Source organism: Cannabis sativa, chromosome X (assembly GCF_029168945.1).
Source record: "Cannabis sativa cultivar Pink pepper isolate KNU-18-1 chromosome X, ASM2916894v1, whole genome shotgun sequence".
In the NCBI taxonomy this organism is placed as follows: Eukaryota; Viridiplantae; Streptophyta; class Magnoliopsida; order Rosales; family Cannabaceae; genus Cannabis; species Cannabis sativa.
The window spans coordinates 84436529-84508617 of record NC_083610.1 but is presented as its reverse complement, the minus strand read 5'-3'; the positions used below and the strand labels follow the sequence as shown (position 1 = coordinate 84508617).

The 72089-nt window shown below is 33.9% G+C and overlaps 5 protein-coding genes across 8 annotated transcripts in view; 3 read left to right on the top strand and 2 right to left on the bottom strand.

Moving 5' to 3' along the window:
* LOC115696818 (uncharacterized) overlaps positions 1-1187 on the top strand; it is a 1452-nt gene extending 265 nt beyond the window's left edge. Inside the window, exons 2-3 of the mRNA XM_030623704.2 lie at positions 53-842; positions 978-1187. Of these exons, the coding sequence (XP_030479564.2) occupies positions 53-842; positions 978-1187 (1000 nt within the window). The remainder of the gene's footprint in view (positions 1-52; positions 843-977) is intronic.
* Positions 1188-22251: 21064 nt separating this feature from the next.
* LOC115701709 (auxin response factor 5) lies at positions 22252-28210 on the top strand. 2 transcript variants are annotated; one of them, XM_030629420.2, is made up of 14 exons: positions 22252-23404; positions 23537-23649; positions 23881-23979; positions 24074-24130; positions 24266-24418; positions 24499-24583; positions 24658-24748; positions 24882-25046; positions 25142-25264; positions 25348-25423; positions 25568-25703; positions 25796-27114; positions 27214-27404; positions 27495-28210. In XM_030629420.2, the coding sequence occupies exons 1-14, from the start codon at positions 23299-23301 to the stop codon at positions 27634-27636; spliced, it is 2856 nt and encodes a 951-aa protein (XP_030485280.2). In that variant the 5' UTR covers positions 22252-23298; the 3' UTR covers positions 27637-28210. The 2 variants fall into 2 exon arrangements, with proteins under 2 accessions (XP_030485280.2, XP_030485281.2); XM_030629421.2 differs by having other exon boundaries at positions 22253-23404; positions 25799-27114.
* Positions 28211-36486: 8276 nt separating this feature from the next.
* LOC115701693 (probable methyltransferase At1g29790) lies at positions 36487-38197 on the bottom strand. Its single transcript, XM_030629419.2, has one exon. The coding sequence runs from the start codon at positions 38009-38011 to the stop codon at positions 36743-36745; it is 1269 nt and encodes a 422-aa protein (XP_030485279.1). The 5' UTR covers positions 38012-38197; the 3' UTR covers positions 36487-36742.
* Positions 38198-47606: 9409 nt separating this feature from the next.
* LOC115703226 (protein vip1) lies at positions 47607-48806 on the top strand. 3 transcript variants are annotated; one of them, XM_030630739.2, is made up of 4 exons: positions 47621-47884; positions 48004-48097; positions 48210-48314; positions 48449-48806. In XM_030630739.2, the coding sequence occupies exons 1-4, from the start codon at positions 47763-47765 to the stop codon at positions 48668-48670; spliced, it is 543 nt and encodes a 180-aa protein (XP_030486599.2). In that variant the 5' UTR covers positions 47621-47762; the 3' UTR covers positions 48671-48806. The 3 variants fall into 3 exon arrangements, with proteins under 3 accessions (XP_060961183.1, XP_030486600.2, XP_030486599.2); XM_061105200.1 differs by lacking the exon at positions 48210-48314 and having other exon boundaries at positions 47607-47884; positions 48483-48806; XM_030630740.2 differs by lacking the exon at positions 48210-48314 and having other exon boundaries at positions 47613-47884.
* Positions 48807-54139: 5333 nt separating this feature from the next.
* On the bottom strand, positions 54140-58692 carry LOC115701677 (zinc finger CCCH domain-containing protein 6). Its single transcript, XM_030629417.2, has 4 exons — positions 58215-58692; positions 55628-55834; positions 55365-55489; positions 54140-55270 (listed from the first exon to the last, which is right to left on the bottom strand). Exons 1-4 carry the CDS (start codon positions 58272-58274, stop codon positions 54328-54330), a joined length of 1335 nt encoding a protein of 444 aa, XP_030485277.2. The 5' UTR covers positions 58275-58692; the 3' UTR covers positions 54140-54327.
* Between the last annotated feature and the right edge of the window lie 13397 nt (positions 58693-72089).

Genomic DNA, 72089 nt, shown 5'->3' with positions numbered 1-72089 from the left:
CCTCGGGCAGATTGTTGAAATAGTCAATAGAGTTAAGGCAATTCGACATCAGGTACAATCCTAGATCAGCAATCAAGGGACAAGCCCTTGCATATTTCATACTCGAATTTCCAAGCGACGAAGTAGCCATTATCGCAGAAGAGCAAATTGATCCTGACGTACCAAACAATGAAGGGTGGACTTTGTATGTTGATGGGGCATCCAACAGTGAAGGATCAGGGGGTGGCATAATCCTCATAAGTCCCAATAAATTCAAGGTACACAGTGCCCTTAGATTTGAATTTCCTGCATCTAACAATGAAGCCGATTATGTGGCTCTAATCGCAGGATTAAAACTCGCTCTTGAAATGAAAATCGAGTATTTACAAGCCTTCAGCGACTCCCAGATCATTGTTTGTCAGGTGAATGGAGAATACCTTGCCAGAGGAGGTCGTTTGGCCAAATATCTCGCTCTCACTTGTGAGTTATTACAAAAATTTAAAAAGATAGTTGTCTCTAGAATACCTCGTGCTTACAATTCTCATGCAAATGCTTTAGCCCGATTGGCCTCAATAAGAGAAGCAGAATTACTCGATGTGATTCCTGTAGACATGTTAACTCATCCGAAAATCAGTCGAGATGAGGTGATGGAGATTGATAAAGCCAAAAAGGTCACCTGGATGACCCCAATAATAGACTACTTGAAAACAGGAGTCCTTCGTGAAGATAAAGTAGAAGCCAGAAAACTGCAATATCGAGCCGTTCGATATGTCATTTATGATGATAAGCTCTATCGCAGAAGTTTCAGTCAGCCACTGCTCAAATGTATCGATGGGACTGAGTGCGAGTATATGCTCCGCGAAGTGCATGGTGGAATCTGCGGCAACCATTATGGGGGTAATTCCCTTACTTTAAAAATAATGTTGCAAGGATACTACTGGCCGACATAGCGAGCAGATGTGTCTAGTTTTGCTAAAAAATGCGAAAAATGTCAGCAGATAGCTACATATGTAAACAAACCACCAAGCCAGCTAAATTCTATCACAAGTCCCGGACCTTTCGCGGTCTGGGGCATAGATTTGACTGGAGAATTACCGAAAGGGAAAGGAGGAGTAAAATACGCCATAGTCGTTGTCGATTACTTCACGAAATGGGATGAAGCCAAGCCTTTGGGATGCGCGAGGATGCATGGTACTGAGTCGCAATAAATTCAACCTCATGAATGTATGGAGGTCCGATTTGGTAACTCGCGAGACCAGGTCCTCACATGAAAAAGGTTCGTTCAGCTAGGCATTGTCAACTGAATCGCTCTCGCTTCCCTCGACATTCTCTTCTTCCCCTGACTCGCGATCAGGAACCTCCCAATCTTCCCCCATCTCCTCGACTTCGATGTCAGGGGCATGCCTCAGATGAGTAAGATGCTCTTGGGCAGACACCGTGGATTCACTATCGCGAATCTCGATTGTCCTTGGTTTAGCGAGTTCCTGAACCATTCTCCCTATCTCGTCAGAAGATAGTGAACCCAGACCCGCAGCTCTGGCAACAGGAACCTCCTCCTCAGAGATTGAGGTTGGTATGAAGTTGTCGCTTTTATTCTGTTCGTCAGTGAAAGCCCACCTCTTGAGTCGAGCATTTGGCTATATGACAGGTCGCTCATCTGAAAGATAGAAGATCTTTTCAGTGTGGTCTAAGTGTGAGAACAACGTAAGTGACCTCACCCTCATAAAAGACACTACCCAAAATATAGAGAGTTAACCTGGCATCTCAAGAAATGGCTGGGTGTATCTCAATAACCTAATAATCATGTCGCCACATGAATATTAAGGTATTGAGGCACACCCACCATTTCGAGAAAACTGGTCAGTTACAACATGCGACTAAGAATACATCGCACATGTACAACTAACGGTACACCTCAAGAAAAGTATGAGGTTCCCCAGTATCCCAAGGGACACGCATTCCTCGCATGAGCATTGGGTTAATGGGAAATCCTCACCGTTTCGAGAAACCTGGTTAGTCCTAACGTGTGATCTTAAAGTAAGGAGAAAACGAGGATTGGCTATATGTCGCAAATGGCTGGGTGTATCACAGTATCCCAAGGAACATGCGTATGCACGCATGAACATTAAGTTACGGTGATACACCCACCATTTGAAAGACTCAACCAACACTCGTAACAAAAACATGCATAAAATCAGGAGACAATAATAAACCCTAAGTTCTAAATAAGGGTTGAGATAGCTAAATCCCCGGGTTTTCTAAAAATTATATGCGAGTATTTGAGATGATCATTTCAATACTCGCGAATATTCAAGGCAATCAACATAAAAGACACGAATACTCGAAGTGTTCTTCCTGAGATCCACGGTTACTCAAATTTCAAGTATATTTTCTCCAGAAAACTACCCAGTTTCTAAATAGAAAAATAAGGCTCTATACACACTCCCTATTATATCATGCATATTATGTTCTCTAAAAATACAGAACACAGATCAATCTTCAAAAAACAGGAAAAATAGTTGCAAACAAGATTTTTTGTACTAACCTTGGGATCGTCGATTACTCCTTGGACGATTCCGTGAATCTCAGAAACTTGTGAAGATTGGGTTTCTAGAGGAAACGAGAAGAAATCTGGAAGGACTTTTTGAACTTTTAAGAAAAGAAAAAAGTGATAATGAGAGGGAAAATGTGGGAATCATTTCGTATCAGGGGGCTTAAATACCATTACCCTCATTAATTGGGATTAAGACACGTGGCAGGAGAATGCCTAAGGTCTCCCAATCTAACAGTTATCCATAACCACGCCTACACGAATTTCGAAGAGTTTCGTGACGTGGCACCCCAAATGGGTTAAATGTAATAATTACAGCCGTCATTTTGAAACCCTCGATGGGACAACCAAAGGTCACCGTCTCGTGACACCCCTTCGCCTGCCTCTCGCTTATAGTTTCCCTCATGACCTGATCTGTCAGTCGCGAAACTAGGGGCATGTGTTATAGTAAGATTTTCTCACCTAGAAACTCGAGACCGGACTCCTATGAAAATGACACGTGTACTCACTCTTTTCGAGGAAAGTTGAGATGTCATTGAGTGACCCCTCGAGTATGAACCTCGCCTGGACTAGATTCAGCGAGATGATGTGACCATGATCGAGTCTAGTCGCATTCGTATGGCTCGCATAGCGTAGGACCAAGGAATGGTTTTAGACTCACATATACCGAGATATATGCGAGGACTTTCGACATCCTCCTGCGAATTGTAAAGATCGATTTTTTACTCTGCGAGCTGGTCCAGATGACCCTACAACCTCGATAAACTGATAAGGACTTGCATGTCTTAGGTTACCGACTTATTACAAGATGTCCGTACAAGTGACTTGAGCAGGACGCAGACATCTTAGACTCGACTAGTCTCGAATACATCTTAAGCTTGCGAGCTTATGCATGAATATGAACAGCCAACTCGCACCATAGAAGTCGCATATGTTGTTGTATTTAGTGAATTAAACTGAAATTGTTCTTCATTTATTGTATTTACGTTTTTTAGTTTAATTATTGTAATTCAATGTACAAACGGATTGATAATGAATTCAATCTCTGTGTAAATCAAATGACACTTGCTTTGTATATAAAGGAGTGATCCAACGTGAAATAGACAAGACAAAGAAATTCTTGCAACAGTGGACTAAGCAGACCGTAATCTGACTGAACTACTATACTCTCTTGTGTTCTTTACATTTCCAGTTTCTTTTCAGTATTTTGTGTCCTTAGTTTGAATACTCGCCACTTTAAGTTGAGTACTCACGTGTATTCTCCTTATATTATTATTATATTATTTACTTTGGTGTTGTTAAAATTCCTTCAACAACAAGTATTGTCTAACACATTTTATAAGTTGCGTCTTATAATTAGTTAACGACATTCTCTAACAGTTACTTTTTTAAATTATATGGAACCTGATAGTTAAGTACACTAATAGCAATGTAACATCGAGGAGAGTGTTAGACACCAATAATATCTTTTAACATTTCTTTTTCTTTTCTTTCACGTCACTATCACAAAGATTACCCGAAAACTACGAGATAAGGTGGTAAATGAAGTTAGTACTAAATGAGCAAACCTAGCAACTGGTGATGAATAGGATGACATGTACTTATGGACCTCAAAAACAAAACTTGGTCTAATTAATATCACTTTTTATTAACTGGGTTGGTTTGATTAATAAGACTAATTAATAATAACTAAGCCGAAAGACATGTAAGCAATCAAAGTATGACGACATTGCACTTAATGGCAGTCAAATAATGTATTTTCCTTTTTGATCGAACATAATAATTTATGATGATTATTGCATAATGCATGCTTGCTTTGCTTACCTTTCACCGTTTAATTAATTGGAATGCTAAAAAGGGTTGCTTACCTTGCACCAACCTACTAATATTATGAAAAACTACTAACTACTTTTAAAGCACTACTTTATGATAGTGTTGAATATTTCTAATATTTAATATCAATTACTCACTATTTATTTTTATTTAAAAATGGGTAAATATCAAATATGAATTAAGGTCGCCTTTTGTTGAGTACATTTTCAACATACAATCAAATAATAACATATGGAAAGATAATTAATGGGGATATGAATTTGCATGCTTAGTCAAACATTATCATATATATAAAAATATACTAGTGTCATGTGCCACCTTAAGATTGTCTTATATGTAGAAATAATATAAGATATACAAGGGAAGGGACTATATACACAAAGAAGAGAAGAGGAACTCTCAAGGTTTAAACAAGATTCTAAGACCTTTGTCATAAAAAAAAATAAATAAATAAATAAAAAAATATAAAAAAAAAACATTTCCTCCCTCATCACATGAATACTAGGAAAATTCTATAAATGTTCACAAAAATTTATTAAGCTTCATATACTTAATTTAGTGTCTAAAAATAAACATACCCTCACAAAATTATTTATATGTTTTTCAATATTGTATTAACTGTAAAATAATCGAGCAATATGGTCATTATTTATAGAGTTTTCTCTCACTCTTTTTAAACTCAAATGAGTGCAACAAAAAGCCTTTAGTTGTTATGTTGTGTGAAACGGAAACAATAAATGATTTACGATTTAATATCGAACTAACAAATACGCAACACAATCAAGAAATAATAAATCAAGAGATCTCAGAATTCAAGTAATGAATAAAGAAGTAAAATAGAAAACAATAACACCAAGTTTAATGAGTTCGAGCTTTGTGCAATGCTCTATATCTCGGTCGGAACAACCATAGTCATATTTTTATTGATATTAGTGTTTACAAGGTTACAAAAATCTTCACAAACTCTCAGAGCTTACAAGAAAATATTTCTCTCTTTAGTTTAGACTCTCTCTCTCTCAATCTTACACCATCATGATTTTCACTCAAGCAATAGTGGTCTGATTCTTCCTATAGATTACAAAGATTTGATAGCTCCTTATAAATTTGCATTGTTGCCTAATATAACTCTGAAACTATTATGGCACATTTACACTATATTAAATGTTCTAGCTCATCACCAGTAATAATAATCTACATCAGCTTTGATAACACGCTTTCAGTACAGACAATTCAGAAGCTTTAATACGGACAAGCTATTCGGGTACGTACAAGAGCTACTTCCCGGATGAACAACCAAAACTGACAGTAAGTTATCCGAAACTATATCTCTAGACTAATGACAAGCTATCCAGAGAAACAGTTCATACGAGGTACAAGCTTATCTAGAAACACTTTCTGGATTATACAAAGTCTTCCGCACAAGACTTTCTAGATTCACGCCAAGCTTCCCACATCTACTCTTCGGTTTCACGGCTTCCCTTCTGGATGGCAAAAAACTTATAACCATAACCATAACCAACAATTTGAAGTTGCTTGACAAATTGTTATTATAGATATTGTTGTTCCCGTTAGCTCCCTCTGGGCTCAGCTGACTCCAATAAGCTTCAAGTAGTGCTCAAACTTACCACTTTGCACTACCTTGGTTATCATATCAGAAGAACCAAAACCCGCCAACCCGTGACCCGCTAACCCGTGCCCTATTCGAGTCCGTGTTCAGTTTCACTTTTTTGAACCTGTGAACCCGAAACCCGGTAAACCCGTCCGATGTTCAACCCTATATCAAACTATGATTTAGATCTTGATTTCACTTTTAAACCTTCGTGACTTTCTCTTTTCGCACTTCTGCCTCTCGTAAACAATCCATCACCACTTCCAGAATTCTTTGATTCACTCCTCTGATTCAGCTCTTTCGAATTCAAGGATAATTGCACATCATCGAGTGTAATAGACTGTCTTTCATACATCATTGTATCTTTAAACTAAGCAAAAGACTTTGGTAAAGAACTGAGCAACAACAAGGCTTGATCTTTGTCTTCAATGGTGAACCAATGTTTTCAAGATCAAGAAATCAACTTGTTAAACTCATCAATCTGTTCTCTAATAAATTTGTCTTTCATCATCTTGAATGAATACAGGGCATGTTTCAGATATAATCTATTCACCAACGATTTAGTTATATACAAACTTTAAAGTTTCAACCACACACCTGCTGCTGTATCTTCTTTTGTAACCTTTTTCAGAATCTTATCTCCAAGATTCAAAATGATCGCACTATGAGCTTTGCAAGAGTTTCTTTCTTGTCCTTTCTAGACATCGAATTAGGAAGTCTTCTCTCCTAGCAGAGCCTTATACAACTCTTGGTGAAATAACAAAGCCTTCATCTTCATCCTCCATAATCCAAAGTCATTCGTACCAATAAAAATTTTAACATCGTATTTTGCTGCAGTCATGATTATAAACCTTTTTCTGATATCAGTTTGTTGTACAAAATAGAAACAATCAATGACTTACTATTTGGTATATTGAATCAAATAACACGCAACACGATCAAGAAATAATAAATTAATAGATCTCAAAATTCAAGTAATAAATAATGCAGTAAAACAAAAAAATACAAAACCATGTTTAACGAGTTTCAGCCATATACAATACTCTACATCTCAATTAGAATAGCAGCAACCATATCTTTATTGATATTAGTATTTATAAGGTTATACGAATTTTTACAAACTCTCAGAGATTACAAGAAAATATTTCTCTCTCTCAACCTTACACTATCACGATTTTTACTTAAGCAATAATGGTATGATTCTTCCTATAGATTACAAAGATTTGATAGTTCCTTATATATTTGCATTGTTGCCTAATATAGTTCCAAAATTATCGTGGCACATTTACACTAATGTTCCAATTCATCACTAGCAACAATAATCTACGTCATCACTGATTCACTGGTGATAAAGGTTACAAGCTTTTGTGTTCATTAATTTTAGATTTATAACTTGAATCTTTTTTATAATTATCATCTACACATTTTGTAATCTCAGACCATCTCCAATAAAAAAATGTAAAATTTGTACTAAATTTAGCACAAAAAATAAATTTATATTATATTTGACATACTATTTACAATTATACTCCAATACACAAGATGTAAAATAAATACGAAAATATTAATTATTATTGATTATTTTTTTGACCAAATTATTATTGATTATTATTTTCTATTTTATTGAAAATATGCAAAAATTATTTATTTTTTTTATGTATTATTTTTTATTGTTTAAATAATAGTAATATAGTAATTAAAGAAGTTAAAGTCATGTAAAAATTAATAAATCATAATAATTAGCGGTACTATAATAAATAAAAAGAGTAAAATTTATTGTGAGTTAAATTATTTACAATGGTATATCTTATATCAAATTTGGCACAATTTTTAGTAAGTGTTAAATTTGACACACTTTTTAAAATACTATAGAGTAGTTTTTTTTTTCTCCGCTAATTTATAATAATACACTATTAGTAGTTGAGATGCTCTGTAATATGTTACAATTCAACAAATTACATATGTTACAATTCAACAAATTACAGAATTATTTTGCCTCACCACTAAATCATTTAAATTAATAATATTACATACATGGAAAAAAATTATACATAATAACATAGCATTGTTTTTCTAACCAATCACATTTATTTAGGTTTGGAGCAACTGTTATAAAAAAGAATGTCAGTACCTCAGTTTTGTATGCACACATACAATAAATCTTTAATGAAACAATTCACATTAATAAGTCATCATCTTACTTATATTATTATATAGTTACTAGTTAATGGGAAGAGGTAGGCCTTATTTTATTTATTTATTTATATAAAACAATGTGCGAATATGTACAAAACTGTGAGATTCACTCATAGTGATTGAAATGAGAACAAAAATTGTATTGCCATTCTATTCAATTTTGTTTTAAAAGCTGCCCCTCAAAAAAAATACAAAACAAAAAGCACAACCCATATTTGTTTCCTTATAGAAATCTCTAATTTCATTCTTAAGGATTATTATTTTTTGCCCATACTAAAACAAATAGTATTATTTATTAATGTCATCACAATTCCCTTATTATTGTAATTGGATTTAATTGCACCAAATCTGAGTTGAAAAATATATACACTTGAAAAAGAGAGAAAAAAAAAAACTTAGGTGTGTGTGTGTGGTGTGGGCCTAATCTCGAAAATGAAATAGAAACTGAAAAAAGCCTTTAAAACAGCCTTGAGTTTCGGCTTCATACCCAAGAGCAAAGGAAGATGGATGGATAGTAATAATTCACAATTATTTGTTGTATATTATATTTTAGAGAATTAATGTAAGACAAAATAGAGAGGTCAGAATATTTCAGAAGCAAGTGTCCCCTTAAATCCCAACAACCTACACTGTTACCATGTTCCCCTTATACCACGCCCGTTTTTGGGTTCTTTCACTCTCACACATTTTTTTTAAAGAAAAATTCACGCATGAGTCCCCACCCTCATTCCCATACCCCACTACTAATAGTAGCTAGCTACTTCTAATAAATATATTTGCAATTCACATTCCATTTATGATTTATGATTAATGCTTTTCTTTTCAATCAATTACATGTTACAATTATAACAATATAAATGTTTTTACTCTATTATAAAATATCTCAATCATGCACATTCATTTGTCTTTTTCTGTTAAAGTGCATCCAAATCTCCATTATTATGTTTGCTAAAATGAGTTGTGATAAAGAATCCTACATAATGAAAGTAAAAACAAAAATGTTAGGCAAAAGAAAAAATAATGACTATAAAAACTAAACCATATTATTGGCTTGAGATATTAATATAATGACTAGGATGGGGTCAGTCCTCTATTATAAGCTATTTTAGTTTCTGATGATATTGTCCTCCATTGCAAATATGTATAATAGAGTAGAGCCAGGCCATGGCCCTAGTCAAAACAAAGAATGTACAGCCGAGAGTAGTGAATGGTGACTAGTGACTAGTGACTAGTACTACTGCGGTCCCAGCCCCAACACATATTTGTGGGCCCCGCACCCACCACACATCATTTCTTTTCTCCCGTAATACTCTACGGCGCCGGTGTAGTGGATAAATGTGCAATACGGCTCAAAGGCCACAATCAATTGAACAGACTACTGGGTCTAAATATATACAGCATTGCAATTACACCTTAATGTTTAATATATGTGGTGTTAAAGTTTTATAATCTATAATGCTATTTTCTTCTAAATAGAAAGAAAGGTGAAAAAATGTAAAAAAAAAATGACTTCAAATAAGTTATTTTAACACAAAATTTAACGAATGTTACCGACATTATTCGTTCTTCAAATAATATTTTATTCAATGTATTATTTAAATAAATGTGGAGATCAAACAAAGAACCTCATGTATGGAACACTTGTTTGGGGCGAGTTATACATGTTATTATACTACTCATCTACCACTCCTATTAGGTTGGCCCATTGGGTTCAAGTTATATATGTTATTAATTAAAATAAAGTGGCTATGTAATATGATTTTTTCTATTTTATTATGCTTAATTAATTGTAAAGGCCTCATTAAAAGGTAAAATAACCATTTATAAAAATATGAGGAAAAAATAAAAATTTTAATATATATAGCATGTAAATTTTTTATTTATTAATTTTTATGAAAGAGAAAAAAATTTCATTAATCAACCAACCAAAATAAACACCAACAAACCACAACCACCCAACTACAAGCCCCTCACTTCCTATTTATCATGTAATAAGCAAGATATAAATTTATGTTTATCTATACTCATCTTTTTGCTTTATAAGCTATAAATTACACTACTTGTTCAATATCTTCAATCATATGTACCACTGTAAAAGAATTACCTCATGTATATATCTATTCCTGTTAAGTAAAATAATATATGTTGACACTGTCAAAGTAGCATGTACAATAGTCTTCAAACACCCAAAATAGTAGAAATCCAAACAAGCCAATCATCATATTTCAAAGGCCAAGCATCAAAACCCAGTCACCACTTAAAGAGGCCTTTTACTACCTGAACCGAGAGAGGACATTCAAAAATAAATGCTCATGGCTTTCTTCCTTATCATCACAAATTGGGCACAAAACAAAATTCACCAGAATATGAAATTGAAACCGAATTAGAAGAATTGTTGAGAATCATGGGGTTCCATCTCAAAACCAATTGGCAATGAGTGGAGTAGCCCATGTTCTTATATATGGCTCAATACTTTTACATTTAATCCATGTGGGACAGTGTTCTCCAATATCCCCCCTCAAGATGGTGGCTATTTTTTCTCACCAATCTTGAATCAACTTATCACAGGTCATGTCATTTGCTCGCTTATTTTTGTTCGGATCTCAGGCGTCTTTGCACCATCTGGATAGGTGTGGATCGAAAGCCCGCTAGGGATATGGCTCTGATACCATGTTGAGAATCATAGGGTTCCATCTCAAAACCAATTGGCAATGAGTGGAGTAGACCATGTTCTTATATATGGCTCAATACTTTTACATTTAATCCATGTGGGACAATGTTCTCCAATAAGAATATTTCTAGTAAGTAGATGAGAGTTGACAACCTGCCATAACATAAATCTATGTTAGGAAGACTTATCCTACACCAAACAACTTCCTTATAAAAGATAGGAGTTTGCTGAAGCAGACTGTTATAAAGTTTGGTAGTTCGAATCTTGCCTCATTACATGCTGCTTGAATACTATGCTTGCTGAACTTCAATCTCAACTGACAAAGTTTACGCTAATACCAGCTAGTATCATGTCTAAGCTTTTAATCCAAAAACTCAGAGCCTTTTAGATAGATAGCCTTAACCCACTTGACCCACAACAAATCGTGCTTCTCCATAATCGCCCACACGTATCTGGTAAGAATAGATCGATTCCAATTTGCACTATCTCCAAAACCCCAAACCACCAAAAGCTTTGGGTAAGCAAACCTTCTCCCAAGAAGCAACATGAGCCTTACTTTTAGTACCATTCTGCCCCCATAAGAAACCCCAGCAAAGCTTCTCAATTTTCCTGAAGATACTTTAAGGAAGGATGATAATATTCATCCAATAATTTCTACGGCCTAAAAGCACTAAAATGAATCAGTTGCACTTGACCTGCCTAGTTTTCCAAATGAGCAACCTAAGCTTTATCTTACTAATAATAGCTCCACAATCCTCCTTCCACCATTTAGTAGGTCTCAAAGGAATCACCAAATATTTTAAAGGAAATGTTCCCTCCTCAAAATGAATATCTTGTAATATAGCCTACTTTTTGACCATATCTACTCCTCCAAAATAAATTTAGGATTTAGATTTGCTGGCTATTAAACAAGTAGCACAACTAAAATCTTCAAGAGCAAGCTTCAAGTGATGAACTGCTTGTTTTGTCCCTTTGCAAAAAAGAATTAGATGATCAGACAAAAACTTATTAGATTAAGACTCTTACACATTGGATGGTAGCAAAAAGTCTTTTATGTTGGTTCCATTTTAAGTCTTCTAGTCAAGTATTCTATAATGTGAACAAAAAGCAAGGGGACATAGGAAGGATCGCCTTGCCTAAGCCCTTTCTTCCCAATAAAATTCCCTTGAAGTCGACCATTCATCATTAGAGAGTAAGAGGTGATCTTCAAACAAGTCATTATCCATCTTAAAAAACGGGTGGGAAAACAAAGAGCCTTGAGAAAATCTTCAAGAAAGCCCCAATCAACTGTGTCATAAGTTTTACAGAGATCTATTTTAATAGCACACCGAGGAGAAACATTCATCCTTCCATAATTCTTGATAAGATCTTGAAGAATAAGAATGTTGTGAGTTGTTGTTCTATTCTTCACAAACGCTCCTTTACTCTGGTGAACAAGATGATGAAGAACATCAGCTAGGCTTAAGCAGATCAACTTAATTATACATTTATAAATTATAGTACAGCAGGCGGCCGACCTATAATTAATAGCTTTACCAGGAACATCTACCTTTGGAACAAGAGAAATGGAAATTTTATTCTACTATGTCAAAATGATTCCATTGTCAAGAAATTTCAAAATAGATTTACACACTTTTGAACCTATTTCAGGCCATAACACCTTGTAGAATTCAGAGTCGAATCCGTCAGGGCCAAGACTTTTACTACTCGAAATACTAAACATTACAATTTTGATCTCCTTGTGAGTGAAAGGCGAAATAAGTTGTAGCTAGTGATTCAAAAAGAGTTTAGCACCATAATTAATACAATCAAGATTAATGCCTAAAGAGATAGAACTATTGCTATCCATATATCTTTTAAAATGACCAACAAAGTGATTAACAACATCTGAGTAATTATCGATTACTTGTCCCTGATCATTTACAAAGTTAGCAATGTGATTCTTTTCTCTTCTTTTCTTTAAGTAAGCATAAAAATACACTTTATCTCATCACCTTTTTTCATTTGGGTAACTTTACTCTTTTGAACTAGAAAACTATGCAATATTTTTGCACGAGTACAAAACTGATCAGTAGCAATCTTTCATCCTAAATCAAAGAAGTATCACCTGGTCTTATTTGACCTTAAGTCTTGGCCATTAGGTAGTTTTCTTTAGCAGCAACATACATCACCTTAATATCCCCAATAGTTTGTTTATTAACACCTTCAAAATGTGCTTCAACCTTAAGGTTTTGTAGTAATTAACATACAACCCCTTACCACGAACATGCTTAATCCAACTCACCATGACAACTTTTTTAAGTCCTTATGATCTATCCAAAACTTAAAAAATCTAAACAATTTTACTCCTATATCTTGCATAACAGTAGAAGTCACCATACAAGAACAATGATCCGAGATAGTCTCCCATTGTATTGAGGCATAAGAATTGGGAAATAAGTCTATCCAATCCTCATTTTTAGGCACATGATCGATTCGAGAATAAATGCACTGACCATCTTGATTATTAGTCCAAGTGAAGTTTGAACCAATTCTAGAAAGCTTATCTACCATTCCAAAAGTAAGCCATTGATTTGAGTCCTCAATTTCAACCAAGCCAACTGGATTACCTCCTATTTTATCTTCATAATGGAAGAATACATTAAAATCTTCCATAATGATTTAAGGCTTAACATGAAATTTCAACCTTTCTAAACCTTTCCACAAAGCCTTCCTTTCTTCTAAATTATTCAAACCATACACAAAAGTGACAAAGAAAGGCTCCTTATGCCCTTCCATTTTAACATAACATTGGGCATTGTGATAGTCAGAGTCCTGTAATCCGCAAAGGGAAAGACAATGAGCTGTAAAATCCCACATCTCTTGGGGAAGGTCATTTGTGATGATTGTAAGACTGTGTAGGTATGGGCCTACATAGTTGAAGAGGTTTTAAATGGATTGATTGGTACTACTTATATCAACAAGGTGCCTCTTATTTTCTCGTAGCCCATCATGAAAGAAATCTGCAGTTAAACGTGCCTGACCTGGGATAATTTTAAGATGGGTGACCTCCTGGAAAGTTTTCTCAAGAAGCCTGCGAGTGAGGATAAAGCATGCTAGAAACACTCGTATTGGTTTGTAGGTCCAATCGTCATTCCATGAAGTAACTAAGAGTGACGTACTCATGTATAAGAATCATTCTTCTATGAGAGAAGGCCTAATGGAGGCTTGAAGCGAGGACGTTACAAAATGGTATAAGAGCCTTCACCCAACCGAAAGTGTGGTCGATGAGGATGTCAGACCCCCAAAAGGGAGGTGATTGTGACAGTCAGAGTCCCGTGATTTGCAAGGGAAAATATCGGGAGCTGTACAATCTCACATTGCTTGAAGAAGGTCAAGTGTGATGATTTTGAGATTGTGTAGGTATGAGATTACATAGTTGAAGAGAGCTTAGGTAGATTGATTTTTACTACCTATATCAACAAGGTGCATCTTATTTTCTGGTAGCCCATCACGAAAGAACTTCACAATTAAGCGTGCTTGACTTGGGGTAATTTTAGGATGTGTGACCTCTTGGGAAGTTTTCTCAAGAAGCGTGCAATTGAGGACAAAGCACACTGGAAACACTCATGTTGGTTTGTAAGGTTAGTCATCATTCCATGAAGCAACCAAGAGTGACGTACTCGTGTATAAGAGTCATTAGTCCGTGAGAGAAGGCCCAATGGAAGCTTGAAGTGGGGATATTACAAACATATTAATTGGTTTCCTCCAACACAGACACACGAACAAAAGTCCTTCTCCAAATCAGAAGAATTCGACCCTCTACAACAGAGCTAGTATAATACTTCTAGCCACAAAATCTGCTACTTACCATATTACCAACTTTTTCTCCTTTTGTTTTTGTTTCAAAGCATTAATACGTACATTATTTATTCTACACATATCATGCACATTCTCCTATATATTAGAACAATTAAGGCCTCTAATATTTTAGCTCATAATATTGTAATTATTCATATCAATTATTAGTAAGAGAATTACCATTTTTCGAACCTCCACCATGCTCTTACAACACTCCAAACACATTCTAAACCTGTTGATCATCATCTTTTGTATCATTCCTCTTGTTTGGGACTTTCAACTTAACTTTGATCAAATTAGCTCTTTTTTTGGACTTTACCACTCTCCAACAGTCCCTATTTTCTCAAACATTGGAGCAAGAACAACATGGACATCAACTTGATGATTTCGTATCACCAAACCTACAACAACTTGAGAATTCTATATATCCTTACCAACTTTAGGATCTACATTCTCCTTGTCTTGAACTTCAATAGTAGCTATCACCTCATTATCCTTCCTAATTTCCTTAAAAAATTTACTTTCTGTTAGCTTTTCTTTCCTTTCTTCCTTCTTACTCACCCACTTAGCCTTTTCTCCTTTATAATTTTCCATACTATGATTAAATCTATCACAATTACTGCACTTAATTGGCAACCATTCATAATCCACACCTTGTTCAACAAGTTAACCTACGCGCTCGACCCAGCAGCAGTTCAGAAAAATTCTTCTCGGTATATTCTCTATTTTCATTAAAAAATTAAGATTTGAGTGCTTTTGGGAAACAAACAGAGCCGTCTGGGGGACATAATTGAGACCCAGCGCCCAGGTTGACCCGGTGATGGGCCTAGCGCCCAAGTTGACACTTTGTCAACCTGAGACATTTCCAAGGAGTTTTTCTGAGAATTCATCTGGGCATATTCTTTGTTTTTCCCAAAGATTAAAATACAAGTGTTTCTGTGAATCAAAGTGAGTCATCTGGTGGTAAAAAAAATGGCCCTAATGCCCAGGTTGACATTTTGTCAACATGGGTTGACATTATGTCAACCTAGGCTATTTCCAGTCATTTTTCTGAAAAAGTGTTCTGGGTATTTTTTTCGTCATAAAAAAATAACGAAGATACAAGTGACCTCGAGGAGAAAAAGAGATTTTCAGGGATCCAGAATAGGGCCCCAACACCCAGGTTGACATGGCACTAGGCCCTACGCCAGGTTGACATGCAACCTGGTTTGCATGTTACCGCTCCTTAAACACAAATTCTGCTCTAACTTTCTTCTTAAAATGGTTAAAAACAGGGTAGTAGACTTCGTTCGCAATCTCGAATCCAATAGAAGTATCAAAACAAGTCTTGGGAAGGAGTCCGGGAAGCACCCAGCGCCCGAGTTGACACCTAACTTGGTGCGCTGGGTTCGGCTGATCAGAATTCGATTCCGTTTCGAGTGTTCAACTATTTTTTTTTCATATGTGACAAGTTAAATTTAGACTTTGAAACATGTCAAATTCACCTACATTGCCTAGTAGGAATGCTCTATGCAATAGTAATATATATATTATTTGTAATCATGTTTATTGGATGCATCATATTAAAGGTCATGGTCTCCTTTCATAGTGGAGGCTGTAAAGTTCACTTTGGCCTATGCTATAATATTTTCCAATTTGGGGTCCAAATGGATAAAAAGAACCCATCTAAACCTACCATGATAAAGTTACAATTAAGTACATAATTTGTTCATTTTTGTATAAGTGATTGTCGCTTTATCCATATTATTATTATACTCGTTATTGTATGTTTTAGTCTTTAATTTCTATTTGTAGAATACCGTGATCGAATTATTGTTGATGTTCTAGTGTATATAACTTTAGCCAAAGATTATACTTATACATGTCCTTGATTTGCTTAAGAAAATAAAACTCTCTTTTTTCTTAAAATAGAGAGGAATATTATAATACAGGTAAGCAAATTACCTTTTAATTTCTTCTGTTGATATATATCAAAGATAATTTAATTTTATCGGTTTAACTAATTAATATGTGCCTTTTTAAAAATAAAATAAAATAAATATAGTTTTAAGAGTATTTCCAATAGTAGTATTTTTCAAAGGTGCTAAAAATTTATATATTATTTAAAAATATAATATTTTTTTTCCACGTAATATCACTTCTAAAAGTACTTCGCACTTTTCGAATTTATTACGGTGTCTCACACATTATTATTTGATATATTATTTATTTTGATTTTAATGAGAAAAAAATTGAGTATAGCATCATTGCTAAGTATAAATATATCTTTTTGTTTACATTCAAACATCTCCAATGGTTCCAAGTATTTTTTTTATATCACCAAGTATTCTCTTCAAGCATTATCATTTGAGATGTTCTAATCTTAATTAAGAATAGTTTTGCCTTTTAAAAAAACAAAATAAATAAATAAAAAAAAAAAGAAAAGATAAGAAAAGAAGAGTTTGGTAGTTATTTCTTAGATAGTATATTAGTAGTAATCAAAAAAGGAAAAAAAAGGAAAAAGAAAGATAATATATTAGTAACACGTCATGCATTGCCCTTTCTGAATAGATATCAATAATACATGCATTACAAATTTTGTATCTCGATTAGGAGAAAATCGATAACAATACAAATAAAATCACTTGTATTATAAAATTTATATAATTTCTCGATATAAATTTTGTATTATCGTGCAAATGCGTTTCTCATTAATATATTATCGTGCAAATGTTAGATTGTGTGAAAGAAGGGGCTATTTATAAATTTAATTTTAAAGAGGAATTATTATTTCCTTCAATTATATTAAAATTCTTAATTAGTACATATATATTTAAAAGAAAACACACCACAAGATCTTCCAAGTAAGGTAGAATAAAACTTCAGTTTTCCACAAGATCAACGGTGCTTTGCGTTCACATTATTTCAAATACATAAATAGTAAAAAAGAAATGGGTAATAGCATATTTATATATATATATATTGATAGCTAAAAATATTGAAAATTGATATGTGAAAACAAGTTTCGATTTCATACTACTGTTTATTATATTGTTTACTATTCTGAGTTATCAAGTTGAGAAGACGTCAGTAACTCAAATTATTAAACTTTTAGAAAAGTGTACTTAAATATCCTTAAAACATTAACATGCTTGAATAACTTGGATTAGGTGTATTGAAATTACGTCAAACTAAAATAATAATAAAAAAATTACGTCAAACTAAAAAAAATGATATGTAATAAATTTTTGAAATATATACAAACGAAAATTATTGTAAGTAAAAACAGAAAACAGTAACTATGGAGCAAAAAGGGGAAGTATATATGTAGACGAAAGTTTAGGTTAGGTAAAAATAGGATTCTAATTCTTTTAGGGAAATTTTATGGTCATTTTCTTCAAATTTTAAGGTTATATAAAAGAAAAAAAAAAGAATGTTTAGTTAAGTAATATAAAAATATAAGTTGATAAAAGTGATATTTTCTTAACTTTTTTTTATGCTCAGACAAGTTCCTCTTTGCAAAACTTAGCCCTCTTATACATACTTTCCAGATTGATATTTACAATCGCAAGAACTACGATTAAGGTTCGTGCTAGTTTTACGATATTCATATAAGTTCTCATGAGATCAAAGTATTTGTTAAAAAAAACATGTATCTAATATTAAATGTGATTAAAATACGCGTTTCGAATATGAAAAAAAATTCCTTGATGTATTTAGCATAATTATTGTATTCATTAGTATTTAAATATAAACTGTCGCATGATGATTTGATTATTTGCATCATCATCAATATATGAATATAAAGGAAAGCACTCAATCTGCTACGTGACCCACTACATGTTATTCTATATTAATCTCCTTTCTCTTAATTTTTCAGAATTAATTAGATTTTTAGTATATTCTTTCTTTTAATTAGTGTCATTTAAACCAAAATAAATAGTTTTAAAATTTATTATATTTTTAGTTCATTCCGTTACAATTTTTTTTTGTCATTATTCTCTTATAAATAGGCGATCTAGATATTCATAAGTCCGAATCACAATTCAAACAAAAGTGAACGTAGACAAATTATTGCTAATGAACTAATATAGCTCATTTGTGTTCTTACCTTATTTTGCTTAATTGTATTATTTCTTTGTAAGTTTTTAGGATTAAAAATATGGTGTTTGTATGAAAAATAAGAAATTATTTTTAATTTAAAAGTTATTTTGAAATATGCTAAAGAACTTGTTAGAAACTATTTCTAAAATTAAAATAATTTATAATTTACTTACAATTAAGTTAAAATTTTTATTTAGTTTATACTTTTTAACTATAAGCCAAAGTAAAAATGTACCCAAACAGTTATAATTTTTTTAATACAATGAAAATAATATATAGTTGGAGACTAGTAGTAGTAGTTGGGGAATATGCTTAAACATAATGAGGGGTGACTACTATTATAAGGTGTATGTATTTTTTTAGAAAGGTAAACTTAATTCAAGGTTAAATAAAGATTAAAGCCCTATATGTTTGGTGGATAAAGAACTGCACAATCTCACTAGGAGATGATTTTAAATGTTGGTCAACTACATCGATCAACAAAAGAGCAAGAAGGTCAAGGCTCACAAAGCATAGAAAGGAATAAATCCCCCAAAAAATATAAAACTAATGTCACTAAAAACATAAGGTACACAACACCAAATAAACTACAATAAACAAACTAAATAAATAAAGAAATAAAATAATTTTAAAGACCTCCCCCCTAACGCATTGGAAGCTATATAAAACTCGAAGCAAAGCAGAACAAAAGCAAGCTAGCACTATCATCTTTTGATTAGAGAAGTTCACACTCGGCTTCCTATTATGGTTTGAATGGTGAAATTAAAAAGATAAGAGAAACATATCCCTTTGAGTAGAAACCGATTCCCCATAAGGTGTATGTATTTAATTTGGTATAAAGAATTCTTACAAAAAAAAATGGTATGAAGAATTGAGTTTTACATTTTGGTTATTAAGATAAGGAAAGCACTAAAAACGATCCCAAGATCCGAAGCTCCGGAACCAGCTCAGCAGTTCAGTTTGTCTCTTGTATTGTATATTTTAATTTTTATTTTTATTTAGTATTTATATAAATTAATATATATACATTTTTTGGTGAATGAGAAGAAAAAAAAAAATGTGGGAGCCACAACAATTTGTGTGTGAAAAAGTAGAAACGGCGCCGCGATTGATCAGACATGGTGATGACACGTGTCAACACTGGTCTAGCTGAAGTTCCCAGTTTTGTTTTTGTCGTGAACCGCACGCGTGACGATCGGTCAAACAGAAAGTACTTCTATTATATCTTTCTTTCTCACTCTTTTTTTTTTAAAAAAAAAATAAATAAATAAACACAAAAATAATAATACTGTTTGTTGCTAAATAGAGCAGGTGAAAACAATAACGAATAATAATAATAAAAAACTGTTTATCAAAATAATAAATAATAAAAAGGCTTGTTAATAATTAAACCCCTGAACTCAAATCCGTAATTCACACACAATACCCTCAAGTCAATTAATTTTACTAAAACAGAATTAATGTATAGTTACAAATATAGTAAGTAATTTCTATTTTTGTGTGTAATAAAAGAACAAATTTGGTAATCAATTATTATTTTTAAATTAAAATTAACTAACATATCTCATATAATATTTATTTATTTATTGACAAATTAAATAATTGTAAAATGAGTCCTATAATATTATAAAATTTTGCACCACTATAATTACATAGTATAATATATTTATAGTAAAATATAGATTAAAATTCAGTAATTTTTTCCAACAAAAGAACAAGAAGATAAACTTTTAGATCGGTCGGCTGTAATTGAATTAGATGAATTTGTGCATACTCCTAATTTTACACTATCACTTCATTATATATGTTATTATTATATTATATTTATTAATATTTAAATATATATTATTATTAGATAAATCTATAGTACACCCCTTAAATGGATGTTTAGGTAGACCATTTATCCGGATCGATATATATGAGAATTTTTTAGTTATCTTTTTTTTTAAGATCGTGATTGTAATTATTTAGGATCACTTTTACATTAATAAAAAATTCTGAATAGTTTACAATACTGAAAATAAAGTTCAAATATGTGCGACTATTTTTTCTTATACACATGGTAATGAATAGTTTGAACATTATTTTCACATTGTAAACTGTTCAGAATATTTTGAAAATTTATTGGTGGTCTTAAATAACTACAACATACACGATCATGAATAAAATTAAACTAAAAAACTTTACTCAATCCCGAAAGAGATAAGAAGGTTTACGAGAATATCCCTTTTGATCTACAAAGGTCTTAAATAACAAAAATGTAAATAGTTGATAAACTAATATAATAACAAAAAAATATTCTATTTTATATTTATTTTTAAAAAATATAATATAATAATAATAAAGAATATTTGTTTTGTTTTAACTTTTAGGTAGCGTTTGGTTGGAAGTGGAATAGAATAGAATGACATTTCAAAATGGAATACTCATTCAACATTTTGGTGGAATAAGTATTCTATTTTGGAATAAAAGGAAAGACCATTCCAATACAATATTAAATTTTTTTATCATTTTTTTTTGTGTATTTTAAATTATATTCCATTCCATTCCATTTTTATTCATATTCATATTCTAATTCTCATTCCTATTCTTATATTTTTATTTTTCTCAACCAAACGTCACCTTAGTGTTGTAGTTGAAATGAAAGAGTCTATAACACCATATATTTGGTGTTTGTACAACACTAAATTCGGTATCTCTATGGTTGGTGATGGCCTAACATACAACAAATTTAACATTTTTTTTACATAAGAAAAACATATTTAATTTAAGGGGATTATTGGAAAAATTAGTTCCCCATCAAGAAAACTTTTTTACCTATTTATATTTCCTTTATAATTATATTTGTTGTAGATACATTTAGGAGGACTAGGACTATATGTAATATTTTTGGAAAATTTTGAATGATTTAATGTAAAATTAAATTTCAATATGGGCATGATTATTTTTTATGCAAAAAGTCTTTAAATTTTATTTTAATTTTCAGTACTCTAAATTAATTAATATTTTTTTTTAAAGAAATTGCAAATTATTTAAAAATTTACAAATTACATTCATGAAAAAAAAAATTATAAATTATTTTAAATAACCATGCCGTATATATATATATATAAAAATCAAATATCCCCCAAAACACTAAAATAAAGGATGTGCCGGTGGTGCAACAATATCTTTTTTAGAATTTTAACCTTACCCAAAATAATTTGACTTGGGGGTTTTTTGTAAATTACTTTTGATATAGGGAGAAAAAAAATAGAGAAATGGTGGGTGAATATTATTATTATTATTATTATTATTAGTATAATTTAATATGAAATTACACTTATTTTAATTTAATAAATAATATTAAAATCGTTAATTACTTAAATTATATAATTGCAATGCTCAACCAAAATAACAAGAAAAAGAACCCTGCAAATCCTCGTAATCCACGTGCTAAAATGCGCCACCTTGACATTCTTACATTTGGATTCTCCAATCCTACAATATTTGAACTTTGGTACATATATTTTCCTTCTTAAAAGGAGATTTCTCTCTCTTGTCTCTGTTTGAGCTTACTGTACTGTTTTTCGTGTTCACCTGGTTTTGCTCTGCTTTTTTCCATTTTTTTTAATAAAAAATACAAAATATTTCATCGAAAAGATTATACAAGAAAAATTTGTAGCATTACTTTTTATTTATATTTCTGATCTCATATAACTGTTTAAAGCTGCAAAAAAAAAGAAATAAAATAGCCCCCTCTCTACACTGTACAGAAAGTGTGGCGCAGGATAAGAGTATTTCTCTCCAGTTTCAAAGCAAACCAAGTCAGAGAAAGAGAAAGTTTTTCCTTGAAGATAGAGCGAGAGAGGAGATGACTGATGAGTAGTAGAGTAGAGGGTATTCTTCAGTGTTGTTGATTGAGAGAGAGAAAGAGAAAGAGAGAGAGAGAGAGAGAGAGAGAGAGAGAGAGAGAGAGAAAGCACCCAAGGAATCGGTATGATGAGTTGGTTCATCGAAAGGTCGGTTTCTTTTGGAGGATAAAAACAAGTACTCGATTGTGCATGAGAGGAGAGAGAGAGGGGGGGCTACTTATGCTTTGGTTCGCGTGCTTTGATACAAAGTGATGGGGTTTGGTTTTTAGTTGATGAGCATGAACCAAAGCCCCACCCTTAGAGAAAAAAAGATCTTTACAGACCCTTTTTGCAGGTTTTGTTCCTTCAGTCTGGTTGGATTTTGGCCCTGAGAGGAGAGAAAGTGGGGCTCGCTTTTCTCTTATGCTTTAGTGTCTCTCTCTGATTAGATTCTCTGTTTTAGTTTTCTCGGAGAATATGGAATTTGGAGACATGGGTCAGTCGTAATTTCACATTCCTCTCAACAAATATTGGTCACCCGAGTTCTTTGATTTGGATTCTTTTAAACCAAATACGAGGGCTATTTTTTTTGGCGGGGGATGTCGTTTTGGAGCTAAGTTTCTGGGTTTTCTCTCTTGTATGGAATGAAGAAGTTTAGTCACCACATTTTTCGTTTAATAATACAGAGGAACAAATAATCAAGATGAGTTCTGTGGAGGAAAAAATCAAAAACGGAGTTTTGGTAGCTGGAACATCCACAAATCTACTCGAGGAGATGAAGTTGTTGAAGGAAATGCAGGATCAAAATGGTATGTACCTTCCTTGCATTCTCTGCTCTATTAATTAAAAATTTGTCTTCTTCTTCTTCTTCAGATCTTTACTATTATTATTCATGCAAGTTTTTGTTAAGGATTTCTTAGTTTTATTGGTTTCGTTTTCAGGGTCTCGGAAGTCCATAAGCTCAGAGTTATGGCACGCCTGCGCTGGCCCGCTTGTTTCTTTGCCCCAAGTAGGAAGCCTTGTCTATTACTTCCCTCAAGGACATAGCGAGCAGGTAAGATTTGCTTGTTTAGAAATACTTTTGACCACCTTTTTCTTCTCTTACTCATTTCCAACTAAAACTTTGTCTTTATTTATTTTCTTTCAAGAAATGTAGTACATAAAATTTTTTGTACTACATGTGTAATTTTTGATCAGCCATACACATTCTATTGCGAGTTTTAATTAATGCCTTAGTTTGTTGTTGTAAAAAAATAAAAATGTTGAACTTGATATGCATGAACAGGTAGCAGTTTCGACTAAAAGATTGGCAACATCACAAATTCCAAACTACCCAAATCTCCCTTCTCAGTTGCTATGCCAAGTCCAGAATGTCACTCTACATGTAAGTGTTTTTAGTAATATTGTAAACGTAATTTGTTTGCTTATATAAGTACGAGCTTATATTATATTTTGTTTTCTTTAATATTTTTTAACAGGCTGACAGAGAAACAGATGAGATCTATGCTCAAATGAGTCTTCAACCAGTGAACTCTGTAAGCTCTTTTCTTGTACCACTACTATTAATGGAAATAAATACCAATTTTTCTTTCGAAATATAGTTGTGTCTATGTATATTCATTTGTTTACATCCATTTAAGTTTTAACTTTGGTTTAAAACTCTACATTAGGAAAAGGATGTGTTCCCTGTACCAGATTTTGGACTGAAGCCCAGTAAACATCCAAGTGAGTTTTTCTGCAAAACTTTGACCGCAAGTGATACAAGTACCCATGGTGGATTCTCAGTTCCGCGAAGGGCAGCTGAGAAACTCTTCCCTCCATTGGTGAGTCTCTTAAGTGAGGTCACATACTCACACGTACTAATTTTGATAATGTAAACAACTAAACATACATTCCATTCCAGGATTACACAATGCAACCACCAAATCAAGAACTTGTAGTGCGAGACTTGCATGAGAATACCTGGACATTTCGCCATATATACAGAGGTGAGTTTACTTGGAAATAAATTCTCTCTCTCTCTCTCTTCTTGTGTGTAACACATTACGTTTCCTTTATTTAGGCCAGCCAAAGCGACACCTTCTCACAACAGGATGGAGTTTATTCGTTGGTGCAAAGAGGCTTAGAGCAGGGGACTCTGTTTTGTTTATCAGGTAAATTCTATACATCTATTTAACAATAATAACATTAAAAAAACCACTATATGCCTGTCTATGTATTTATATCAGAGTTATCTATCTCTCTTAATCTTAATTTTGTTGCACTTTTCTTATTGTCAAACATAAGGGATGAAAAATCACAATTAATGGTCGGGGTTAGGAGAGCAAATCGTCAGCAGTCGACGCTGCCATCTTCTGTTTTATCTGCTGATAGCATGCACATTGGTGTCCTTGCCGCTGCTGCTCATGCTGCCTCTAACCGCAGCCCTTTTACCATATTTTACAACCCCAGGTTTCCTTTCCATCATATGTGGTTTTTCTATCTCTTCTGTTTAATATTTCAGTATTTCGATCTGTCTAATCGTGCTGTACTTGGCATAATTGTAGGGCTTGTCCTGCCGAGTTTGTGATTCCCTTGTCAAGATTCAGGAAAGCTGTTTATGCTACACAGCTTTCAGTTGGCATGAGGTTTGGTATGATGTTTGAAACAGAGGAGTCAGGGAAGCGCAGGTAACTTTCAGACTTGGCTTGCACGAGTAATGTTTTCTATCTGTCTATATTAACAATGTCTTTTTTTTTTATGGTCATTGCAGATACATGGGAACTATAGTTGGAATTAGTGAGCTGGATCCACTGAGGTGGCCTGGCTCTAAATGGAGAAATCTTCAGGTGATTTTTTTTTTTCGTTGAAAGTCCAAGGAATCCTTGAGTTTTTGGTTTGGTTGTCTTCCTATTAAAAATGTTGTAGTGTGTTTTGTGTCTACTTTGATAGATTTGAGTGTTGAACCTCATTTATTTATTTTTGATCAACAGGTAGAGTGGGATGAGCCAGGGTGCTGTGATAAACAGAACAGGGTTAGCGCTTGGGATATTGAGACTCCAGAGAGTCTCTTTATTTTTCCTTCTCTGACTTCTGGCCTTAAGCGACCATTTCATTCTGGATTTTTGGGTAAAGTTCGTTTTGCTTGTTTTACTTTTAGCATCCTGAGGGTTTTAGATTTTTTTCTCACTTTTTCATGATAATTTCTTTGGTTGTTTTAGCAGAAACTGACTGGGGAAATATGATAAAAAGACCTTATATTCGGGGTCCTGAAAATGGAAATGGTGATCATATTCCGTATGGGATTTCGAATCTATATTCGGAACAACTGATCAAGATGCTACTTAAACCGCAACTAGTTAACTACCCAGGAACTTTGTCTTCTTTACAACAAGAATCAGCAATGGCCATGGCAGATCCTATTCGAGATGTGAAGCTCATGCAGACAACTCTCAATCAAAAAGATCAGGTTATTTGTTCAGAAAGTTCATCTCTTCAACAAAATGAAATGAACCCTCCTCAATCAACCCTGGACCAATCTGGTGTTTCAAATATGAATTCATCATCAAATGGAAATCTTCAGAAAAACTTCAATACTGCAGTCAAACATGATAACCAGAAAGTTGGGGGAGTTATGGACACTGAAAAGACAAAGTTAGAAACTGAGCTATCTACTGATCAGTTAAGCCAGTTGACTTCATCATCCACTGTTCATAGCAGCGACGAGAAATTGGCTAATGGGCCGGTTAGTTCACAGAGCATGGTTAACCAGCTGACTCAGTTCAACCAGAACCAGAGCCCAGTCCAACTGCAGGCTAATCAGTGGGGCATGCAGCCACAGCTGGATTCATTGATCTATCTCTCCCAACAAAATGACCTAAACCCATCTGACATGAATAACACGAATGTCTCACTTCCATCCCTAGACCCTGATGAATGTATGTATTACTCTTCCTGTCACCCTTACTCTTCTGGGATTCTTAGGTCACCTGGGTCATTACCTGTTTTTGGTTTTCAAGACTCTTCAGCTTTTCCTGAAACACATAATCTTCCTCTACCTTCAATGGGGCAAGATATGTGGGATAATAATAACCTGAAAGTACAAGCAGAGCATCTCACTTCATTTCCTCATCAAGAACCATGCAATTTTAATTCTCTAACTCACTCAAGCAATTTGAAAGACTTGTCAGATGAGAGCAATAACCAAAGTGGTATCTACGGTTGTCCAAATATTGATGGTAGTAATGGTGGAAGTTTAGCGGTTGACCCTTCTGCTTCAAGTGCAATTCTTGATGAGTTTTCTACATTTAAGAATGTTGACTTTCATAACCCCTCAGATTGTTTAGTAGGCAACTTCAGCACAAGCCAAGATGTTCAGTCTCAGATAACCACGGCAAGCCTAGGTGACTCTCAGGCATTCTCCCGTCAAGACAACTCTGGTGGTACATCATCAAGCAATGTTGATCTTGATGAGTGCAGTCTTTTGCAGAATAACAATTCTTGGCAACAAGTAGTTCCACCAGTGCGAACATATACCAAGGTTTATACGTAGTTTAATCTGACTTTTTTTTTATAACACTTCAGTCTTTCAGTTTCTTTTATGTTGCCTAATGATTTGAGTTTAATTTTTCTTTGACAGGTCCAGAAAACGGGATCTGTTGGGAGGTCTATTGATGTCTCGAGTTTTAAGAACTATGACGAGCTTTGCTCTGCAATTGAATGCATGTTTGGACTTGAAGGGCTACTTAATGATCCAAGAGGTTCAAGATGGAAACTAGTTTATGTGGATTATGAAAACGACGTTCTGCTTGTTGGCGATGACCCTTGGGAGTATGTCCTCGTCTTTTAAGAGTTATGTTCATTTGATAAACGTAAGGTTTTAAAAAATGTTTGATTGTTTTGTGGCCGTGGTTTTTGCAGGGAATTTGTTGGCTGTGTCCGCTGCATTAGGATTCTTTCTCCATCTGAAGTTCAGCAGATGAGTGAAGAGGGAATGAAGCTTCTCAACAGTGCTGCAATGCAAGGAATGAACGGCGCTGTTGCAGAAGTTGGACGTCCTTGAGAAACTTGTTACGCGAGAGTACTAGTGTGTTGTTGCAGGTGCTGCACTGCAAGGGAGGGATTGATGGTGTGCCCCCCACGAAGACTTCTGATGGTGTAGCTTTTATATCTAAGGTGGATTTGATTAATGTATGTAGTGTATGGCCAACTCATGACATTGTTAACCAGCAGACCGCACTAGTGATATGAGGTATAATCTGTGTTTAGTATAGTGTTCTGAGTTTGTTGTTGTTGATAAAAACCAAGAAGAAAAACTGTTACGTATGCATTAAACCGAGTCACACTTTACTACGGCAACTTACACTATAGTAGGCTGGTCTGAGAAAGATTTCAAAGGCATTTCAGTTTAGGTTATGTTACAAATTTCTTTTACTCTTGAATCTACAAGACTTTTCAAGAAAATATGTAGCAAAACCCACTGCTCAACTCAATCACTCAACCAAAGACAATATATCATTTTACCAATGCTCATAATGTTCGTTCTGTTACACTATTCTAATCCACCTCTACTTGTAGTCAGAATTGTAGCGTGTGGGGCTGGTCCGACAATCAAATCTTACGACTTTTTAAAATGTTATATTTTAGGGCTACTTTGACCTTATCGTGTCTTGCTCAAGCCCTGTTTTTATCTTGTAGTGCTCAAGTTTTTACCTTTCGTGTTATGTCGTGTTCAAACCTTTACTTTTCATGTTACTCGTGCCAATCTATATCATGTTGTCTAGCTAGAACTTATATTTTTTTATGTCGTGTCGTTGTCTTGTCTCTCAAGCTCGAATGTTTTATGTCGTGTCAAAGAGCTCATCTTGTGTTTTCATCGCTCATTTTTGCCCAATACATTAATATGACCTACTCTAAAATCATGTATGTACAGCTATCGTGTCATAGCATATTGACGTATCTAGTTGGTTAAAACCAACTCGACTATCTATGTTTGTGTCAAGATTTTAATTCTAACTTGACCTGTCGTGTTTATGTATCAATTCATCATGTTCGTGTAACGATTAGATCCATTATACAATACGTGTTGATTAATTTTTTTTCGTATTAATATATTTGACTCGTTAATAGACTACGTCAAAGTATGTACAATTTAGATAAATGAATAAAATTAATGAAATAAATAATTTATCACAAAATATTAACACAATTGACAATTTTTAATATCAAATTAATTATAGTGTCAATAAGTTACCCTATTTTTTTTAGAAACTTTCTTTCTATTATATTTTATTTTTTATGATAAATCAATAATATATTTACTATAAAATCTCAATAATATACTAAGCATAAACATGTCAGTTTGTGTCACAAAGGCTTATCATATCCTACACCGAAAGAATATCGTGTCAACGACAAGAGGTGCAACCCACTTTTGAATAGAAAAATTTATACGAATATGTACTTTATAATTTATATAACTTTATTATATTATATATATATAATTTTTTATTGAAATATAATATTAAAATTATAAATATATAAATTTTAAAAGGGTGTTTATTTATAGTTTAGAAAAAAAAACAATAAGACGTATACTAAATATTTTATTGTGATTCATATGTGATATCATAATAATAATAATGATTTATGCTTATTTTAATAATAATTTTGAAAATTTTAATAATAAAAAATATTTATAAAAACACAAAATAAACAATTTTGTGAAATTAAATAAATAAATATTAAATAGTTTTAATATTTATAAACAAAATAATTTTTTATTAAAAAATAAATATTTATTATTCATTCTATTTTGAATAAATATAATTTAATTAATTTTCTATAGAAATATAATATCAAAATTATAAACATTAATATATATATAAATTATAAAAATGTGTGTTTATAATTATAACATTTATTTATAACATTTATTTATTTATTATTCAGATGTGTGTTTATTATATTATTTTAATCAATGTTTATAATTATACTATGTATTAATGTATTTTATTTTATACAATTTTTATAATATCACATATTCATTAAAAAAAATACAAAATAAATAAGTTTACAAACTAAATTAAAAATTAAAATAAGTTTTTATAAAAATAAACATACTAAAAGTTTTGTTAAAAAAATCTTATTAACATAATAGTAAAGAATAAATATATTAATATGATTATGTAATATAGTTGGTATCGAATAAAAGTATGATATTAATGAATAACTAAAATATATGATTGTATTTTTTTTTTTGAGTTAATTAGGAGATTTATTAATTAAACTCATTCAAAATAATAGAACGCACTTCAGAGGAACAATCCTCCAACTGAAGCACACAACCTGTAGAGAAACAAAAGTCTCTTGCCAAGCAATGAGCCAATTTATTTGCAGATCGTTTAACAAAACATAACTCAACAAAAGATAAAACCAAAAAGAAATTCCTAACATCTTGAATAACAAGATCAAACTGTGAGGACATAAAAACTTTACTTTGGACTGCTTGGACACACACCAAACTATCCGTTTCTAACACTACATTGTCTCAAGGATGAGTCACAATCCAACTCAACGCTTCTTTGATGACTATGATCTCAACAATTTCGGGTTGGACATACCCAACCTTTCTCTTCTTGAAAGCTTCTACCATTGTTTCATGATGATCTTGAACTACACAGCCCACTCCAAACCGGCCCTCTGGTTCATATATCATATATATATATATCATATACTAAATATATGATTATATTAATATAGTTAAAATTGTGGAATCTAATAAAAGCAAGATATTGTAGTCAATAATTATTTCCATATATATTTTATAAAAAAAATTGAAAAAAGTTTCTAAGCGTATAAAAATTGTATGAGAAAATAGTAATAAGTTTTTTTGCGCATATTTTGTAATTAATTACTATAAAGTATACAAAATTATAAAATGTCCTTTTTTATATTGTATAACATGTTAAAAATTGATGCAAATTTATATTTTAGTATTAAATGTAGTATAAAATAAATAAAAGAAGTAACAATAAAAATATTGAGTTGAATAATTAAGACACTAAATACAAATCTTATTGGTAGAGGTTAAAAAGTAAAATTTAATACTAAAATTAATATGATTTTATTGGAATTAGAACTCATGACATCCACTATATCTATAAAATAGCTTTTCCATTATACCAAAGCTTGTATTATGTTCATTAATATCACTTTTATTTAGAAATATATGTAGTAACTAGCTAAAATGCATATATATTTTTTTTTTCGATTTTTTTTTTTCAGGGAATGCGACTTTCCCACCTCGTCTCTATGTGGGTCCACTCCTGAATATGGTACATATTCATAACTATATATAATTATTTGTCTGTATTTTTCTTTTTTTTTTTAAATTAAAATAAACACATATATATTGTCTATTATTTTCATTAAATATTTTATTAAAATAAACATATATTTATAATTAATAATATTAAAATAAATAATAATATTTACACTATAATAATAATAAAAAATAGTATGTTTATTGTGTAAATTATTTATTATTTATCTAATTTTATTTAAAACTTATTTATTTTTTTAATAAAAAACTTATTTTGATGTTAAACACATTATAAAATAAACATAAATTTACAATAAATTAAACTAAAATAGATAATAAGCTTTTAAATTATAATAATAAGGCTAATTAGTAATTTTCCCCCCGAACTTTGACATGTACTAAATCGTGCCCCCTGTACTTTTTTTGCCGTTAGAAATTCCGCCCGAACTATTGAGATTGTTAAATTTAAGGACTTTTGTCTAATTTCATTCAATTTTACTGTTTCAGTGATTTTATGTACTAAACCATGCTCCCCAGACTTTGATATCTACCAAATCATGCCCCTCAAACTTTGATATGTACTAAATCATGCCCCTTGAACTTTCATCCATGTTAGAATTTTTTTTACTAAAATTAGATAAAAGTCCTTAAATTTAACAATCTCAATAGTTCGGGGGGAATTTTTAACGGCCAAAAAAATTTAGGGGGCACGATTTAGTACATGTCAAAGTTCGGGGGGAAAAATTACTAATTAGCCTAATAATAATAATAATAAAAATTTGCGACTAAACTCTCTTATGTTTGATCCTTTTAACACTTAACCCTTTATCTTTTTTTTTTTTTTGGCAAAAGTAATTTATGTTCACTTCTGTTTGCAAATTTTAAATTTCAGTTAAATTTTACTGTTAAATGCCAATTAGGACTGCCAATGTGTACACTTATGTACCCGTGGTATGTGTTTATTGGTTCAAGTAATTTTAACTATTTAACCATTATAAAATTGTTTAAAAATTTAAAATAAAATAAAATAAATTTTCTTCTTCTTTTTCTTCTTCTTCTTCTTTAGTTCACCCACCATCATCAGCAAAAACTGTTAGGATATTTTTAGCCTATTATTTATATTATTTTTAGATTTAATTTTTTTTTCTTTATTATCACTTTTTGGAATAAAATTACGCTCGTTTTCGTTAATTTCAGGTTTCGACACTTGGAATGTATAAATTGGTCAAATCTCACAAAAATATGATCTATAAAATAGAGAAAATTGTGCAAGAAAATAAAACTGAAACTTCAAGCCTAAATTATATTATGTTCTGATCAGATTTTGGAGAAAGTTAAAACATAAAAGTTCTAGATCTCTCTTTTATCTTTCCGGAACATCTTGAGTCGTCCAATTCCGAGCAATATCGAGAGAGTTGTTAATTCTATTTTTGGCATATTTAATTGACAAAAATATTTGATTATTTTCCTATTAATTTCGGCTGGTATGTTTAATTTGGTTCCCTATTGTGTGTATCTAAACTTGGAAGGAAAGTTATCTAGCTTTCCTATTTATGGAAATTGAGGTAAAAATGGTAAGTTTTGATTACACATTTATTCTTATCTAACCAGCTGTTTATTCTGATCTTGTATGAGTTTTCCATTTTTTTAGATCAGATTTCTTGAAGGGAAAACTAGAGCTAAACTTTCATTTTCTATAAAAAGAAAGTTGTACTTACTGCCCACGATTCTGTAGGTATAGAAATGGAAATTCCTGGGCTGATTGAAGAATTATTTTAGGGAAGTTTCTAATGGGCTGGGGTCTTGTTCAGACTGTGTGTAAGCTGTCAATAAGGTGTATATTGATTATAAATACACCTTATAGCAGCTAGGTTTTGTATCTCTTTCATACACTTAAAATTGTATACATATCTTAAGGAAAGAGTGTCTTTGTTTTGTATAAAAGAGTTGTTCGACTCTTACTCTGTTTATTTATAGTTTGTATTATCTTGAGTCTGTATTTAAGTCTACAACGAAGAAGAACATCAGTGCAACCTTCAGGAGAAGGTTTTTCAAAGCTTTCCGGAGATTGCTTTTCAAGTCTTGCATCGGAAGGATTCAAGCACACAACCTTCGGGAGAAGGTTTTTCAAAGCTTTCGAGAGATTGCTTTTCAAGTCATGCATTGGGAGGATTCAAGCACACAACCTTCGGGAGAAGGTTCTACAAGCTTTCGGGAGATTGCTTTTAAGTCTTGAATCGGGAGGATTCAAGCACTCTTCAAGGTGATCGAAGGGATTTCGAGCTCTTGGAGTTTTATCAAGATTCGTTAGTAGGTGGAATGCATCAAGCTTGCAGCATACAATAAGAGGGAGTCTATTTATGCATAAGTCAATTACTTTGTATTTTTGATACCGATCTAATGAATCTTATCTCTGGGCGTGGCCCCGTGGACTAGTAACAATCTGAAAGGATTGTTGAAACCACGTACAAAAACCTTGTGTGTTTTTACTTTTATGCACTGTTTGTTTTTCTAGGTTCTTCTGGAGTTACAGAGTTGTATTCTGTAACTACAGAAAAACTTTTTTAGTACCAGTTTCATTATTCCACATTTAATTAATCACTTAATTAAATAATTAAACTGGGAATATTAAAATACAGAATTTCAATTGGTATCAGAGCAAGTCACTAAATTCTTAGTGAGATCTTGAGGTTATTCTGTTTAATTTGTTTTGTTTGAGATGTCTTTGTTTGCAGAAGGAAGCTCTATCTCTCGACCACCACTATTAAATGAGTCGAATTATCCTTATTGGAAGATCAGGATGAGAGCATTCATCAAATCACAAGATGAGAAGGCATGGAGAGCTATACTTACAGGCTGGTCACAACCTACTGAAAATGATAAAAAAGGTAATACTAAGGTAAAACCTGAACTTAATTGGACTACTGAAGATGAAAAATTGTCTGGTTATAATAATAAAGCTCTACATGCTATTTTTAATGGTGTCGATGAAGGCTTTATTAAATTAATCTCTTCTTGTGAATCTGCAAAGGAAGCGTGGGAAATCCTTCAAACTCAATTTGAAGGTACCGCTGATGTGAAAAGATCACGTTTTACCATGTTACAAACTAGATTTGATGAATTGAGAATGTCAGAAACTGAAACTTTGTCTGATTTTTATGAAAGATTATCTGATATTTCTAATGAGTTTTTTGCCTTGGGAGAAAAGTTAGATAAATCTGTCTTGGTTCGGAAAATTGTTCGTGTGCTTCCTGACAGGTTTGACACAAAATTGCTAGCAATGGAAGAGGCAAAAGACTTTGACAAAATGAAGGTTGAGGAACTCATGGGTTCTTTAAGAACTTTTAAGTTGAATCAACATATCAAGAAAAAGAGTAAGCAAAGTTTCTCGAATGAGAAAGGTAAAGGTATTGCCTTCAATGCTTTTGAAAATATTGTTTCTGATGATGAAAATGATGATGAAATGGCCCCATTGGCAAAAAATTTCCAAAGATACATGAAATCTGTTGGAAATAAAAAGAACTTTTCAAAGAACTCAAAAGGTAACATTTCAGGTAAGAATCTCTCTAAACCTTTTTCATCTACCATTAAAAAAGGTATTCAATGCAAAGAGTGTGAAGGATTTGGTCATACTCAATCCGAATGTGCCAATACCTTAAAGAAAAATAAAAAGGGATTAAATGTTACTTGGAGTGATGATTCTGAAAGTAGTGAAGATGAAAAAGAAAAGGTTGCTCTAACAAGTGTTTTGTCAAGAAATTTGCAGGAAAAAGGTAAAACCATTTGCATGAATAATATCGTGATTGATGACAACAAGGAAGAAGCTAGATCTGAATCAGATGAGTCAGAAATTGATGAGAACTCTATGGCTGAATCTTACAAGGTAATGTTTGGTAAATGGTTGAAAATATGTGCTGAAAATCGTTCCCTCGTTAAAGATAATAAAGTCTTGTATAACAACATTAATGAGTTGGAAGATAAACTTAAATGTTGTGAAACTGAATTGTCTTTAAAATAGTCTAAAATTATTTCTTTAACTAAGGAACTTGAAAACATTAAAAAGAATGTTAAAATGCTAAATCCATGTTCCACCATTTTTGAAAAAATTCAAAAAAACTGGCCAAACTAATCATGCTGGTCTGGGTTATGTTTCTAATCAATCTAATTTCAATATCACTTTTGTTAAATCTAATAGTTTTGTTTCTGGAAGAACTGTTTCAACCTCGCAGGATTTTGTCTCTACAGCAAAACTCTCTGCTGTTACAGAAAAGAAGCAGCACGGTAAGTTTGACAATTCTAAAGGGAATGGAAGACGTTTCATCCCTATTTGTCATTTTTGTGGGATAAAAGGTCACATTCCACCTAAGTGCATAACTATGCAAAGCATGTTTAAATCTAATTATCTTGGAAATAAACATGTTTTACAAAAACAAAAATGGGTTGTCAAAAATAAATACTTGGCAGGTTCTTCTTGTTTTAAAACTATTGCTACTAACATGTGGTACTTTGATAGTTGTTGTTCTAGACACACGACAGGTGAAAAAAAATATCTTGTGAACATTAGACCAATACAGTGTGAAGAAATTACATCTGGTAACAGTCTTGTTGGAAAAGTCATAGGCTAATGAAAAAACTCCTTCAACATGTACCTACCTAATTTTTCTAATACTAACCCAATTATGTTATTTTTGAATTTTGTTGCCTTTTTGAATCTATTTTGTCACCAGGAAAGAAATAATATGTTAGCCGTAACCTTAAATAAGCATAAATTGGCTAAACATACCTTGTATATATAGATAGACGATAAGTTTTTTGTAGGGAAGAAATCTTCTAAGTTTTGAACACATTTAAGTATGATTTATTACTTTTGCTTGCATTTTTTGTTTAGATTTAAACTTATGAAAAATGCTCTCAATTTTTATAACTTTCTAGGTAAAAACAATCACTAGCGATGCGTTTAGAATGCTCCTATGGAAAGTTTATTTTGATGTCAAAATCAAGTTTTCATAAGAGAATCATTAGTGTGTCGTTTTTTACCTAAACTATCATGAAAAATAATAGCATTGCAAAATTATTATGGGAGAGTATTGCAAAAGAATCATCTTATTTATAATACTGCAAATTTATAGAGGTTTAGATATGAAAAAAAAAAGAACAAAACTAATAAAGCTTACATAAATTTGTTTGAAATCTTTAATTTAGTGCTGTAAGTGAATATTCATGGGAGTTCATGTTTACATTTGAAAGAAAGAGAGTTTGAGGAAGCTCGAGAGAGATGATTGGAGAGGGAAGTATTAAGGTTGGCATACTAAAATGTATAGAAGCTCAAGTTTTACAAAGAAAACCCCTCTTGCTTCCTTTACCACTCAATAAAAATTTGAAGTGAATTCAAGATTAGAAAACCAGCAGACGAATCAGATCTTTACTTTGATTTCAGCAAAAAGAAAAAATTAAGAAAACTAGGCCAGTACAAATTTCATTTATCGCCAGACAAGAACGAAAAACAATGATGCAGGAAGTTTCTTTGGCTGAAGTTAAAGAATTGATGAGTTGAATACTAAGAAAGAAATAAACTCAAATATCTTGTAATTGAAGAATACACCATATATCTCTTTGATTCATTAAAAATACCCTAAAAAGCAACCATGGATGACAATATTAGAGATTAAACAGCTCTAAATTGCTAAACACAGTGACATTTATCACTTGCTAGTTTGCAGTAATAGAAATAATAAAGATTATGCACTTATTATTGGTTTCAATGGAAAGGAATGGCATGCAAGGACAACCGAACAATAAACCAGAGAAATTGTGTGTCAACTAACCTAATGGCTTAGATCTACCATCATACTCTAGCAGGCTTTTGAAACACAGCAGACAAAAAGACCTCAGATTTACCAGAGCCTGATCCATCTACCTTCTCTGCAACCACCCATTTCAGCTTCTTATATCCAAACTTCTCAATCAGTCTGGTCAAAGCTTTTTTCTTCTCATCATTAGCACAGTAAAAGTTATCTAACCAAAACAAGCCCCCAGGTCTCATAATCCTGTCCAGGTCAAACATTAAGAAATCCAACTTTTCTGGTTTGCCCCCAACATCCAATCCACTCCCGGCGTGGACTAAGTCAAACACATTGTCGTTGAAAGGGAACCTGTGATCTAAACTCAGGTACAGTGGGAAAATCCCTCTTGCAGCAATGAATTCACTAAATGGGGCATCGATATTCAAAGTGTTAGTGATTACAGTCACATTCTTTTCTGCCATCCTAGCAGCAAAGGTACCAGACCCACCTCCAATATCGAAGCCTATTCTGATTCCTCCATATCCCAAGGCTAAAACATCATCAATGATGAAATCATTCTTACTTGTAGTCTTAACAAACTTGTGATTCTCAGAACCACTGACTAAATCAAAGCAACCAGAACATTCTCTACTTAGTTTTTTGCTGTTCAAACAATTAAAATTCTTACATCCAAGACCACTCCAAGTAACAATCTTATCAGAGACAGGTTTCCAAAGAGAAAAAGGAAAAGGGCTGAGACCCACCTTGGGAATTGACTTGGCAAAGCATCTCCTTCTGGGTAAAGGTTCACATCCACGCAAAATTAGCTTCTGGGCAAGGCTCCAATCGTCCGGACAAGGCCCAGAGATCTTGTAAGTCATGTACTGAGAAAGCAAGTCACTAGATTTCTCACAGGCATGGCCAACAGAAGCCACCATTTCAGTAATTCCAGTTCTTGAATCTTTTCCGAGAGGAAGCTGGTGGTGCTGAAGGAAGAGCTTAAGCTCGGTGGCAGTGTTGGGTCTGGACAGATCGATGGTGTCGTAGCCTAGAAGCTCTTTCTCCATCTGGGCCAACTTCTTTTGCGAAGAATCGATCTCTCTCATAATCAGAGAAACTTGCTCTGATATGAGAGAAATGTTCTTGTGGTGAACATGGGGAAGAAGATGGTTGGTTTGGTTGTCTTTCGGGGAGTAAGTAAAGGCGTAGAGAGCAAAGAGATTTGTGGTAACAACGGAGAGAAGCATAAGAATGTTAACAGCTGAAGAACAGAGGGTAGCTCTCTTGAATCTGGCTGTTCCATCACCAATTTTCAAAGAAACAGAACCCATTTTGGATCTGCTTCTAGTTCTTGGATCCGATCCAGAAACGAAAGAGAGGGTTTTGATTGTTTGGGTTTGGGGGATAGTGAGATAGTAGAGTAGAGACTAGAGAGTAGCCAAAGCGAGTGAGATTTGTGGGAGTAAAAGCAGTAACAGTAGATTTGGTGAAGTAAGCTTTCACTAGGGGATCACTCTCTCACTAATAGTAATAATATAGATACTAATTAATAATAATAATAATTGTAAACTCTTATTTGGCAATTTAATTTTTAATTAATATTTTTTGTATTATGCAATTGAAATAATTTTTTTTGTGTTAATTTTGTGTCTTTGATTGTTCTTTTTTCAAAAAAAAAAAAAAAGAATTTATTTACAGCTAGTATTTTTGTTTAAGAAACTTGTCTTACAAGAGAAAGAATTCTCTTTAAGGAAAGTGGCATATTTTTTAGAAAACTTTGATTTTCTCTTTTCCAAATTGCTAATTTTAATTTTGTTATGTATATAACAAATCAAATAATTTTTATTTGGCAGATAATGAAGACCAAATCGTGATCGTGGTCCTTTTTGTATAGTTCCTTGTTTAGTCCTGATTTGGTGTAACAGACTCTGAATTTGATGCTACAAAACAGGGATGTTTTTAGAAAAGTCTTGTACAACTTTGAAAAAGTGTTTGTGAGTATCTCTAGGATTTCTATGTTCTATAAATAGGACCTACAGAGCAGCCAAATGTTTCTCATCTCTTCCAAATTCATTTTTCATATTTTCATCTTTGTGATGAGAGAGGTTCTTTTGTGAAAACCTAGAGTGTTCTACTAGGTCTTGTTTTATTCTTTGAGTTTTGCTCTTATACTATTTTTAGAATAAGTTGAAGAACTCCTTTGAATAAGAGAAAAGTCTTCGAGAGAAGACTTGTCAAAGCCTTACTTCAAGAGGAAGTAAGCATTCACACATCAAAAGATGAAGGGATTTTGCTATTTGGTGGCGTTCAAAAATTTGATTGGTAATGTAAATTACAAAAGATCACGGCAAAGCTTTAAAGGGGGTCTAAGCTTGTTTAAGTCAATTATATTTGTAATTATTTGAGACTTTACTAATTAATTTCATTCTCTGGGCGTGGCCCCGTAGACTAGGAGTGTTTGAAAGAACACTGATTCCACGTATAATTCTCTTGTGTCAAGTTTTTATATTATGCACTTTATTTCTGTTCTGTTACTGTAAATTTGTGTTTTGCAGCAACAAGTTTCCATTCTGTTACTACAGATTATAGCAGTTGTGTTTTTTAATTACTAGAATTTAATAAATATATTGGTATTTGCAAAAATACAATTTATTAATTGGTATTAAAGCGTGACACTAAACTCTTAGTGTGACCCTTTAACGTTTTCTTGTGTTTTTATGCAATATATCAATTTTTGAGGAAGGAAGTTCCATTTCTCGTCCACAACTTCTCAATGATTCTATTAAAAGGTTAGAATGAGGGCATTTATCAAGTCTCAAGATGAGAAAATATGGAGAATAATTCTTTCAGGAGGATCTCATTTTGTTGTGGTACATTTCAAAAGTAATTCAAAGTTAAAACTTGAACTTGAATGACCTACTGAAGATGATAAGTTATCTGCTTACAATAGTAAAGCTTTACATCCTATATTTAATGGAGTTGGTGAAGGTTTTATTAAGCTTATATCTTCTTGTGAATCTGCTAAGGATGCTTGGCAAATCTTTCAAACTCAATTTGAAGGAACTTCTGCTATTAAGCGTTCTAGGTTTATTATGCTTCTTATCAAATTTGATGATCTTAGAATGTCTGAAAATGAAATCTTGTCTGAGTTTTATGAAAAATTGTCTGATATAGTTAATGAATATTTTGCTCTTAGTGAAAAGCTTGATGAATCTGTTCTTGTCAGAAAAATTGTTAGAGTTCTTCCAAATATGTTTGACATTAAACTCTTGGCTATGGAAGAAGCAAAAGATTTTATCAAGATGAAAGTGGAGGAGTTAATGGGTTCCTTGCGTACTTTTTAATTAGCAAATCAAGCAGAAGGAAAAACCTAATTCCACAACTGATAAAGGTAAAAGTATTACTTTAAAAGTTGTTGACAAAGAAAGTTTTGATGATGAATGTGATGATGAAATTATTTTATTAACTAGGAACTTTCAAAAATATAGGAAAAAGATGGGTAGTAAAAAGATTTCACCAAAATTTTCAAAAGGAAATACTTTTTTTAAACCTTCTGTGACTAATAAAAAGGGAATTCAGTACAGGAAATATGAAGGTTTTGGTCATATTCATTCTGAATGTGCAAATACTCTAAAAAGGAATAAGAAAAGTTTCAAAGTCGCATGGAGTGATGATAAAAACGATAGTGATGAAGATAATTCTGATAATGTTGCACTAACTTTAGTTTCTTCTAGGATTGTTTGTGATTCACAGGTAAAAGAAATATTGGTATGTTTGAATAATACCATTGAAAAAAAAAAAGAATCTGATTCAGATAAATCTAAAATCTGTGAAGAAACCCTGGTTGAGTCTTACAAAATTATGTATGAAAAATGGATACAGGTTACTTCTGAAAATAGATCAATGTCTAAAATAAATAAACAACGGTCTCATCAAATTGTATCTCTTGAATTGAAAATTAAAAAATATGAGATTGTAGTTTGTTTAAAAGATGAAGAAATTAATTCGTTAAAGAAAGAACTTGAAAAATTCAAGAAAAATGTTCAAATGCTTAACTTAGATCTTCTATTTTTGACAATAAAGATCCTGCAGCAAGCATGTTTGGACCAAACTAAAAGGTCCGCACCAAGTTACAAGATAACAATAAAGGTGCATACAAGCCTGACGAGTACAAAGACAACTTGGAGTTGGCTCTTCTACCAAAATACTGGAATAGAGAACATCTCGATAAGTGCTCTCACTAGCCAGCTTGTATAGTGGTTCCTCTAACGTTTCATCGTGCAGGAATCCATAAAAGAGCTAGTACACATCGCTCTTCAGTGATGGCCTCCCATCACTTTTTAGTGATGGCCTTTGCACGGTAAGCCCTGCAGAGGTAGCCAAATATAAAAGAACTAGTACCCATTGCTTTTCAGCATGGCCTCCCATCACTCTTCAGTGATGGTCGTTGCGTGGTAAGTCGCGCAGGGGTAGTAACAATGTGATTTCAAACGCGGACACTAAGCTGTAAGCTTTTGTTACACGTAAGACCAACTAAGACTTGTTAACAAAGAAAACTTCTTAAAGTTATTCTTTTTCAGTTCTACATGCGTACACCTGGTAGCACCCCCAAGAATATTCCCAGGCAAGGTCTATGAAACTTAGTGAATTGTAAGTGACTAAGAGACTACAAGTTTGTGTGCTCCCTTGGGGGTACCTACAACGTACAATGCATCGAACTAGCATGAAAAACTTATGCAGAGAAATTTTAACGCTTTGAATAAGCTACTAAACCTGTCTCTAAGTCAAGTGCAGGCATACTTCAGCTTAGCATGAAAAAAGTAAATCCAGATCCTTACATGTCAAGGACATAAGAAGATAGCCAGGATAATCATATGTCCATAATAAAAGGCTTTAAGGCTAAACAATAATAGTGTTCAAAAAAAGAGTGCCTATATGCCAAAAGCAAGAACATGAAAGCCTTGAGGTTGAATATGAATAAAAAATTGATTCAAATGCATAAGGCTAAGGCCCCACAAGAGTCGTACAGCCAGAGAAGAACCGGGCAGAGTTCCTATAGGAACCACTTAAGGCAGAGTTCCTCGCAAGTTCCAAGCCAAAAAGTAGAGTTTCTTGCAGGTTCCAAGTCATAGACAAAACTCTGGGCAACTGTACCCAAGGTTACTCGCCAGATAATGTCATTGTACAAGGTTGGGTATCAGCAAAGTACAAGTCTCAAGTGTAACAACTTGGACAAATGTTGAGTCTTAAGTTGAACATTTGACTATAATAGACTCACTATTAAGTTTCATATAGAGTTTTTAAGCAAACCACGCATGAGACTAAGGTTGTATATGCCTATAAGGCCATAGCAAGATTCTTGCCGAGGTCGAAAGAGGACAGAAAGCTGGCCACCCACTTGGAACCAAGGCCTAAGCCGACCAAGTTTCCCAAGCTTTGAGAGGGTAGGATAGGGTCCCATGACTCAACCAAGAACCGTCCAGGGTCACCAAACCCAAGCATGAATTGGCTAGTTTCTTAGGGTGAAACCCTAAAGCTGGCCAACTCCCCTGATTGAATCCTAGGGTGGGCTAGGTCTCATACAAGACCTCCAAGGCCGGCCAAGGATATTTTTGAATCAAAATGTGTGTTTTTTTTAAAAAAAAAATTCGAATGTGTTCTTCGTAATCTTCATGACTCAAAGAGTCAAGAATCACAACAAAGGCCAAAATCAAAAATTTTCTATTAGGAAATCACACATTCTAGATTCTAAAACTATCATGCGGATTAAAATACCAAAAAGATTACAATCTAACGTGAGAATCAAAAAGTTTCTAAAAGCTTAAAAAGCTTAAAACTTATCAATGGCAGGTTCAAAGAAGAGATGTTAAAGAAGTGCAGATGAGACATATATGGAGAGAGAAGATCAAAGATCTAAAAGCATGTCATGCAAAAAGCCAATACTTGGCTAGACAAGGCTGTTCAATAGAGCCTACTACAAGCAAGATGAGAATGACGAAGTCCCTATTTGACCAGATGTTCAAACAGGGACTTTAGGGGAAAATGTTATCCCAAATTTTGTCCACCTAACGTGGCATGTCCACGCAAGCCAAGATAGAGTACATGTAGAATATAGCCTTGCCAATAACAAGACAAAGTCTCCTTTGAATGTATGGTAAAATCGTCAAGTAGCAAGCGAAAGGAGTTAACCGAACCATCAAGAAGTTGTACCACCATGTTTGGCTGGCCAAGGGGAGTCTATAGGCTGACAGGATGAGCTTATATGGCTGGACAGGGTTTGAGCACAAGCTAGCTAGCCAAAAGGTGACTTTCAGGCTAAGGAAGAGTCTGTTTGACTAAGGAAGCCAGACCTCTACAAGGAAAAGTTGTACAAAGGCTGGCCTCCACCTACAAAGGCTAACCTCCACCTACAAAAGCTGGCCTCCGTCTAAGAGGCTTGCCATCACCAACGCTGACGATCACAAAGGCTGGCCATCACCAACCAAGGTTGGCCAACACATGCAAAGACCTGGCCAACTCTTTCCAAAACTGGCAGGAACATGACCTGCCAGACCCTAGTAGGAACATGGTCGGCCAAACCTCAACCTGTAGGTATTGCATGGTCCACCAGCCTTTGGCCTGATAGGATTTTGATATGTAGCTCTCATTCATGGACAGTAAGTCAAGTAACAGATTGGGCCTTAACAATCCACGAAAATAGAGAGAAAATATATATTTTCAAGGGGCAATTTATTCATTTGCATTTTGTTAATTTATTATGTGGATAATGGCTTTATTTACCTATTTCTAAGGATATTAGGCATGTAAGCTCTACTATATAAAGAGCATTAGGCTATCTCTAAAACCCTAAGTCATTAAGCCTCCAAGCTCCCTAAGCTCTCAACTCTACGTCTAAAAACCCTAATTCTCTCTTCTCCTCTCCGTTACACGCCCCAAGGGCTCTCTCCCTCTCTCTCACATGCCTTCAAGGCTCTATCTCTCTCTCATTAGATATTTGCCTACTAATTCATGCATTGTACTCTTAAGAGAGCTACTGCAGATTCCACAACACTGATCTAAGTTGTATTATCTCTAGTATCAATACAACCAAAAGGGGAGTAGTTCATTACCCGCTAACTAAGGGGGTTGAACCTCTATAAAATTTGGCGTTTATTTTACTTTATTGTTCTTATTGTGTAACACACAGTAAGCATCAACATTAAATACGACTCTACTGTCAGTTGGCCAAATTTTGAGGTCAACAAAACCACTCATATGGAGCAACCAAAATTTTCTATTACAAGGACAAGAAGGCAAATTGTGATAATAAGTCTATTCAGTAGACTTAACAAAACTTCTTGATCCTAGTATCATAGGTTAGAGATTATCTAAACCTAATAATTTACTTACTCTAAAGGAAGTCTTTTGGCCTCTAAACATAGAATTTATTTATCTTAAGAATAGTTTCATATATTCTAGAAAAGATAAAGAACAAAGAAAGAATTCCTTAAGCATCAACAGTGAGAGGTCTCATGTATGCTCTGGTATGCATTTATACCAGATACCTATTGTTGAGTGTGAGTTATGAGTAAGTATTAACTTAGTCTAGGAAAGGAATATTGGAAGACAATCATATAAATCTTAAGATTAAAAGAGGAACTATATGTTAGTCTATAAGAGTTGTATTTTAATACTTTTAGGCTACACCAAACAAGTTTCTAGACTTGCGTTAATGCTAAAAAGTCTAATTATGAGATGGTGATTATTTTAGGGTGGAGCAGTGATTTTTGGAGAAGTGTAAACACTAATCCGGAGTCTCTAACTCTACTAGATAATTATTCATCCTATGGAAAGTTCTATACAATTTTTGGCATTATTCCAGTTATAGATTAACTACTAGTGTTACTTCCTAATAACACATATATAGTTGCCAAACAGTAAAAAATCCAATACCCTAAGATGAGTAAACATATAGAAATAAATTTCACAATATCAAGGATTTTGTAACTATGAAGATGTAATGATAGAGAAAGTTGGTATTGAATACAAACTGCCAGGCCCTATTACAAAGATAATACTACATACTAAACTTGATCTGGACATCAAGGTATTGAGATTAATTGAAATGTACTTTTAGTTTTATATTAACGCAAGTGGGAGTTTGTTGGAATTTTATGCCCTAAATAAAACCCATTTCAATATAATCAGATTTACTAATTAATAAAAGATAATACTGCATACTAAACTTGATCTGGACATCAAGGTATTGAGATTAATTGAAATGTACTTTTAGTTTTATATTAACGCAAGTGGGAGTTTGTTAGAATTTTATTCCCTAAATAAAACACATTTCAATATAATCAGATTTACTAATTAATAAAAGATCAAAAATCATTTTATGTTGCATGGTTCACATGATTACTTTCATGATTATGTGTTTAATTTATAAATTCTATTAAATCATGAACATGTATTTATTCATGATTATAGTATTTTCTACACAGTGAAAAATAATCATGATTATATTATTCAAAGTATTTAGTCCCATAATTTATCAGTGCACTGGATTTACATTGACGTGACAATTAACGATAAAGTTTACTTACACAATGTTATGTGGAATATCTTTTCCAGGGCCTTTGTAAAGTATACTAGTATTGAATGTATAGGGTATACATCAGACTGGACAGATATTTACAGTAGAAAATATCTCATAAACTTACTGTTATGTCTTTTTTAAGTCAATATCACTTAGTTGATCTTAGGTCAATAGATCTTAATCTTGAGATTGTTAGGTTCTGGCTTAAATGTATTATTTGTGTTCTTTGACTTGTTCGTTAAAGCTGACTAATTGGATTGGTCCAATACTTACATCTTGGGAACATGATAGTGTAATTGAGTGGGAGCGCTAATCATAGATATGAAATATATAGCTTCGATAACTATTAGAAGCAAAACGATGATATCTTTCGAGCTTGGCTTAATGCGATAAATGATAGAGCGCTCATTTTAGTAATTATATTAGTTTGCTGAAATATCATTTACAAGTAGCTAAGTATTTTTAGGATAAAATACATTGATGGGTAGAACGGTAAATTTATCCCTACACCATGTAGATCATCTATAGAGGATCTTTGATTATTTGGATATAAAAAATGGATAATTATAGCGTATCTATTCTTGGTGAATAGAGCGTTCTATGTAATCAGAAGTACAATTTCGAATCTATAGTGGAGTCATATTATTCCCCTGCCATCATTGTAAGGATTTCTTAATCTTTTATGTGTTTATTTTATTATTTTGGAAATTCATATTTAGAATTTTAGATTATAGTTTATAATCAAACATACATGTTAGTAAATCTAGATCTTAGTAAAATATGTTCCAACAATCATGTGTCAAAGGAGCAGACACGTCAGGGATGACATTCATCTCTTATTATTCAGTAGGCTTCCGCGTACCCTCTCTAGTATGCCTGGAGGGCTTCATCCTTTACTTGTTTCAGGAGGCTGGGCAAACTTCTGGGTCTTAGGAGACCATTGCATATCAAAGCAAGGTCTTGATCCTCCACTGGGTCTGGGCCCATTGCGGATCTAGCTTAGCCTTCTGTGACTAGGGAAGCTTGAGCCCATATTAATACAATGATTACCTACAGCTTTGTGCCATGTGTCTTTCTTCTAGAAATATGGATAACATGGATGTTTAAACAGACATAGAAATTATTTGAACAAAATAGAGATATGTTTAAACAGAAAGTAAAAACAAACATAAAATAAAGAACACACGAGATTATATGCAGGGACGGAGGGACTTTAGCCCATATGTGGGCTAAAGCCCTCACTCAAATATATACATCAAATTTTTTATATGTAGATATATACATATATTAATTCACTTTGCTCAATTTATTAAAGTCCAATTCACAAAAGCCCTCACTCAATATTTTAATCATGATTAATTAGCCTACTCTTATTCTAATCAAGCCCATTTTAAAAGTAGTCCAATACAAATAATTAAAAAAATAATACTTTATTAAAAAATAAAATAATACCATTGATAATATTTTATTTTATTTTTGTCAATAGTATTATTTTATTTTGTTGAATATGAAAATTTGAAAGATACATTTATCATTATTTTTATTAGTTTTGACTTAATATTTATTCAAGCCCTCACTCAACTAAATTTCTGGCTTCGTCACTGATTATATGCGATATTCCTTTTAAATTGCTACTAGTCCACGAGGTCACGCCCAGAGAATAAAATTTATTGGATGAATCTCAAGTGATTACAAAATCAAATTGACTTATATAAATTATAAATAAAGAATCTCTCTTTGAATTTACTGCAATTATTGTAATCTATCCTTCTAATTAAATTTCTAAAGTGTCGAGACCTTGAACTCTCTTCAAATCGTAGCACTTGCACACTTCCTTCCAAAGAGTGACTTACTTCAACCTATACAATTTTAACAAGAATCAATACAGAATAACACAATAACAAAATACTAAGAACTTCTTAGACTCAAGTTCTTCATACAATAAACAAAACCTCTCTAAATTTGAAAAGTAATTTAGAAAAGGATATAGTTTCTCAAAACCAACGACCTAGGACATAAGAAAAAGAATGAAAAAAAAAAAAAGAAGTTAGGTAAAAAAAATATAAAGAAAAAAAAATATTGAAGTTTTAATAAATAAGAAAGAAAAAAATAGAAAAATTATAAATCAAAAAATTCGCATGTTAAAAGTATAAATATAAACTTTAAAAAAATTAGTATATGATGTATATAAATATATTTTTTTTAATTAGTTAATTAAAACAAAAAACCAAACATAAAAAAAATAAGAGAATTAACATCTTTACAATGTACGTTAATTAGCATTAAATTATACATGCTTGGTCCACTCAAGAAAATTCCACTTGTAACTGATTTGTATGTTAGGATAAAGTCGCGAGGGATTAGATGCCAATTAATAGTAGTGGGGGAATTGGATTCTCTTTCGTTCCTTGCATTGGGTTTGTTAATATAATAATAATAATAGCATATAAGAGCAGAGCGCACATGATGTGAATATCTGATTGTGTAATAATACAGTAATAGCAATGGCAACCCTCTGCCTGAACTTGACTATTCAGGTTCTTAATCTTTCTCCGGCCACCACTTCCGACGACCTTATTGACTTCTTTTCTTACTGTGGAATGGTAGAAAACGTTAAGCTCTTGCCGTACGTATTGCCATTTAATTATACTTGTATTATTTTTTGTTTTTCCATAAGTTACACTTTATATATAAGTACTATTACGTACCTTAATTAATTAGCTAATTAATCATTTGTTTTCACAGTCCCAGATGTAAAGATGATAAAGAGGGCTCCCAGTCCGCAGCTTTAGTGACTTTCAGACAACCATATGCATTTAAAACTGCTCTTCTCTTAAACGTAAGCAAAGTTATATATATAGTATACATGCATGGTATATATATATGTATATTCATTCATAATGAGCTAATAATAATAAATAATATTTTTAAAAAAAACAAAAAAATTGCAGAACGCTATGTTGTTAGAGAGACAAATTTGTATATTGCCAGTGGGGGTTATACCAATTCCTATTATTTCAGATAGTGAAGAAGATAGCGAAAGAAAGATCCATCTGGTAAAGATAGAAAACCAACTTTTTTAGATAGATCAGAAATACTTCTACTTATTGCATTACATAGTTACTTTTATTATTTCAAAAAACATTATAAATATAAATACGAGTATATTGGTTTATTTATGAATGAGCAGAAGCAACAAAAGGAATTAGAATTGGTTAGCGCAGGAGCTATGCATGGCCATGGGAGTACTGGGAGTGGAGGAAGGGGTGTTGCTGAGCAGACAGCAGAGCGTATATCTTTATGGGTCTCTGATTTCATTGGGAAGGCCTCCAAGTTTGCCTCAGACTTGCATGGAAATTATACCAAGAATAAGAAGGATAATCTCAACATTACCTGCAGAAAGCAAAAATGAGAATAACCACTCTCTAATTATATATATATATATAATATAGGGTTGTAATGATTATTTTTAATCTATAATCTATACATATCAGTTATATCAAACAAAATGTAATAAGTTGTTTGAATTGATTTTCAGCATTCTAACTTATTCAGATTTTTTTTAACATCTGTATTATCTGTTCTTTCAAAAAAAAAAAAAATTATTCAGATTTTTCTGAAAATTTATTACGAGCCTTGTAATTACATTACATTATCATCATGTGTAAAAAAAAAAAAAAAGAAAAAAAAATTACAACTTACTACTGAAGTGTACAAGAAGAGACTCCTATATAGATGAGACGACCACACTTGCGTTTGGTTGGGAAGAATGAAAATATAGGAATAGGAATGGGAATGGGAATGAGAATTGGAATGGAATGGAATAAAATTTAAAATGGATAAAAAAAATTGATAAAAAAATAATTAAATTTTTTTTCTTGTTACATTGGAATGGTCATTCCTTCCTTTTTAAAATGGAATAGCCATTCTACCAAAATGGTGGAAAGAGCATTCCATTGGAATGTCATTCTAATACTTTAAAATGCAACCAAACAAAGGAATGGAATGAAAATTATTTCTTTTCTATTCCATTCCATTTCATTACCTCCAACCAAACGCCACCTAATGGTATCTCATTAAAGCTAATTTAAGTTTTATATCCTTATAAGATAATAATATTATTTATTCTCTAGAATCTCTACGTACTGTTACTAGTGCATGTGGTTCTTCTCTTTTACAATTACTTGTATAGATTACTAGTTAATGACATTTCATTGTTTTTTTTTTTGCTTTGCTTTTCAAGTATATTTCAAAATATGATTTGCACCGTCATCTAACAATGTCTTTTCTCAAAGGCTATACTTAAATGAAAGTTATTTTTGTTTCTAGGGACAATGAGAATGAGATTTTCTTTCTCCGAAAACAATTATAAACACCAATACTGTCCCTTTTAGTTACAAGCTAGCTAAACACAATCTATATACAAATTATTATCCACCCATCTCCTCCTATCTTTACAAGAAATTTTCTTTGTGTAACTACATAAAATTCTATTACAAACATATATATGCACTATATTGTAAAAGGTTCTCTTGACTGTAGTGACTTTGAGGTTCCATAAGGCTTCATTTCTTGATTTTCAAATGAAGTACACCGTAGTGGAGATAACGCATAGGAACACCAACTCTCTTTAATTACTGTTCTTTTTTTTTATTTAAGCGTTTATATATTACAACTATGTTTTACTTGAGACTCGAACCCAGGACCTTCAAGACACACACACCCACCTATGGCCACTTGAACTAACCTCAAGTGGTTCTTTAATTACTGTTCTTAATCCAATTAAGAATACCTGCAGGCAGTTGTATACTGATCATTCCTTTAATGCCTATCCAATCCATAACAGCACTCAAAAAAACAAATGCATGTTGATTTTGTTTCATCTTTAACTCCGTACAAATCAAGCAATCAATCTCATTGATGATCCCCATTCTCTTCAACCGAACTCTTGTGGAAAGTTTGCCTTTGAGAGTTAGCCTATGCTTTGGAGTACAAAGTCTCTCCCAAATCAAAGTATATCATGTTGAGAGCTTTTCAATTTGTCACACATATCAGCAATTGAATAACGACAATTCTGAAAGTGAATCTGTGTAACTCTGTTGTTGATCAAGTTCTTTGTGCTAATCACTTGTTTCAAATATTAGCTAGCTTCCAAGGGAGCTTCATACTCCCACCAGTCATTGCCTTTTATATAAACAGAGTTAACCCACTTCACCCACAAATTAATTTTTTTTGGATGAAATTGCCCAAATATGCTTACTTATTGCTCGTTTAGTACTCCAAAGAGCAATGTCTTTAAATCCTAGCCCACCTTACTTTTTTGACTTGTAAAGAGTACACCATGCAACTTTTTCAGGCCCTGTACTATCTTCCTTCCCTATCCAATGAAAAGCACAAAAAACTCGAGCTATCTTCTGACAGCATTTTTAAGAAGGATAACAATTTGAGACCAGTAAGCATTTATTGTTAACATGACTGAATTAATAAGCACATTTCTCTTAGCATGTGATAAATTTTGGGTACTCCAAGTTTTGATTCTAACTAACATTTTATCCACCAAACAATCACAATCTTTTTTAGATAGCTTTTTAGAGCTAATTCTCATGATTAAGTATTTAAAGGGAGAAGGAACCTCTTGAAAAACCAGACATATCAACAATTCTTTCAATTTTAGAGTTAGACATACATGCTCTATAAATTTTGGATTTCTTCTTATTTGCTTCAAGATTGGAGCTCTCAGAAAAAAGCTTAAATCCTCTGAGTAAGAGATTAGCATCTCGGGTGGAACTTAAAATCCTTTTTCTCAATAATTTTCATCATAATTTGAGAGAAATATTTCATACAAATCACAAATAAGAGTGGCAACATCGGATCTCCTAGTCGTAATTCTCTTCTTGATTGAATATAGCTATGAGGAACCCCATTAATAAAGAAAGAGAATTTAGAAGTGGAGATATATACCATTATGATCTTGATGAACTTGCCTGGAAAATTTAGTGCTTCCATCATTTCTTTGATGAAGTTCTAATCAATTGTGTCATAGCTTTTTGAAGGTCCAGTTTGAATAAGCAAGTTGACTTGGCACTTTTTCGGTCATACCTTCGCACCATGTCTTGGCAAATTATAATATTACGTGCAATTTGAGTCCAAGTCTAGGGCGGGTTCTAGGGACTGGGGCCGGCACCAAATTACGGGTCAAGCTCCAGGTTCGAGGGCAGGGCCAAGGTTCGAGTTTGGATCTGGGGTACGAGGTCTAGAATCTGGGTCCAGCGTCTAGGTTCGGGGCTAAGAACAGGGTCCGGGTCCTAGTCTTGGTTTGGGGTACGAGGTTTGGGGATTGGGTCTGACATGCAGGTTCGGGTTCGGGGTCTGGCACAGGGTTCGGGATGGGGTCCGGGTTTGGGGTTAGGGTCGGGGTCGGGGTCTGGGTCTGGGTCTGGGTTTGGGTCCAGGTATCGATTTAGGTCTGGATTCGGGTGTAGGTCTGGGGTCCGGGTCCTGGTCCGGAACGGTGGCTGGGTCCAGGGCCAAGGTCGAGGTCTAGGGCTGAGGTCCGTGTTCGGGTACGGGGTTCGGGTTCCAATCTGGATTCGAGGTCCAGGTTTGAGGCCGAGGCCGGGGTTAGGGTCCGGGGTCTAGATTTTGTTCGGGTTTGTTCATATCGGGGTCTCAAAGTTTTGAAGTGTTTTTTAAAAAATAATGAAAATGAAAACTGTTTTTTGAAAACATTAAGTTGTTGTTTGGTAACACTTTTGTTTTCAAATTTTTTAATAACAAAATGAAAGTAAAATTTTTGTTTTTAAAAATTTTGTTTTTGAAAAACAAAAATGCGTTCTGTAACCACTTTTGTTTTTCAATTTTAAAAACAGAGAGCAAAAGTGTGTTATGTAAAGTTCATTTTTATTTTCATTTTTTTGATTTTATTTAAGTCGGGTCTAGATCCAGTGTCGAATTCGGGTTCGGGTTAGAGGTCGGGTTCAGTGCTAAGGCCGTGGAGGGATTTGGGTCCGGGTATGGTCGGAGTCTAAAATATTGATTAAGAAAAAAATGTTTAAAAAAATATTGAAAGTGATTTTTTTTTGTTTTTAAAATTTTGATTCTCAATTAAAAAAATTAAAAGGTGAAAACAGTTTTATAGAACATGTTGTTTAAAAAATATTTTCACTTTTCCAATTTTAAAAACAGAAAACTGTTTAAAAAAATATTACCAAACGCCATCTAACCAAATGCGACTTGTGTTTTGAAAATTTCAAAAACAGGTTTTTACTCTCATTTCAAAACACAATTTTTGAATAAAAAATAGAAAATAATGTCAAACATGCTCTTAATGTTTTTGTACAACTACCAGAATATATAAATTAATTTCTCCCATTTTGAAAAAAATAAAAAAAAAATAATAATAATAAGCATATTTTAGTGTCATAATTGGGAGAAAATTGTAAAAAAAAAAATTATGTCCAAATTTATTCGAAATATATATTAGTATCGTAACTAAATATTTTTTTGAGGCAAAAAAAATTTTTAGAAAATAAAAAAGGTTGGTTGTCATGGGTAGAGTAGGGTTGGCAATTCGTGACATGATACGATAACACAATTCAAAAACGATACAAAATAAATAGATTTGGGTTACACATTTAATTGTTGTGCCAAAATCGAATCGAAACGTTTAACAAGTTTATTAAACGTGCCACTTCGGGTCAACATATTTAATCCGAAAATAATATGATGACCAACGCGTATAAAAATATATAAGGACTTTAATCTTTTATATTATGTGAACTGAAAAAAAAATCTTTGAAAAGCTCTATAAAAACACTTTTCAACTTTTTGTTATCAAAAAAGTAATAATGAATTAAATCTATAATTTTATGAGTAATATTTGTGTTTTATATAAGTATGTTAGTGGTGTTAATTTCACGTCATAATATATTTAATTGTGTTAAACATATTGTTTTGGGTTTCTGCCATAACACGTTCACTACACGTATTATCGTGTCGTATCGTGTGACTTAATAAAAACTTTTGTCGTGTTTGTATTTTGGATCTTGACACGATAATAATCGTTTCATTTGTGTATTCTCCATAATGTATCAACACAATAATACGAATTGAGAAACGTAAAAAAGAAAGCGAAAATAAAAATAAGCAATAAGAAAATTATGGGAGTAATATTTCGAAAAAAAATAAAAAGCGTAAATCTTTTATTTGGAGATTAAGGAAAACCATTTTTTTTAAGACTCTTCTTTGTTATGGCCCGAACGAACTCTGAATAATAATAAATACTCAAACACTCCTTTCTAAATCAAATATTGTTAAGGCTAATTAGGATTTTTGCCCCCTGAACTTTAACATGTACCAAGTCATGCCTCCTAAACTTTTAAGGTCGTTAAAAATGCCCCATGAACTATTAAGATTGTTGGATTTAAAGACTTTTTTCTAATTTTAGTAAAAAAAATCTAATATAGATAAAAGTGGGTCATAATTTAGTACATATCAAAGTTCGAGGGGCATGATTTGGTAGATATCAAAGTCCGGAGAGCATAATTTAGTACATAAACAATCACTGAAATAGTAAAATTGAATAAAATTAGATAAAAGTACTTAAATCCAACATTTTTAACGACCTTAAAAGTTCAGGGGACATAATTTGATACATATCAAAATTTAGGGGACAAAAATCTTAATTAACCTATTGTTAAATATAAATATTTATATATATTAGATATATCTTTTTTAGGGTTAAATATATATTAGATAATTGTAAATCATTATCTAATATATATTAATTTCACAATTCTAGAGGATAAGAGTATCAATAAAAAAATATATAAATTAATTTCCCCCGTTTTGAAAAAAAAAATGTAGTTTCTACATAAACCAATTTGGGAAAATATAGATCTGAATATTATCTTTATACTGTTTCAAACAAGAAAGGGTAAACAAATTAAGCAATTTTTAACTTTTTTCGTTTTTTTTTAAGCTAACAAAAAGAAAGCTGGTAAAGGAGGAAAAATCCAAGCTGAATCACGACTCCCCCATGGAAAAATGTACAAACGGGAACTACAACTTTTAACTGCTAATTTCTCTATCAAATTTGGTTCTCTTTGCATTCTGCACCTCTGACATGGAACTACCACGCTGCTGGTATGATACATCATGCTGATACGCACAATTGGCTCCATGCCGGCAGCCCCTTGAGCTATTAAAATATATGCAAGGTTTCATTATTTTCGGCTTTGACTCTCTCGGTTTAGGGCTGTTAACTATTTCCTGGCTCATCGCTGATTGGTGATTATAACGGCTACCATATTGTGGAGGGTTCAGATTCTCTTGCCTGTCTCCTCCGTGTTGCTGAATCAAGCTCTTGTAGTAATTTATGTCTTTCGCAGAAGCATTTACCTGTGACGGTGGACAGGGAGCTGGAACCGGCGGAGGGGGTGGAAACCGTGAATGTGAATTTGTTAGGTGTCCCATGGCAGCCCCAATGGGATAATGAGCTCCACTTGATGTAGCAGCTGATACAGGTATGCTCGACAGTGTCCGATTAACCTGAGAAGGAAGTGGTTCTGATATGTTTATTGGAGGTGACCTTGTAATGGGCGTGTTCTGTGAGACGGGGTTGGGGGTTCCGAATTCTGTGACTAATTGCTCAACCATCATCGGGTTACTAAGAATCTTTAGAAGCAATTCATGGTCTATCAAGTTCCCCTGCTCGTTGTTCACTAGTCCAGTCAAAGCAGCAGCCAAAATACCTGGTTCTGTGCTGGGAACCAATCCTGCCGCTAGCTTCTCCATGTCAGGAGGATGTGCCATGTTCGGTGCACCATGTTGCGATGACGATGGAGCTCCAATGGACTGTTGCATAGACTGTGTCTTCATGGGAAAACTAAATGGCATCATGGGTTTGGATGATGAATCGGCTACATCTTCATCTTCAATAGCCGTAATAGGTATTGACGGAGTTCGCACATCATCATAAGGAGAATCATCTATGTTTAACATGTCCGAGGAGCTAGAGATTACAAAAGAAAACAGAAATCATTCAGTAAGGCAGGTAATCATCAAACACACACGAATCAGTAATTGTAGTAAGCCAGGTAACAAACTTTGGCGGAATGGCAGATGGGCGTGGATAAACTGCTTCTAGTACTCTCATTTCCCTTTGATTTTGGATACTAGCTTCTTGACTTTCTTCCCCAGCAACCACGCACCAAGCCAAGTTTAATACAAACTGTGAAATTCAGACAACATTAAGGAACCTGTGTTAATTGTTAAGTACTTCAAAATAACATTTGCTTATCATCAACCATACATTGAAAATGCGAGGCAAGATGTTATACTGACATGTAACACCAAAATATGATTTTACCTTTGGAGGACATCTCCATTCAACAATAGGAATTTGAGACAATTTGGTTTGTAACAAATTTGCGGAGTGAGCTCCTTCAAAGCCTGGAGGTAGAACATCGTCAGAGCTGGCTCCAGTTGAATGTGATAGGAATGCCTTAGCTTGAAGGTGGTCTTGAGAATCTACTCCAACTTGTGAAGGAGATTCTTCGCATAAAAACAGCTTAACCTGTAAACAGAGCATTAGTGACATTGACCCTAGAGCACAAGCAACAAAATCTCTAGGCTTAATAACACAAGTTAATAAAATTTAGGAAACTATTGAATGGAAAACACAAACAAATCTGTAGAGAAACATCAACCTTCTGTAGCGAAGGTTATATTAATCTTGAAAACATGCACCAGTGTACGGAGACTAGGGGAAAATAGCATAACATAAACGAACCCATATGAAAGATGATGATATTATGATAGCAGAAATTAATATTGAAGGCTTGTTATTAAGATTTAGTTAATTTTAAGTACGTTTCTAATTATTAGAGAAGGTCTTCGAAACACAAGTTTGTTTCCCAAATATAGTTGCTTTCCTGTATTGTGATGATTTTACTATTCATGCTAACTTGCCTATTTACAAAAAAGCTAAGCTTAAATATGTTAATAATCAGAATATTCATATTCCTCCCTCTAAAATTGTTTATTTCTCTCTTTAGTATGTCCAAATTCTTGTCTTTTTATAAATTCTTCCCTGTCTTCTTCTCTTTACCCTTGGTTAGTTGGTTCTACATATCAAGAGAACTTTGATGAAATAAGAATCCACAAAAATTTCCAAGAAACAAAACATGTACAGAGTATTCAATATACTTTATTTGTAAGGAAATTAAAACAAACAAAAACAAAACAAATACCACATTACATTCTAATTCTATTCCCAGATATCCAAAAAGTATCTCTCGAATTCAACTGAAAAATGAAAGCTCACTAGTGTTTCTAAGAGGGAAAAATTTCCATTCACCTTTTCAAATCCACAAGTATATGAAAAACGAATTCATGTAGCAGTGTTTGCACTTCTTGTTAAAAAGAGTGGACCCTTCAACTTGAAGGCAGAAAAACTCTCAAACAAGTTTTTAAAGAACAAATGCAAAACATTTTCACTTTTATTAAAAATAAATGGATTTTTAAATAAATGGATTTTTATTTTGAAGTTCTAGGGACAGAAGTTATCAGTGGTAATCAATTTCCCTGGCAGATAATAAGTAGAAATATAGTTACCAAAAGTTTTGAGCTAAAAGCATGCACATGACCATGGAAAGAACAAAATTATCATCTAAATCAAGAACAAAAGGGCTATAATCACTTTACATATCTCTAATGCATTCATCAAGTAAATATCACCTTTCTTAAAATACATATGGAACCTCTACATTCCCCTTTCTTACTATTATTCTTAGCATCATCTTCTATTATCTCTATACAATGAAAAAACTCCCTACAATTATCTTTCTCATTAGCTAATATATTGCCAAGCATGTGCGTACCACAAGAAAAAAGAAGCAAATTTAGTTGTCCCTCGAGCACCAACAACATGAATTGTTATGTTATTTCCTCTTTAAGGCCGATCGACGGTCATCCATCCCCCGTTCACGTAACAGCTTAGAAATATTAAAATATATTTCACTGCTTACTTTCTAATGATACTTTCATGTGTTAGATCATATGAATAATGACTTCACAGTTTTTTATTTGTGAATGCTGTGGAGAAAGAGATCTCATTTTGACAATGCAAAGCACTGCTGAAAGTGTCAGTTGTCTTCTCATATCATTTACACACAATTTTCCCCAATATTGGTGGCATTTGCCGTACAACATATGTCCGTTATTCCAGTGGTAAAACTGCTTCCTCTATAAATTTCATGAAAACAACTGAAAAAGAAAACCAGTTACACCAACCACATGAAACTAACCACAGACTCTCTAAGGGAATGAATACTAAGACAAGGTGGTGTAAGTAAGCAGAATCTGAATAACATTGGTCTACTTTCTGAGGTTCCAAAATTTATTCATTGCTTACCAATTTACACAAAAATATTTGAACTTCTTCAAACAATGGAGTAACTTATCAATGCTGTTTTTTTCTGTTACTTGAATGGTTAGGCAAAATGAATGAAAAGGTACAACAAAAAATTGAAATAAATAGATCGCATGATATACCCCGATTACCAATAAAATGAAATAAAACTAACGAGCATTCTTTTATTTGATATTATCACAAAATGAAGTGAAAATATATAATACTTAAAAATCAAACTAATCAATAGATGCACGGAACCAACAATAGAGTGAAAACACAAACTAAAAGAAATATGGTTCATAGTTCAAACAAATGAGGTAATGAATCACTGATCTTTAGAGAGTATGTAAATATTTATACAATTAACCAGCATGCATCATACCAGAAAGAAATGAGGAAGAAAAAAAGTTCAGGGTTGATTTTTATTTAATTTTCATCATTTCTACAGATATCGAATATCTCCACTTGGCTTAGATATCAATAACTTTGTTGATTTCTTTGTTGATTATTATTGGCAATGTAAATTATTATTGATTAATACCTGACAAAGGTTTACATCTGAAGCCCAAGAGACCCTTTTCGATTTGTGCGATTCTCGCATTTTTAAAGAACCAGTAAAATCCTCTCAACAATACTTGTCTTCCAGCTCCGATTTCCTGGTATTAGTTTTAGGTGTCCGATAAATAATGTAATAAACCCTAAAAACTCAGATTGAAAACCCTAATGTTTACAGCGTCCTAAAATCCACCTCGAAGTACCGCCATACAATCTCACCCTAATTAGAGGAAGTTCAAGCGATCTAATCGCAATTGCAAGGAGGAGGGGACCAACGCCAATCGAAATCCATAGGCCAGAGGGAGCAACAGAGCCATCAAAATGAAACCCTAAATCCTCTGGTTTAGTCTTTAGCAGTTCGTATATATCCCTTTTTTTTCTTTCTTTTTTTTTTAATTTATAATCTAACAGTTGGACTTCTCGGGTGTCCGATTTCGTATCTGTTTAACAATTTTAACTGAGTGAGCGCGTGGAGTTAGAGTAGTTAACGCGCCTTTTAAAGCTATAAAATATATTTTATTTTATTTTTAGAAAAAAAAAATAGAGGAGTTTTATTTTATATTATACATTTTTCTGATTAAAATTAATTTTGCACAAGGAGCTGTGATTTGAGCAATGGCCACAGGATTCGGTGTCCACAATTAATCGTATATGTCTGGCAGCCACTTTACCCACGTGTACGGACACTTTTTTTATAATACTTTTTCTGAGGGGACCTATTTATCAAAATTCAATAATAACTAAATAATTTTGAGATTTTTGTCAATAAAAATACAAAATAAATAGGAGTCTCCCCGTCTAAGACTTAGAGCATTTTTAATAGTAGTATTTTGAAAATGTATCATTTAGTAATACTTTTTTAATCAGTTTTCTGTTTTTAAAATTGAAAAAGTAAAAATATTTTTCAAAAACATGTTCTATAAAATTGTTTTTACTTTTCAATTTTTTAATTGAGAATCAAAATTTTAAAAACAAAAAAAAATCACTTTTAATATTTTTTTAAACAGTTCTTTTTTTTAATCAATATCTTAGACTTCGATCATGACTCGGACCCAAATCCCCCCACGGTCGTGGCGCTGAACCCGACCTCTGACTTGAACCCAAATCCGACTCCGGACCTAGACCCGACGTAAATAAAATCAAAAAATGAAAATGAAAATGAACTTTACAGAACACACTTTTGTTTTCTATTTTTAAAATTGAAAAACAAAAGTGGTTACAGAACGCATTTTTGTTTTTCAAAAGCAAAATTTTTAAAAACAAAAATTTTACTTTCATTTTGTGATTAAAAAATTAAAAAACAAAAGTGTTACCAAACGGCACCTTAATAAAATGGGATGCAGTGACAAAATATAAGGATGTTATACATTAAAAATAAAAAAATATTATTCTTGAAATTTATATTAATGTCACACAACGACGTTGATTTTATATTTTTTTTTAAAATAAAATTTAAGGTGCAATATAAATATGGGATATGATTTTGTCCCGTTATTGTACTTTCACGGATTGTAATCCGTGATGTACGGCAGCTGTCAAATGAGGAAGTTATTTGATCTGACGGCTGAGATTGATCTAAGGGTAATTAGGGTTAAAAAGTAGAAACGTACCCTGACACTCATTTAATGTACCCTGAGACCCATCTAATGTACCATGAAATACATTCCGTGAAAGTACATCACGAGACAAAAACATATCTCTATATATATAATAGTTTAATAAAAAAAAAAATATATATATATAATAATGTGTGAAATTATTATTAGAGAAATTATCTCATATACTATTTTTTTAACTTTTTTTTTTTTCAAATTTACGGTTTGGGTTCTATAATGATTTCTCCGGTGATTTCTATGTGGGTTGCTATACGAATTTTGGTTGCGATATAGGTTGCTCCGTTAGTTGCAATAGGGGTTTCTATGTAGAATTCCGTAAAAATATATATAAAAAAAAGTCCCTTATTATTATAGCATTCTTAAAAAGTGTTACATCATTAGAGTGGTTTTAGAAGTAAGGGTGCTAAAAATGATGTGGAATAATGATCAAATAAAAGATTATATTTTTGGATGATATGGAAATATATAGCACATTCAAAAAATGCTACTATTGGAGATATTTTTATAGTAAGTGAATATTAATTAGTTATTTTTTAATATTAAATTATAATATTTATTGAAGAAATATTATTTTTATATAATTAATAATAAAATAAATTATTGTTATTTTATGTCTCCAACAATAAATTAAAATAAATAAAATAATAAATAATAAATTTAAAGGAAGAAAAAAAAATTATATGTAGAAAAAAATATTAATCTTATTTTAGATTATATTATTCTTGTATTAAAAAATGAAATATACCTCTGATTTATTAAGTTTTAAAATATATTTTTATTATATATTATATTTTTAAATTATTTATTATTTTTTGTGACATTTCATTGGTTATAGAGTGAGATGTATTTTATTTTTGGGATAATTACATAAGGCACTATTTTTTGTAAAAAAAAAATTACATTTTTACGTTTAAAGAATTTTTTTTTTTTTACTTTTTTACGATTTTCCATAAAAATAACACGAAAACAACAAGAAAATTACATAAAAGTAACATGAAAATAACATCTAAATAACATCAAAATAGCAACAAAAAATAACATACAGATAACAACAAATTAACAAGAGTACAACATAAAAAGACCGTATTTTCTGTAAATAAAATTAAAAAATCGTAAAAATGTGTAAAATTCCGTGAAAACATATTTTTGTAATTTTTTTGTTGTTTTTGTGTATTTATGAAATAATCCCTTTATTTTTTAGGGAAATTTGACATTATATGCTTATAATTAATTTATCCACTAAAAATATGCTAGCATATTTTGCATCATGCAAAATATACTTACACCATTTTTCTCATCCAATTTTACCCCTAAACAAATAAAAACTAAACATCCATCTCTCTCTCTCTCTAGGATACTCACACCACACACACGCACACACTCTACCAGTCGGACGACCCATTAACGGAGCTAGTGTTGTTCGGCCGCCTTACATTTCAAAAAAACTTCTCTCGTGTTTTGCGTTTTTTTCTTCTGGTTAACCACTTTTTTGCGGTATTTTGTGATATTTAACGATGTATTTACAATGATAGAACAAATATAAGGTCAGGGGATGAAGTTTAGTGATGATTTGCGATATTTAGCGATGTTTTGCGATGATGTTCGCGATGTGTTTTGCGATGTTGTGAATTGGAGACATTTAAAGATGTTTTCATGATTTCGCGATGTTTCGCGACATCTAGCGATATTTTGCGACATCGTCAAAAATCAGAAAAAAAAAATGCAGAAACAAGTTGTGAATTGGAGACATTTAGAGATGTTTTAAGATTTCGCGATGTTTTGCGATATCGTCAAAAACTAGAAAAAAAAATGCAGAAAACAAGCGCTAGATGGGTCAGCAACCAGAAGAAAAAAATGCGTTGGTCGTGGGTTGTCTTGGGTGCTTCTCGTGGGTCATCGCGAGTCGTCATGGGTCTTCTCGGTCGTGGGTCGTCTTGGTCGGTCGGAGCTTGTGACAGTCGGGGCTTGAAAGGTTTGGGACTGGATGGGAATAACAGAGAGAGAGGGGGGGGGGGAAGTTAGACAGAGAGAGTGGGAGAAGAGAGCTTTTGAATTGTAAGGGTAATTTTGGAGTTTTAGAGTGTTTGGAGAATATTTAAAGTATTTATTTAAAGGTGGTATACTAAAAGAATAGTTTAAATTTTTAAGTATATTTTAACAAATTTTCCATTTTTTATGTGTAATAGAATAAAGTAGTGTACTTTTTTTTTAAGATTTTGTTAATTTTATACCTAAAATATGTTTTATTTACAAAAATACTTTCAAAAAAGATATTTGTATAAATACTGTCACGTCAGCATAAGTACGAAATCTAAAATAATTACCAAAAATGGAAAAATTACTTCCAAAATTTTCATTATCTTGTAAGTTTAAAAAAAAAAGTAATTTTTTAATTACTTTTTATGTAAATAATATATCAATTAGTTATTTTTTATTAAAAAAATTATTTCAAGATAATTTTTTTCACATACACATTTGGTTGTTTATTTTAATTAGTTAACTTTAAGACTATGATTTTATTTTTAAAATTTTTAGGCTATATTCTTTAGTTTGTTATTTAAGATATCTTGACTTTTTTTTTTTTTTGCTGAATAAGATATCTTGACGTTACATTTTTTAAGCAATTTTAAACTATATTTTGAATTGTGAGAAACATATTTCTTTTTTCGAAATAAACAAAGATGAATAAGATAAAAGTAATATTTTTTTTTTCTTTTTATCAATTATTAACAAAGAATTAATTAAATGTTAAATTTGAACAAAACTAGTATACTAACTAATTTTGTGGGTTAATATAATAAATATTATAATATTTCATTTAAAAGTTTTCTAGTATCTAAGTTTATTTTAAATAAGTAACCAATACATCTTATACAATAGAGAAGAGTCATATTTACAATATCTTGACTCATTAAATGAAGAATAATCTTAAACAGTAAAACCTTCATATGAGAATACTCTATTCAAGAATAATCTCTAATTTATTATAGAAAAATAAAGTTTCGATTTGTGCCAATTATAAATAAAAATAACATTTAAAATATAATTAGTTATATATTTTCTAAGTCTCGTATTAACAAAGTATACATCTATATAAAAATAATTACATCTCAATAAAATATATACATATGTTTTATAAATTTATTTATGTAAAATTAATAATTTTATTCCAAATTGTAATACATGTATAAATATTATATTTACTCAAAAATAATTTTATTATAATGTAGTATTAAAGGGTGTTCATAAAATAGCTAATCCAATCCAATCCGCACGATCCAATCTAATCTAATCTACAATGTGCGGATATCCACACTTGTGCAAATTGGATTAGATTGGAAAATTCAAAATTTGCACTTGTGCGGATTGGATTAGATTGAAAAATTCAAAATTCTTACTTGTGCGGATTGGATGTTGATTGACATATAAAAGTAACCGATCCTCCAATCCACACACATTTATAAAAAATGTAAAAAATTATATATACAATTAATATTTTAATGTAAAAAAATAGCAGTTTAAAAGTCTAATACATATTGTTATCCAAGTTTTCTTTCGACAGACACGTGGCACGATTAAAGTAGGGACACGACTTCTATGTAGGGCTTTAGAGAAAATTAGAAGAAATAACTCTCAGACTCAGAAGGCAATAAGAGGTAATAGCTTCTGGAAGCTGCCTCCTTCATTGAGAAACTTGAATAGCGATGCAAGATCCAGAGACCTTGGACACGTCAGCTCCTTGCCAAATGGCGCTCAAAAAACGGTTATACCTTTTTCTGACACAGGATTAGATCATGTCCCTTGTGCCAACCCAGGGTAGTGCGCGTATGCACCCTCACACATGCTTTTTGTGTAACGGCCTGGGTAATTACTATTTTGTAAAGGAGAGACATTTAGTCGACACGTGTCCAAGGTCGTACAAAGTTCCTAATCGATTGCCCTACATCACACGATGAAGAAGGTTCCTGTAAAGCCCGCTTAGTTAATTTGGAAATTAGCAGTTGTTTATGTTTAATTATGAAATTTTTTATAGCTATTTAAATAATTTATTACTGTTATTTATGGAATTCAGAAATGCATGATTATGTTATCAGTAGTTTTTCATATTTTGCATTTCCGGTGTCCGGTATTTTGGAACTCGGCGTTTGGCTCAGTAGAAATCACAACTTAGTATGTTAGTATTTTGGGGATGGGTTTTAGACATTGGGAATGTCGGGAATGGCCGGGAATTTAGAATTTCCCAAAAATACCCCTTTAGTATGATTTTCATGATTTTATGGTGGAGGGGCAAAATGGTCTTTTTGCCCCATTAGTATTTTGTCTTTTGTGACTTTATGAAATGAAAAAAAAAAATAAATGTTATTTTATTTAATTGTTGGCTGATATGTAAGTTGATATGTGGCATTTACTCATCTTTTTCTCTCATTTCAACACTTAGAAAAATAAAATAGAAAATTTTGGAAAAGAACTCTCTCAAGCTCTCTCTCTTTTTCGCCAAGACTCGTCGCTAGGGCTGGGTTTTTCTCCTCAAATCCTTGTGAATTTCAACTCATCTTTGTGTAATCTTAGCCAAGGTTGGATCACTTATAACTTACCTTGTGTTTTCTTGAATTTTAAGTAAAATTGTTGAAATGCATGCATGATTTTGATATATGGTTGCTGCTGTGATTTTTGTATTAATTTCGGGATTGTAAGCATGTTAATTTGAGGTGATTCAAGCTGTTAGAAATGCATATAGGCTACCTTGTTTCAAGTTTGGTTTCTCTAGCTCAAAAATGTAAATTTTGATGAAATTGTTGGAAATCTGTTGCTGTATTGTTGTTAATGTTTTTGTTTGTTTTCTGAGATTATATTATGCTAGTTTAAGAGGTTTTAAGCTAGTTTGATTGCGTCGATTAGGTGGTTTTGCTCAAGTTTGAGTTTAGAACTCAAAGCTTGAGCTCCAATGGCATTTTTCATGTTCGAGGTTTCGGGTTGTTTGATGCCTTGGATATGTTCTGTGGAAGGTATAGAACAGGTGTCCGGAAAGTTTGAGGTGATTTGGGGTTGAATTGTGCAAGATATGATTATTTGATGTTGTCGCTCGCGAGGAACCGATCGGTTGTGCATCCCATCTGGATGGGTGTCCCGAATTTCCCAGAACCTAATTCCGTCAACCTGCCCACGGCTGGGGAATTTTCGAAACCCTAGTTTTCCTCGTTTTTATGTTTTAGGGGTATTGCCATGCTTTTTATCGATAGGGAAACTTTTAGTTCCTAGTTTTAGTCCCCGGGAAGTGATTTAGCGTGTCACTTATAGCGTTGTGATTTTTATGGTTTAGAGCCGCAATCCGCCGTCACCTTCGGCTACTCCAGTTGATCAAGACACCCGAAATCTAATCCGTAAGATTAGTATAACAAGTATGCATATGTAGATTACATGTTTAGCGTGCATGTAGGAAGCCTCGTTAGATTACATTAGTTATGTATGTTGGCTTCGAACCATCCAACCCCGTCACGCTTCAGACAGTTTGAGTATGACCAAGAACCGAGTATGACCGGCTTCGACCGATCGGCCGACACTTGGTTGGTGGTTCCGTACTATTGACGTATCCCGTCGAGATAAAATGGAGTATGACCAGCCGAGTATGACCGGCTCGACCGATCGGGGAGGATATAGTAACACGTCGAGACAGCTTCGAGTATGACCAAGAATGAGTATGACCGGCTCGACCGATCGTTGTTACGTGTCACAGTACCGTCCCTATGAACGTTCGAACTCGCACCATGTTGGACATGGCAAGTAGTGGCTCGCACCATGTTGGACATGGCAAGAAGTGACTCGCATCGTGTTGGACACGGCAGCTTAGAATTATGTACGAGTATTATTATGCTTTTCTTACCGAGTCCGTCGACCCGCGCTTATGTTCATGTGTAGGTAAAGGCAAGGCTATAGCCGATGGACCGTGAGCGAGCTTATGAGATTGTACATGCTCTGGGCCAAGCTAGTTCGGAGCGTACGATCCCCTGGACGCAAGGCCGAATTTTGCAGAATCGGTCGTTAGACGACTTTTAATTTTATGTAATAGTTAAATGCTTAAACTTTTTGTAAATGATTTTATAATCGGATCCCGAGTCTTTTGTAATATGGTTTATAAGTTTAATGAAAAAGCAAAATTTTAATTAATCACGTTTTTCCATAAACCTCGTTGATTAGCAACGAGCCGCACAAGACGTTTAAAAATCACGTAATACGCCTAAGTTAGTTAGTAGGTGTTACAATTTGGTATCGTAGCCGCTGTGTTGTCTTCCGAAGATCGTCACGACATGTACAATCATCATCGAGCTAGCTCGTTTCACTTCGGCTCGCAAGCCTTTATCGTTTAGTAGTTTATTTTATTCAGCTTATGAAAAAGAAAAGTCATAGGGAAGCATGTTAGTAGCCTGATAGTAGAATAGGCGCATGTTTCGTTTTTAATTTCCAAATTAAGCGGCATTAGTAAGCTCTCGATGATCGTGACCTGAGTGCCAACTCGGGATTTCGAGGCGGTTCAAACTAGATGGACGCCAGACGAAATATTAAGAGTCGTGCATCTCACGGTCGATCGGGCGTCGAGGAGCTCGCCCTCAAGTGTTATGGGCCGAGGTAGAGGTCCCGGTGGGCGTGGTTCGCGGTTGGAAAGTGATGTTAACCCCGCCGCAGTCGCCCAAGTCAATCAGAAGCCTGCATCTGGGAAGTTACTTGCGGAAATGCAAGCCCGGATAAGAAGAGCAAGATCTCGAGATTCGCAGGTTGAGACAGCAGGGTGCTCTTGCAGCCTGAAGGTTCCCGTAGTTCCAGTGGCACCTCGCCCTCGCCGCCTGTGCCGAGATAGTGGTGGCGGCCATTAGATTGGAACCTTTGTACGAGCGAGCTGGCTCGAAGGTGCACCTCCGTTTTCCGGGAGGTCCGGACGTGATGAAAGCCGAGCAAAGGCTGGCCGATGGTGATCACCAAGATTCTAAACTTTATGGGTGTCACCGGGAACGACAGAGTGGTGAGTGCCACTTTTCAGTATTAAGAAGACACTCTGGTCTGGTGGAACATGGTATCTCAGATCCATGACGTCGTTACTATGACCTGGGAAAGGTTCCAGGAACTCTTTAATGCAAAGTATTACAATGAGGCGGTCAGAAGCGCCAAGAGGAAAGAGTTCGTTCACCTGACCCAGCGGGAGAACATGAGTGTCACTGAGTATACTACTCGCCTTGATCGGCTGGCGAGGTTAGCCTCGGGAATTGTGCCGACCGACTTCGCAAGAAGAGAAGTATCCGGACGGTTGAATCCCAAGATCGTGCATGACCCGATGATCACCACCGACGACAAGACCACCTATGCTCGATGGTGGAGAAGGCACCGCGAGCCGAGGGCGCGGGGGTGTATGTCCGGGACCGCCCAAGATCTCGGCTGGTGGCGGCTCCTACCCTCCCCGCATCGTGTTATAGCAGGGGAGTAGTGGTTCTGCCATTGATCGAGGAAGAGGGCACCCACTGCTTCCGCGGCCGAGTCGAACAAGAGGTTCCGGGAACTGCAGCAGGGAGTCGTCCCGGTGGTACCGAGACCCGATTCTCCTATCCCGAGTGCCCTAGCCGCAAGAGGCACCATCGTGGCGAGTGCAAAGGTCGTGGATGCTTCCATTGTGGCATGCCCGGACACCCCCGCAGGGAATGTCCCCGGGCCCGACTGAGGCACCGAGAGCTCCGCCGATACCCACTCCACCAGGGTATTCGCCATCACGCAGCCGATGCGTATGCCAGCCCATCGTAGTCACAGTGTCGCCTTTCTATTGTGAACTCACTATATTCGTTGCCGTTTGATTCTCGGGCTACACATTCTTATGTGGCGGCCGCAGTCTTTAGTAAATTGGGTAGACCCTTTGATAGATATGAATCGTGTTTGGAACCTCGTTACTCCGGCTGAGAATTGGTTATCTCCAATAGGTGGATTAGGTCTATGCCGATCGAATAAGATGGTAGAGAGTTAAGCGCCGATCCGATGTAGATGAGCTTAGTCGAATTCGATATTATTTTAGGAATGGATTTCCTATCTAAATATTCGGCGAGCATTGATCAGAAAAGGAAGATGGTGGTCTTCCAACCGGAAAGTGAAGAACCGTTTGTATTCGTGGGTTCCGCAGTGGATCTCGGATCCCGTGATCTCGGCTATGTCGGCCGAGAGAATTGTTGCATCGTGGGTGCTTAGGTTTCCGGCCGTGGTGGTGGACACCACTCGGCCGTACACCATTCGGCCGAGGACATCGCAGTGGTTCGGGAATTTTTGGACGTTTTTCCCGAAGAACTTCTGTGGTTACCACCTCAACGGAGATTGATTTCGTGATCGACTTGGCACTGTGGGTGGAACCGGTTTCCAAAGCCCCGTATAGGATGGCTCCTCGAACTTAAGGAATTAAAGATTCAAACCTCCAAGGGTTGCTTGACATAGGGTTCATTCGGCCAAGGTGTCACCCCGGGGAGCCCCTGCTTTGTTCGTCAAGAAGAAGGATGGATCTATGAGGATGTGCATCGACTACGTGAACCGAACAAGCCGACAAGTGAAGAATAAATATCAATTACCTAGGATCGATGACTTGTTCGATCGCCCTTCGGGGGAAGACGGTCTTTTCTAAGATTGATCTCCGTTCGGTTATCACCGCTGAGAATCCGAGAGGAGGACATTCCAAAGACTCGGCTTTCCGCACTAGGTATGGACATTACGAATTTCTCGGTTATCTCATTCGACTAACCAATGCTCCCGCAAAGATTCATGGACCTGATGAATAGAGTATTCAAGGACTTCCTCGATATCTGTGTGATTGTGTTTATCGACGACATCCTCGTGTACTCTCAATCAGAAGAGGAGCATGAGTTACATCTTCAAATGGTACTACAACGACTTCGAGAACATAAGCTTTACGCCAAGTTCAAGAAATGAGAGTTCTGGTTGTCTCAGGTGTCCTTCCTAGGGCACATTGTGAGTAGAGATGGGATCAAGGTGGATCCCGGGAAGATTGAATCCGTCGTGATCGTCGAGACCGAAGACAAGGACAGATCGAAGCTTCTCGGGATTAGCTTCGGTACTACCGTAGGTTCGTGGAGGGGTTCTCCAAAATCTCAATGCCCCTAACCGAGCTTACAAAGAAGAATCAGCCGGTTTATCCGTCCGATAAATGCGAAGCTAGTTTTCGTGAGCCGGCAGAGGTTGATTACTGCTCCGGTGCTAGCTTTGCCTTCGGACAAGGAGAAGTTCGTAGTATACTGTGACGCATCCAAACAGGGTTTGGGGTGTGTATTGATGCAAGCCGACCGGGTTATCGCTTATGCCTCCCGTCAGCTAAAGGATTATGAATAGCGATACCTGACTCATGATTTAGAATTAGCCACAGTGGTTTTTGCACTGAAGATTTGGCGGCATTACCTTTATGGGGAGAAGTGTGAGATTTATACCGACCATAAAAGTCTCAAGTATTTCTTTACTCAGAAAGATTTGAACATGAGACTAAGGCGTTGGTTGGAACTAGTGAAGGACTACGATTGTGAGATCCTCTACCATCCCGGAAAAGCCAATGTAGTGGCCGATGCCCTGAGCAGAAAGGGTCCCGGGCAAGTAGTTAGTATGGTTCAGATCTCACCTCAGCTAGAAGAGGATATGGTTAGATCCAAAACATTGAGTTCTCAGTGGTAGGTCGCCTTCACAACTTGACGCCGCAATCCGATCTCGTTGGAAAGAATAAAAGTCGCTCGTATGACAAACATCCGGAGTTAGTGAAAATCCGAGATGAGGTGTTGGCCGGGCCGAAGCCAAGGACTTTTCGTTGTCGGGATAAAGTGGGATGCTTTTGTATAAAGCCGTGGTTTGTGTTCCGAACAAAGGTGGAACTTAGAAATGAGATCTTTGAGGAGGCTCATTCTACCCCGTATTCTTCGCATCCCGCACCACCAAGATGTACCAAGATTTGAAACCGTACTTTCGGTGGAGCGTATGAAGAAGAATTTGGTAGAATTCGTATCGAGATGCCTCACTTGTCGGCCAGATTAAGGTCGAACATCGAGACCAAAGCAGGTTGTTGCAGCCTCTAACCCTACTCGTAATGGAAATGGGAGGATATTACGATGGATTTTGTGGTCGGGTGACCTAGGACCACGGGTTTATTTGATTCCATCTGGGTAGTGGTGGATCGATTTACGAAATCGCTCATTTTCTCACGGCCGAACAACGTTCACAAAGGGATCGACGCGTAACCGTACGTCGTAGAGATAGTAAGACTTCACGGGTACCGAAGTCTATAGTTTCTGACAGGATCCGAAATTCACCTCCAAATTTTGGCAAAGTTTGCAACGGCAATGGGTACAAAGCTAAAATTCAAGATGCAAGATTCCATCCTCGTATTGCATGGTCATCCAGAAAGGACAATTCAGATATTGGAGGATATGTTGAGAGCCCGTGTGTTATGGACTTTGAAGGCTCATGGAGTAAGTATCTACCGTTGATAGAATTCCCTCTTTACAACAACAAGCTTATCGCAGTACGATAGTGATGGCTCCCTATGAACTCGTTGTACCTGCAGGAAATGCGCATCCCCTATCCACCGGGATGAGACAGTGGAGAGGAAATACTTAGGTCCCGAATCCGCATACGGACCAATGAGGCGATAGAGAAGATAAAAGCTAGAATGCTTGCCTCACAGCAGAGAGAAGAGTTACGCAGATCCGAAACGCAGAGATGTTGAGTTCCAAGTAGGGGAACATGTGTTTTTACGAGTATCTCCGATGAAGGGGATTAAACGTTTCGGGAAAAGAGGCAAGTTATGCCCTAGATTTACAGGACCCTTCGAGATTCTCGAGAAGATAGGTCAAGTGGCATATCGGTTAGTATTGCCTCCAGCCTTATCAGCAGTGCACAACGTATTCCATGTCTCGATGTTGAGAAAATACATTTCAGACCCCTCTCATATACTCACTTATGAGAGTCCGGCTACAAATGACATGACTTATGAGGAACAAGCAAGGCAGCATCCCGGATGGGGAAAGGATAAAGTCCTTCGGAATAAGACCATAGCATTGGTCAAGGTTCTCTCGGAGAAACAAGAAGGGGTGGAAGAAGCCACTGGGAGCGAGTCGATATATGAGAGCTCAATATCCGTAGTTATTCGTGTTAGATTTCGTGGACGAAATCCTTTGGGCGGGGAATAGTTGTAAAGCCCGCTTAGTTAATTTGGAAATTAGCAGTTGTTTATGTTTAATTATGAAATTTTTTATAGCTATTTAAATAATTTATTACTGTTATTTATGGAATTCAGAAATGCATGATTATGTTATCGCAGTTTTTTCATATTTTGCATTTCCGTGTCCCAGCATTTCGGGAACTCAAGGTTTGGGCTCAAGAGAAATCACAACTTAGTATGTTAGTATTTTGGGGATGGGTTTTAGACATTGGGAATGTCGGGAATGGCCGGGAATTTAGAATTTCCCAAAAATACCCCTTTAGTATGATTTTCATGATTTTATGGTGGAGGGGCAAAATGGTCTTTTTGCCCCATTAGTATTTTGTCTTTTGTGACTTTATGAAATGAAAAAAAAAATAAATGTTATTTTATTTAATTGTTGGCTGATATGTAAGTTGATATGTGGCATTTACTCATCTTTTTCTCTCATTTCAACACTTAGAAAAATAAAATAGAAAATTTTGGAAAAGAACTCTCTCAAGCTCTCTCTTTTTTCGCCAAGACTGGTCGTTGTGGCTGGGTTTTTCTCCTCAAATCCTTGTGAATTTCAACTCATCTTTGTGTAATCTTAGCCAAGGTTGGATCACTTATAACTTACCTTGTGTTTTCTTGAATTTTAAGTAAAATTGTTGAAATGCATGCATGATTTTGATATATGGTTGCTGCTGTGATTTTTGTATTAATTTCGGGATTGTAAGCATGTTAATTTGAGGTGATTCAAGCTGTTAGAAATGCATATAGGCTACCTTGTTTCAAGTTTGGTTTCTCTAGCTCAAAAATGTAAATTTTGATGAAATTGTTGGAAATCTGTTGCTGTATTGTTGTTAATGTTTTTGTTTGTTTTCTGAGATTATATTATGCTAGTTTAAGAGGTTTTAAGCTAGTTTGATTGCTGATTAGGTGGTTTTGCTCAAGTTTGAGTTTAGAACTCAAAGCTTGAGCTCCAATGGCATTTTTCATGTTTGAGGTTTCTGGGTTGTTTTGATGCCTTGGATATGTTCTGGGG

Bases quoted from the DNA above. Each gene is read 5' to 3' on its own strand.
- LOC115701709 (XM_030629420.2), top strand. From the start codon at position 23,299: ATGAGTTCTGTGGAGGAAAAAATCAAAAACGGAGTTTTGGTAGCTGGA. The intron at 23,980-24,073 runs GTAAGTGTTTTT...ATTTTTTAACAG, and splicing joins TCCAGAATGTCACTCTACAT to GCTGACAGAGAAACAGATGA. The intron at 24,584-24,657 runs GTGAGTTTACTT...TCCTTTATTTAG, and splicing joins ATTTCGCCATATATACAGAG to GCCAGCCAAAGCGACACCTT.
- LOC115701693 (XM_030629419.2), bottom strand. From the start codon at position 38,011: ATGGGTTCTGTTTCTTTGAAAATTGGTGATGGAACAGCCAGATTCAAG.
- LOC115703226 (XM_030630739.2), top strand. From the start codon at position 47,763: ATGGCAACCCTCTGCCTGAACTTGACTATTCAGGTTCTTAATCTTTCT. The intron at 47,885-48,003 runs GTACGTATTGCC...TTGTTTTCACAG, and splicing joins GAAAACGTTAAGCTCTTGCC to TCCCAGATGTAAAGATGATA. The intron at 48,098-48,209 runs GTAAGCAAAGTT...AAAAAATTGCAG, and splicing joins AAACTGCTCTTCTCTTAAAC to AACGCTATGTTGTTAGAGAG.
- LOC115701677 (XM_030629417.2), bottom strand. From the start codon at position 58,274: ATGCGAGAATCGCACAAATCGAAAAGGGTCTCTTGGGCTTCAGATGTA. The intron at 55,835-58,214 runs GTATTAATCAAT...CTCTGTTTACAG, and splicing joins CAGATGTAAACCTTTGTCAG to GTTAAGCTGTTTTTATGCGA. The intron at 55,271-55,364 runs GTTTGTTACCTG...TGTAATCTCTAG, and splicing joins CCATCTGCCATTCCGCCAAA to CTCCTCGGACATGTTAAACA.